A 52,943-nucleotide genomic window follows, 5' to 3' on the forward strand; every position below is an offset into this window, starting at 1 on the left:
GAGGTGAGAGAGAGCAAAAAGAGAGAGGAGAGAGAGGGCATTATCATAATTCATAGCTATCATAAAGCAATAGTTGTGAATGCTGATTATTCCAAACTATAATAGTGTATAGTAAATACATACCATATGTTTATCTTACTATCTAATTTACAGGTAAATGAATTAATCCACTTCTCAATAGATATTTTATGCCTAAAATTTGTTTATTAGATAAAACAATTAAATTGTTTATAATAAGATCATGCGCAACTTAATTAATCCAAATTGGGCTAATTAATCTCTTGACAATGTGATATGACAAAAATATTGTAATATGAATACCAATGATAATTAAAGCAAAATAATAATAATTTTTTAGGAGACAAAGATTCTTATTAATTATTCTAGATCATAATATATAATAATGATATATTAGTGATGTGAAAATTCTAAATTATATGTGAAAATTTATAAGATAGTTGAAGACGATAATAATCCACCTCCTCAAATTATTTCTCTCAATGAATATCATCTTTTTTGTTAGGTAATAAGAGCATTAATAGGATAGTCGAAGAAAATAACAATGTAGCTCCTCATACTACTTCTCTCCGTGAATATCATTCTCTTTGAGAAAGTAAGAGCGTCCATAAAATAGTTGAAGACAACAATAATCTTTCTTCTTATTTTACTTCTCTCAACAAATATCATCCTTTTTATTAGGTAGTAAAAAACATTGATAATTAAGATGGTAGAAAACGACAATAATCTAGCTACTCACACTAGTTCCCATTGTTAGGTAGTAAAAGTGTCAATAAGATAGCCGGACAACAACCTAAATTGCTTTCACTTTATAAATTATTTTTTCTAAAAAACAACTCAAAGTGATTTGATGGCTCCTCAATCTATCGAAATGAAACAACTTGATGCGTACTACCAAAATTAAGGTTTAGGTCAAATCAATAACATACCAACCCTAAAACAAATTTAGTTAACAAACATAAGTTTATACATACTATAAGACATAAATGTATAATCAAGGTAATAAGCAAGAAATTTCTTCTATGTATAATAATAATAAAAATAAAAAGATCCATTTATTTTGCTTCTTTTGTTTTTCTTAATCCACTACCACAAATGTGTTGAGGAAAAGGATACATATGAGATTATAAGAAGATAAAAAGCATAGGAAATTCTATATTTACTTTTCAAAGTAACTCTCTAAACTAGCTAAGGTAGAGACTGCGACGGAGAATGTCTATTGTTCATAATTGAGGGATGAGTTTGATTTTTAAATCAAAATCGAGAATGTAAATGATTTTCACCCATATATAATTTATCAAGATTTGCTTGAACTTTGCTTAAAAATCCATTTCCACACTTTGTTCCCTTTGCCACCACTCCTTGTCATCCTACAAGAACCACTATGGCCAAATGCCCCATTACTTGATCCCGATTTCAATCCGCTCAAATCCAATCCAACCCGTCCATTACTATCAGGATAGTCTGATTTAGACTCGAGTGACAAATCCAATTTTAAGTCGATGAAGGCTGAATCATCCATGGAAGTAAAATCACTTTCCTTAACAGGAAATATGCTTCGAAATCCGCTTTTTCTTGGTTCATCAGAAGAATCCATGAGTATCCCACCAGTAACATCGGAGATTTTAGCACTTGAGAATCTGTAATCACTTCCTTCATCAGTATCATTGAATCCACCTCCTCTGAAACTACAAACTGATCTTGATCTTGAAACTGCCATTGCATCAGAAACCCAAATATCACTATTTTCATCCAAATCATTACTACCATTTTCAACACCCTTTTTCTTCTTCTTACTGAAAAATCTTTTGATTTTCCAAAACCCATTGCTGTTTTTCTTGATTTCAACACAACTACTATTGCTTCTCCTCAGAACAATGACTTGCTCTGTTTTTCCACCTCTTATGCTCTGTTTTTTCTCATTTTCTAACAGAGATGAAATCCTCCCAATTCTTCCAACTTCAGATGAATCAGAGCAAGAACAAGAAGAGAGTCTTTGTTCACCACATTCTGAGCAAACTAAATTCACTAATTTCTCTTTAAGGCAATAAGAACAGATTCCAATTGAAGATGAAGATGGGTGTTTCTTACAGGGCATGTCTGATGAAACAGAGTAATTGAAATCTGAGAAAGTGTCAGTTTCCATTGCAGCTTTGCCTCTTTCTTTCATGGCTTTCAGTTCTTGAGTTTTGCTTGGTGAGAAATAGTGGTTTTGCTATATGAAGAGGAAAATGAAATACTTACAAGAAAGAGAGTGACAGATGAAATATGTAGTAAAAGAATGAAGATGGGGGTTGGGTGTTTGAGGTCTCAAAATTTGAAGTTTACGAATTTAAGATTTAAGATTCTAGCTATTTGGAGTCTAGAGAGGATTGAGTGTACGTAGCATTACCGTATGAAGTAGAGAGATTGTTTTAGAAAGATTTTCATTTTAAGTGAATAAAACTCAAGTAATAGAAGAAGAAAAAACTATGAATAAAGTAAAATAATAAATATGAAAAACATTGTAAACTTTTAAAAAAAGAAACAATAATAACAATAAATAGTGTGATATTTGACTTGATATTGTATTTTTTTTAAAAAAAAGGAATACTTTTAAATATGTCCTAAAAGAAATTAAAGATTTTAAAGTTAAATTATTTTTAATATAACAAAATAACAGTTTATTTATATCTAAAAAGATTTCACGTAAAATGAGACATAGAGAATATTAAAATTTAAATTAATACTTCTTTTTTCGTTCTATTTTAACTATGTTATAAGTATAAAAAAAAATCTTATTTTAATAATTCAAGACTAAAGATGATACTTATTTTCAATTATATTCTTAACACTAAAAATATAATTCTTTTTAAGGCTCCTCAATTCTAAAAAATATTTAATAAATAAAAATAATTTAATAAATTATATATTATATAATTTTATTATTATATACAAAAAAGCTTTAAAAAAACAACTTAAATAAGACGGAGAGAGTAATTTATATAAGTTGAATGAATTTTTTCTTAACACAAAATTTAAATTATTAAATTCTATACTTTTACCTTGATCACTAGCTCCGCCCCAATGAGCTATAAAGTGTAGGATTTTTTATTTTTTTTTGAGGGTGTATGACTTTTTAGATGAATTAAAGGATGAAGACGTTCACTTTACGTTATCTTTTCAAGAAATAGTTATTGCAATAGGAAGTGTGATGGAAAATGGAAAGACTTGTCTACTAGAGGTATGATTGTGTGTGGGGAAAAAGAAGTGAATCTAGACATTAAAAATATAATTTGAGTGAAAGATGAAAACAGCCTGTCTAGTACTAAATTATTTTTATTAGTATCATGTTACATCTAGGTCGGAATCAGGTCAGATCGAAGGATTCACTCGAATCACTTTAATGAAAGATTACATTGTTTGGACCTCTTTCAACTTTTTTGTGTGTTTATTTTTTTATATTACAAATATTCTTAATAAAAATTCTGACTCAATCATTATGTATTGAGGTGTATATATGTTCTTTTATTAGAGTATTTATGTAAGGAAAATACTTTGTCATAAAGTTAGTTTCATTGAATGTTTTAGCAGCATGTTTTGTTTTTTCACTCAAGGACTAGTTTTCTGGTTACAACAATATGAAAAAACTATAACTAGGAAGTAGGAAGAGTCTTTTCGTTAGTTGATAAAGAAATAATTTTCGTACAATTGTTATTTTAACAATCCAAGGAAGGTTGATACTTTATATAATAATTATGGTATTAGTTTTACATCATACTTTATCATGTGGAATAATAATTTCAAAATTACTAATATCGAGATAAAATAACGAACTATCTTCCAAAATTATGAAATTATGTTGATGATTAACTAATTAACGAACTATGAGAATCGTTGAAGTCACATATCTAATCGAAAAAATATGTTATCTATACGCATTTTAAATAATTATAGTAAAACTAAACACGTAACATTTAGTAGAGTTGACTTAATTAACCCCAAACAAATCAAATTTCTAGTCTAGGATTTATAGCTTTGAAAATCATAGATAATATTAAAATTAAATATAAAAGTTTATCTCATTTAAACTAAGTTCAATGTGCTCATCAACATTTAATCCAAAGATAAGTATCATCCATAGGGCATATTAGCATGACGTACTCCTCGTGTTAGAACCATGTTATTTTATAAAGCAACTTTCACATATAGCAAACATAAAAATAATATTTATATGTTATAGCTATAGTTTGTATAATTGTGTTTCATAACGAATTTTATGTTTGCTATGAAGGTTTTGATTTGTATAATTCGCTACAAACATCCCATTTTATATAAATTGTTCAGTTTTGTATAAATTCATTTATACATTGTAATTTGTATAATAAGATCTGTATTTATATAATTACAAGTGTATAGGACGAAAATATATGTATTTGTATTTGTATATACACTTTTCTCTCGCTTTATACAAACAAATACGCATTTTATACATTTTATACCGAAATGTATAAAATGGTTAATTGTATATCGAATCAGATGGCAAAAAAAAGGAATGTTTGCTGCAAATTACAATTAAAATAAACTATGGCTATATCATTTAATTTGAATTAATAGTTTGTTATTTCATACAATTTTCCCTATTTTATATTGTACTTCATATGTCCAATTTAATGCAATGAACTAAATACCTATTAATAAAATATATTTACTAAATAATTTCGATATTCAGTCATATTATAATTCAGATAATTTTGTTTCAAATCAAACGATGATCCCTTAAAAAAAATAGTGTGACAACTCAAAAAGGATTTTCTGACAAATGTAATGGAGTAATTGTGCATCATGTCAAATAGCCTTTTCTTTGTTTCATCACATCTCTGTGTAAAAAGAATAGTGTAAAAGTTAAGATTTGATATTGCATCAATCAACCTATCATGCATGCCAATTTTCCACCAAACTTTTTGCAATATCAATCAAATCTAGTGAATATATAAAGAAGAAGAAAAAATTATAATGGATGAAGAAGCTAAATTGAACTAGATCTAGAATTGGTTAGGACTTGTTTAAAATTAGTTTTAACCAAAAAAATCAAGTTTCCAATGAAAAAGTTTGAATTCATTAGTCGTAAAAATGTGAAGCATCCATGAACTCAATACGAGTAAAATGATTTTTAATTATTTTGAGTTAACTCAGATAAGTTGAGTTATTTATAGTTAAGGTTATATTGAGTTTGACATCTGTCATTTTATAATTTCGTTAAAAGGAGAAGCATTTTAACTCGAAGACTAACATTAAGGGCAATTACACCAATTCAATAGATAAAAGAACATATCTAATTTTAAACTATTTTCAATAAGTTAAAAATAACTTTGATCCGATCGACCTCTCTATTAAACAAAAGGAAAAAAGCAATGTTGGTAGTTCCTTTTTCACTTTTTACAATTGACTTTGTAATATTAACCTATAGTGGCTAGCACTGACTAAAGTTATTGCTGCCCCTTTTTTAAACCTTGAGTGACGTTTTAAGCTTTAAAGAATAGTCACACATTGGGTTATATGATCAAAAGATCACATAGGATATAGTCATAGCCCCACATATGTCAATTGACTTTTTACCTCTATTTTATTACTCATATTTTTGGTTGAGATAAGAAGTCTGCCTCATTGACTCCTTAATTAAGTATGTTATCTTAAAAAAGCAAAATGTTACCTTCTTTTATATTGATGGTTAGTAGGATTTGGACATGTGAAAAGGAAGAGGGAATTAAGACTGAAATAGTTTGGACATGTAAATAGGAGATGTACATATGCGCACAATGTAAGGAGATGTGAGATGTTGGTTATATAGGGTACAAAGAAGAATAGAGGTAGGCAGAAAAAGTATTAAGAGGTGATAAAACAGGATATGATCCAACTTCAAGTTATCGAGTACATGCCTCTAGATAGAAAGACGTGGAAGATACGTATTAGGATATAAAATTAGTAAATAGCTAGTGCAGTGATGTCTCGCTTAGGGTGATTGGTGTTTGTCATTGTCATTATATTACTATTATTGTGTAGTTCTTGTTTTTTATATTTTAATTATTGCACTATTTTGTTGTTACTTGCTATGTTCTCGTTGTTACTTGTTGTATCTGAATTTGATGCACTTGAGTTGAGGGTTGTTCGGAAACAACCTTCCTACCTCATAAATTTCACTGGTATATATTGTTATTGTTGTTGTAAACTCAAGTAGAAAATGTCTGGAGTTCTTCGACTTAGAAGCAAATGTACTGTATAATTAAAGAAAATAACATACTTTATGTGGTTGACTTAACTTTGTAGACGCATAAGAACACATGCAAAAAAAAAATCTAAAATTTGAACTGGAAGTTTTTAATAGGAAGTTTAATTTGGAATACTTTTATTAGAAATTGAGATATTCAAATAAAATTTCTTGACAAGTTTAAGAGACTGATAATATATTAAACTTTTTTAAAAAAAATTCAATTACTTTAAGAATATAAAGTAGTTGCTCAAGATCTATTACATGCTTTGCACTTGATCTAAAGATCCACACTAACTCGATAATTTTAGAATTTAATCATGTAACATCATCATGATGGGCCGATTAAGTGGCCAATAAGTTTCTCTTAATTTATCTTATATATAATAGTATAAAATACTATATGGATGAAAAGACAAGATGCACTACATATATATATTTTGCAATGTCTTATAGTATATGGTTGTTTAGTTATGTCGTTTATATATTTTGGTACGACTTTAGCTTCTTCTTGGTGGATTTTAACCTGTTTTTCCTCCCCTTTTTCTTTGTGGGGTGGGGAAGGTGGGCAAGGTGCCAAGAGTTTCACATCGACGATTTATTAAATGTGTGGTTTCTCATCAATATGGGTTATGATGTAGTGGTGAAACTGTTTCATTCTTAATCAGAGGTCTCGAGTTCACCTTGAGTATGGAGAAAATCATGTTGGGAACGCCCCTTGAATAGACCATGCGCTGCGCAATTCAAATTTAGTTGGGAGTCCAAACATCGGGTGAAACCAAAAGAAAGTGTGGTTTCTTTGTATTAGTTTGGATAATTCTTTGTTCATGCGCGCGCTATTTATAAATTTGATGTCGGAATATGACTTATTTCAATTTTTATTTTTTGATGTTGAGTTCTTATATTAAAATTATCCATGTTAAAAAGGTCCAATCCTAAAAATGAAATAAAGTGTGAAGTGTCTCACATCAGTTATTTAAGGAGGGAATGATCTCTTTATATGATATTTATATGATTTTGAATATTTTTTCTCTCGTGAACTGACTTTTAAAATTAAATTAGACCAAAATCTATTTCTTATCGCACGATAACTTTTAATAATTAACTATCAACATCTATTAGTTTATTAAAGTTTATTGATGCGACTCTTCCTTTTGCGTTTTTCGTGGAAGTGTGCAACTTAAGCAGCGCAAAAAGGAGCTTCAACATATGGTCCAAAAACATTTACATCAAATTATATTAATTTATTGTAATTAATAAAATTAAAATATATTAGTATTATTATTAAAAAAATGAACATGTGGTGGACATGTGGCACAACTTGGTTATAGATTAATGGTTTCATATTTTATGGTATAATTTTTTCATTGATTCGTGATTAAAAAAAAATGTACTTGTAGGTATGGTTTGATTGAGATCCCATACTGATTGGTGAGTTCTATTTCTATTTAAAATCGAATTTAGTATTTATTGATAAAAAAATTCCTCTATCAACAAACGAAAATCTCATCTTCGAACATTATTGATTGATATTAATAATTCCCTTATAAATCAACATATATTATTTCAAAAACTTTGTTATACTTAATTAAGTCTTTTGCTACTACTTCAGAAGAATCAGTTAATTCATTATTAAAGCATGAAGCATTACTAGACTTTCATATTTACCATATTATTATTACCGTCAAATTCAGTATATTAACAAAATTGATTTTTTTTGTCATATCAATCTTATCATTCACCACAAGAGAAGTCGCTAATACTATTAAAATCATTCTAATTTATAGTGCTTCTTTCAAATTATTTCAAAATTATGAAATTTGAAAAACATGTGTTCCACCTAGTCTTATTTTCTAAGCCACATATTATATATACACACACACACTACTATTATTTAAAAAATTATATTGTTCACCAGAAAGGTATTAAGCACACACCTTCTTAAAAAAAATTTATATTTACCTTCTTGAAAAATGTTAACTAGAAAGGTACTAGCTAGGAATTATGATCATTTCTATTGATTCAACCTTAAACCTTGGAATTAACCTCGTTCCTTATCTTTAAAAAAAATTATCGATAGACCTTCGATACAAATAAAAAATATGTACGCTGGTAATTTGTCACCTATTATTTTAGTCCCCTCATTGGTTTACTCACCCAATAATTTCATCACTTATATTAAATCTATAGGTTATAGAAACGTCGTATTCCATTATCCAACCTACAAATAAATAACCTAATTTAATAACATGAAATATTTATACACTTTTGACATATAAAACTTAAGCTTGTATTGATAAATAACAATCTTCTTTCAGTTGTGAAACGAAATCCAACAGCCAATTGTTGGCTCTGAATAACCAGTTCAACAATAAACTCAATTATTCTATAAATTACTTTTCCAAATGGAACGTATAGATGAAAAGACAGAAAAAAAAGCGTTGACTCTAAAATGATAGAAGATTGAATCATTCCTTCGTTCTATTCCGAAAACGAAAGCTAAGCCCATTTTTTTTAGCTACTTGGGATGTACCACAAATTCCACAAAATAGTGAACTATGGCACGTTTGGTGTAGTATTATTATGGCAAGGAAGCAGGCGTCTTAGCACGCCCCATCCCAAGTGCATAATTAATTATGACACACAAACAAACAATGACAATTAATTATTTTAAGTAAAAAATGTCCCAATCCTTCCTAGAATCTAATGTTAATTTTTAATCATTATGTCTCCTCTTCTTTTCCCAACGTCTTAAATTGGCTTTTGAGATTTGATAATTAAAATGGTTCATATACTTAAAAAATTCGTTACACATGTCGTAGAAGCATGGCCACTCAAAACTAGAGGGTCTGTTTAGGCAGCATAATACATAAACGTTGCTCTTTAACTTGGTCTCAATTAATATTTATGTCCTCTAATTTTGGGTGTGCAGAAGTAAGCACTTAAACATATATATAATAATTGAACAGATAAACACATTCATCCTATGTGACGTCCTACGTAATAATTTTATGTCCAATGTGACGTCCTACATTTATTATGCCACGTAGGACATGTGTGTCTACTTGTTCAATTTTAAATAAATTTAAGTGTCAACTTATATACACTCAAAGTTGGAGGGCATAAATATCAAGTTGTCAACGGAAGACAAATTAAGGAACATATTTATATATTTTAGGTTGGCTAACACATTTGATACTCATATTGGTCCAAAAATTAATTGGTGTTTTAGCCGCAAAAAAATAGTAGTTTAAAATAATTAATGTTTCACAAAATCAAAACAATATTTAATTCTTTTTTCAAATTTGCCCGTGACGTATATATATATATATATATTTTTTTTTTTGCTAATTCTCATGATAATTATGTTAATCTGAAAAGAAAATTAAGGGTATTTTAATTAAAATTCTCTTATAAAACAAATTTAGATTCACACAAACGTCTCACTTTGATAGATAAAACATTTTCTTTTTCAATTTATTCTATTTTAGACGTTCGAATCTGAAACTTCAATTGCTTATTGGGATTGATTAAACACTTCTTACTCTAATTTTTCAAAACCAAATTATTTCAAAAATCTTATATAATTATAAAAGAAAACAGGCACAAATTTAAAATGTGCAACTGCAAAGATAAACTTAAGATTGTTTAATGCTAATTGATTTATATAAGAGATATTATTTTACAATATTAGGAAAACGATTGGAGACATTAAGAATTTTACTCTGATTAAGTGAAATAAACAATTTAGACAGCCCTTGTCTCACTTTTCTATGTCCAATGCAAAGAAATAATGTTATCATGTTGGATTTGGGCACAACAAATTCATTTTAATTATTCTTTTTATACTAGAAAGATCCAGCAAACTTTTTTGTTTGAGAAAAAAATAATACAGTCGGGTTGTTTGCTAGTTGATTAGAATTATGCATGTATCAGTAATTATAATTACATTAAAACTCAAAAACTTAGTTTTTTTTTAATCTTTAATTATAATGGTACATATAAAACATAATTTTAATAGACCTCTTCTGAAAATAAAGATCTGATTTTTTTCTAATTTTAAACTGATAATGATAAATAATTGTATTCAAGATTATCAAATTAGGGGGTATTGATTCCTAGTAATTCTTTGCCTCTTTATTGATCGACTATGTATTGCCAATATTCTTAGGTTAATATATGTTAAATTATTTTGAATTAAAAAGATGTCAATTTCATATAGGACTTGTAATATGTAAGTTTATCCTACATTTTAAAACTATTATGGGCTTTGATCATACTCTTGGGCCAACCAAATAAGCCCATAAAAGTAAAATGGAGTATTATTGATCCTCTCCTTATATTTGGGAAATTATGCGGAGAAACAAACATATAATAGTTAATTAACTAACATAACTATAGTTTGAATTAATTACGGCTTGCAGCTTAATTTTAGTTGTAATTATGTTGCCTCTATCCTCTCTTTCGCCTCTCTCTTCTTTTATACAAATACAAATACAAATTATCAAATACAAGTTATACATATACATAAACAATTATTTGACAAATAGACAAATACAATTAGTCTCTCTCCACTCTCTCGCTCACCTCTCTCCTCCCTCTCTCAATTTCGCTGACCAGATATACAAATACATATGTATACCAGTTACATATATACAATTATTTGACAGATATAAAAATACAGTTCATCTCTCTCCACTCTCTGCCCTCTCTCATTCTCCTCTCTCCCCCCTCTCCCAATCTCGCTCACCAAAAATACATATACATATGTATACCAGTATCATATATACAATTATTTGACAGATATACATATATAATTCAACATATATACATATACAACTCGTCTCTCTCCACTCTCTGCCCTCTCTCCTTCCTCTCCCAATCTCACTCGTCTCTCTCATCCCTCTAACATGTAGCTACGAATCGTAATTAGCAAACTATAGCTATGAACATAATTAAGTTATTTTTGAGTGACTATATGTGAAAATTCCTCCAAAAAGAAATATAAGTATTAGGTTTTAATAATATGTATATGTATCTAGAATTAACTTACGTAATGCATGTGCTGCAATATTGCTCATACATTCTTATCATTTGTATACATAAGTGAAGATGATTTCATTCACATCAATTCTTCACAATATGTATTCGAAAAGTTTATCTAGTCCTTCACAATATGTATACCCGAATGTATATATATTATATCATAATACATGGTATGTATAACTCGAATGTAATTTGTTAATTCCCAATATATATACTACATAAAAAAATGATCTTTAATGGTAATAACTTCATTGCCGCTAAAAACATATTTTTTGCGGCATTTAGCACTCTTTGTAAATGTCCCTAAAACCTATAGCGACGATAACAATTAACTAATGCCAGTAAATGCTTTATCACTATTTGTTTATAATGTGTATATTTATTACCGCTAAATGCTATTTTTGTTGAGTGATAACATATCTAAAGGGTTTGTTACGGTACTTCAAGTTGAATAAGTAGACATACGCATCCTACTTCAAATTGCTAAATCATGAAATGATTTGTTGGATAATCCCCTGAAATGAAAATTACAGATTTATAGTAATTTAAAGGTACCTATGTGAATACAAAATGCTTTCAGATAGTCTTTTTTGCCTTAAAAGGAGAAACCTGCACTCTGCTTTCTACAATGAGTAACTTTTGCTTTTTCTTTCACTAAGACAAGTTATAATTCAATTTTCAGTCTCTCTTTTCACCCTTTATCTTGTAGAAAAAGTGGTACATTTATATATTTTGTGTATATTTGTATAACCATTTTTTGAATTTGTAGAGGGGGAAGGGGGTGGTGGGGACCAGGGATATATGGCTACTTGTGTCATTGGGTTTTCACTAGTAAAACTAATGAAAAATCGATGGACGTCGATTTTTTAAGTGCAAAACTGCCGTTGAAAAGTAGAAATGAAAACGATGAAAATAATTTATCAAAGAGTCTATGTGGTTAAGTGGTAGCATTTGTCCAAAGTCATAAAAAAAAAAAAAAACCAAGGGAGAGGTTCAACTCTATTCGTCGGTTTCATCAAAGCGACGAAGGCAAGATCGATGATACATAATTCATCGGTTTAATGTTGATTTTCTTTAAAAAAAATTGATCTTATCCGTTGGTTTTGGACCTCGATTTTAACCCTTTTTTTTTTAGTAGTGCTCTTTTGTAGTCTTTGGCACGTGTGTGATACATCCAACTAGTGTTTGGGTCAGAAATTGCTTTTGTGTCAACTAGTAGACATTTAGCCACAAACAGAAGAAATATCATGAATTTGAGTCAAGCAAACTGTAAAGGCAGATCTAGAATGGGTTCAATTTATTTATACATATATAAATATTAAGCTATGAATTTCCTCAACACAATATGAATTTTAGCTCAGCGATCAAAGGGCTTAATGTGTACCTAATTATTGCGGATTTGAGTCTCCCTAGACATTCTTTTTACCTTTTTGAATTCCCTTGTCAAGTAAAGTTGGGGCTAGCGGATTTAATTTGACTCTTGTTATAGTGTGATACATTATATTCTGTTTAATATGTGACATTTTATATTGATTGTATTCTCAGAGTAACACAATTCATCTTATGGTCCCGTAGCTCCCATCCCCCTAACCCCACAACCCTACCGTCACTTCCATATTTATCTAGATTATATGCTTATGATTTTAGGATAATATTTTTACTTATGTATCGAACACAAAAAGAAAATAATAAACTATATAATGTTGATATACTGCTTTAATGGCTACCTCATGTTTAGCATCTAGTTTGGCTAGATTTTCATGTTGGATGCCAGCACTATCTCTCTAAAAAGTTGATTAGATTTTATAATGACAAGATTAATCTATGGATTTAATTGTTTAGATTTTTTTGCAAATGTTGTTTGTCACTTTGTTCTTCCTTAATTGTACTTATTAAATTGCAAGCATATCTTTGTCTCAAAATTAAGTAAAGTTAAATCAAATTAGTGGGTAAAGAATCAATTATTAGAGCAACTTTAATATAATTAACTCAAAGTGACAAGTAGGAAGTAGACACAAGGGCAGCCAACAAAAACTTATTGTCATGAGAATCAAAATAATTTAACTTATAATGTGGAATTAATGAAGAGCAATTCTTAAAACTTTTTAAGTGCATTGGAAACTATGTATTTAAAAAAACTCATTATCATACATAATATGTATAACTTTTGTGTTTGTCTTGAGAAAACTTAATATGTATAATTAATTTAGGCATAATACATAAATGTGTTCTTTAACTTGGCCCCATTTCACATTTATGTTCTTCAACTTCGGGTGTGCACACGTAAACACTTAAACTTGTATAAAGTTGAACAAGTAGATACATGAGTCCTGCGTGGTATAATACACGTAGAACTTAAATTGCCTTGTAGAATGCCACATAAGATGCTTGTGTTTATTTGTTCAACTTTATACAAGTTTGATTATTTACTTGTGCATACCCAAAAGTTGGACGACATGAATATGAGTTGATACCAAGTAATTTATCCTAAATTCAATAAGTAAAAATGTTGCATTTTAAAATTCATAAATTTAAAATCCTGAATTTATATATAACTTTATTTTGCACATGAATATGATTTATTTTTTCTTCTAAAGAGAGAAGAGGATGGGTTGGGTAGAATAACTATTTTCTTCTCTTTTACTTTATTCGGTGGGAGACGGTATATATATNTATATATATATATATATATATATATATATATATATATATATATATATATATATTAAGAAGGATGGGATCACAAGTTTTGTAGACAAAATCTGATTAATTCTAATTCATCTTTAATTAGAGGTTTAGAGTTTGAGTTTTTAGTATGAAGTCGTCATACACTCACATTTGATAAGAAGTTTTTATCTTCCAATATAGAATTTTTCTTCGCAAATCTGAATTTAATCAAATCACAATATAAATATCGTTGAATGTGAAAAGAATCCAACTTCCAAGAGCAAATCTTGTAATTGGTCAAATTAATGGGAATATATACCAACTAATTTGCTCCAATGAAGCAACCTATATACACTCCCTTGTATATAGAAAAGGGCTAGAATCCACTTTACTTTAGTAAGATTCCTTTTTTCACCCAGAAGGCATTTTATTCACTTGAATAAATTTTTCTTTTCTTCTCAAATTATTTATCTTTTTTATTTACTATTATTTTTCTTAATGAACGTAAGATAAGTTAAAATAATACTTATTTTGGGATGAAAAAGGTATTTTATTTTAGGTTGACGTTGAAATACCTTTAAAAACCGTGAAACAAACAATGAATGTTCTTAGAACTAAAAATAATAATATATATCTACTTAGAACTCCTATAACTCCTACATTTTACACTGCAATTATAAAAACTTGAAGTAGCATTTTAGGTTGAAAATAGTAAATTTTTAATGTGTAAATACGTATGTATTTTTTTGGAAATCTTTTAGAAATAGCGATAGCTTGAGACCTAATTATCAAATTAGTGATAGTATTGATAATTACAAATATATTGTTGTATCACTGAAATAGAGTGAATTGTAGATAACTATTCCATATTTTTTTAAAACAATATCACATAAAATGAAAGAAGGTAAAGAACTGATCAATTATAGGCATAATTCGACCTCATAAACTAAATCGAAGGGTGTAGATTGGCCAAACCATATAGAGAGTCCAATAAACCAATCCATCTCCAATTTGTGATTCCATCATCCCTCGGCATGCCAAACATCCCAAATGGGGCATGAACAATCTATCCTGGAAATTCAACATCGAGGGCCTGACTCTAATACTATGTAAAAAAATAATGAATATTACGTTTTACTCAGTCCCAAAAGCTAATTCAAAAGATAAAGAATGCCTAAAACTATATAAACAATCCAAGAAACTCATCCATCTCCGATGTGAGATATATTCCATCAAAGAGGCCACAACTTATCAAATCTATTTAGTTGATATTTTTTTTTTTTTGGTGTGTGTGTGGGGGTGGGGGTTAACTACAATTTTTTAAACAATTTCTTGAAAATCTCTATCAACTTGGTTGTTTTTGCTATATTCAAGTACAAATTATTAATAGGGAATATGGTAGGGGTTAAATCTTTCCTTTAATTTGGTCTAGATGTGGATTGGTTGTTATAACATAAGAGTGACAATTGTGGGGTTCAGGGTGTCAACTATTTTAAAGATATGTAATCTCCAATTAAATAGACAATTCCATAGGCAAATAATCATGTGAAATATATATATATATAACTTACTCATAAAAATAAAGTAAGTAGAAAATAGTAGCTACATCCCCTCTTTCAAACAAAGACAACTAGTAAACATAGAACAATAATTTCCCACTCATTTGGGTACCACCCAACTAAATGCAAATCTTGGTTAAAGATTTATGGTCAATTACTCAATTTAGTAGCCCCCCACCCCATTTGTTTGACTGTCTTTTCCCTACAAATTAGGCATTGCCAGTTGCCATAGACCAAAAAAGTGAACACAAAAGAAAAGGTACATCGAATTCTGGTGGAGTGGTAAGTGTTGCTTTATCCTTAATCAGAGATTTTAGGTTTAAATCCCTCTGGGTACGGAGTTGATCACATTTGCTAGGGAACACTTTAATTACCCCTAATGTGGGACATTCCGACACGAATTCAAATTTAGTCAAACTCTAATATGAATATCAGACACCGGGTGAAAAACCAAAAAAAGAAAAAAAAAAGTATCAGAATGTGCTTTTGTGGATTTGTTTGTATCATAATGTGTGTATATATATTGCTAGGTATATATATATATATTTAGACAGAATATCATCGATTGGAGAAGGGTAGTTTGCTCCTGCTGGCCGATTACTGGTGACTACTGATTTAGGTCTATGAAACCATGAAGTTTTTTCTATATAAGAGAGTACTATTATTGAAAGGAAGTCTTAGAGCAACGATAAATTGTCCTCGATTAACTCATAGGTGAACACGTCTAATTCTTGTTTTAGAATGTTAATTAAGCCTCCATTTAAAATGATTAAGGATTAGGGAATCTGAAGTAATACTATGCATTGATTGATCAAACTAAAGAATGTTTGAAACAAGGTCAATGATATGATGACATCCAAATTACACGTGTAAGGTGCACGTAACCCTACACATAATCCATCTAATTTCACTAATTAACCCATAAAGTAAAGTTTAGAGATCGGGATAAAATATATTCAAATCTTGTTACTACCTCGTAACGATAGAAATGTTGTTTCTGAAAGATCCTTGATCTCCAGTATAATTAACCATTCAAAATATTAGAGAGTTTGTATATGAAGGTTAAATTCTATCTTAAAGACTACCCCACCCCCTAAACAACTTCCACATGTCCCACAAAGTGTTATCTGAATAAATCCATTTATAATAAAATAAAAATCATTATAGTGCTTTCAACAGTCAGCATTTTGGAATACCTTTTCATTTTAAATAAATTCTTGAAAAAGTGAAACGTCAAAAATTCTGCATACATATATAGTGTATGTGTAGTCCATCTTCCTCTTAAATAATGCATGATTTAAGGAATTCTTCTTTTTCTTTTTCCACCATCTTTTGAATTTTTCATGCTTTTCTTTTTCCTTTTTCATCTTTTAATTTCTTTTATATATATATATATATGTATATATTTTGTTGAACAAAAGTGTCATGCATGTTATTTGGCTCTAACTTTTAACTACTATGAAAGTGAATGAGTGCAATTTTTGTAACATATGAGAAATTTTACTAGGCATGTTAATTAAGTGTTTGTTGTAGTGTAGAGTAACTTGGTTGAAATTCATAATCAAATATTTTCTCTAATTTTTTTTTTATAATATTAAAAATCTCATTTTGCATTGTGGGTAGTTCTTTTCTTGGAATTCTTGAATTAGTAAAAGCAAGAAAAATGAAGGCTATTTTGGGTTATTTGTACTTATTCAACTTCTTGGCTTATTATGCTCATGCTATGCTTACTCCAGCTGGTGTCAATTATGAAGGTTAGTTCCCATGAAATATTGGGGTTTTGTGCTTTGATTATCGCCTTATTTTATTATTGTTATTGTTAATTCTTTTGTATGTCATGTACTTGTTATCCATTTTGCATTTTTTTCGTTGTTGTTACTGGGACGGAGCTAGCAAGGGCTGAGATGCCAACCACGGAAAGTTATATCATTTATACATGGTTAAAATTATTTTTATGTATACATAATAGATGTTAAATCCTTTTGGTTTCTTTGTCTGCTTACTTTTTATATTTCGAACCCCTTATTGAAAATTTTGGCTACACCACTTGTTATAGTTTTTTTTTTAAAAACAAAGTTAAGGGTTTATTGAAAACAACCTCTTTGAGGTAGGATAAGGTCTGTGTACACTCTACTCTACCTTCTTCAAATCATGTTTGTAGAGTCACACTGAATATGTTGTTGCGGATTTTGAAATTAAAAGCTCAAGAATTTTTTTTTCTTTTTTTCTTTGGCAGTGCAAGCTTTAATGGAGATAAAGAAGAATTTAGATGATCCTCATAATGTTTTAAACTGGGATGGAGATGCTGTTGATCCTTGTAGCTGGAATATGGTGACATGTTCATATGATAAATTTGTCACTACCCTGTAAGTAAAACAATTTTCACTTATTCTAAAAATAGTATTCCTAACAAAATTTCTTAAAATAGTTGGATTATTGATTATGCAGGGAAAGTCCCAGCCAAAATTTGTCTGGCAAAATATCACCATATATCCACAACTTGACACACCTTGAACTTATGTGAGTACTTACTTAACCAAAGTAAATAAAAAACGTAATACATAAACGTGTCCTTTAACTTGGTGTCATCTATCATCTATGCTTCCAATATGGATGTGCAGAAGTAGGCATACACGTCCTATGTGAAAATTCTCATCCTACGTGTATTATGCTACGTAGGATGTGAGTGTGCCTACTTGTGCACCCCCAAAGTTGGAGGATAGATGTCAGGTGACACCAAGTTAAATGACATATTTATGTATTAAGTCTGAATAAGATATCAAGACATTTGAGTTTTGATTCTTATTCTTAGATGTTAATATGAGTGTCCTGTTTTTTACAGACTTCTACAGAGCAATAATATATCAGGATCAATTCCTATGGAGCTTGGAATGCTTAAAAAACTCAAGACAATTGATCTTTCTGATAACAAGTTAACCGGCGAAATCCCGTCGTCTTTAGCTCAGCTGAAAAGCCTTCAATACTTGTAAGCAAAGAGAATTCTGAGATCTTATACAAACAAGTTTTTTTGGGGTTAAAAACTAATGATGTTTGTTCTTGATTTTTGATGATTCTAGGAAATTAAACAACAACAGTCTAACTGGAGCTGTTCCTTTGGACTTGGCCAATATGACTCAGCTCTCACTTATGTAATTTTCTAATACCATTTTCATGATGTGTTATGTTATATGTTCTTTATAACAACATTTCGCTATAGCACCTAAAAAATATCTAGACAAATGACGTACGCAGTTATAGAGAGGTTTGACTGTATTTTCCACTTAAGGAGTTGTACTGTTTTGCATGTTTAGGGACTTGTCTTTCAACAATCTCAGTGGTCCTGTACCAAGGCTTCTAGCCAAAACATTCAAGTAAGGTTCTTGAAGAATTCTTTGTGTATCACTTTTTCCTTAATATCAGTAAATGAAACCAATTTTTTGTATTTATTTGTCTTTTTTTTAACCTTATTGACACAGTATATTGGGAAATCCAATGATATGTGCAACTGGAAAAGAATCAGAGTGCAATGGAACAACACCAATGCCCCTCTCCTTCTCTTCAAACAATCCACAGAGTAAGAACTAGCCTTATTTTAACAGCCAAATGATAGTTTTTTTATTTATTTATGACCGTGGTGTCCGAGCCAAATTTCGTACACCTTAACTAATTCCACGAGATACCTACCACCTCCCACCAACAACAGGTACCAGGTAACTCTGTCCATCAATGCTCGGACGGAGGGGTGAATCACCTAAGACCTCATGACTCTCAACCACTTTATTGACAAGTAGGTCACACCCTTGGGTGCACAACCAAATGATAAATAAGCGCCTCTCTACCTTCACAAAGGTAGAGGTAAGGCTACATACACACCACCCTCTCCAGACCCCATATATGGGATTACATTGGGTATGTTGTTGTTGTTGTTGTCGGTCGATATAATGATTATGGTGTTTTTACTAGTCATACAGATTTGTGAAGTAAATATGCTTCACTGATTTTCTCTGCTGATAGATTCAATATTTATAGTTCATTCCCAGCTAAAATTATCCTGTGTTATCTCAGATGTTCAGCCTTCTGGAAAACCGAAGACTCACAAGGTTGCGTTAGCCTTTGGAACAAGTCTAGGATGCATCTTCCTACTAATTGTTGGGTTTGGATTCTTTCTGTGGTGGAGACAAAAGCACAATAAGCAAATTTTCTTTGACAGTAATGGTGAGTATTGTTTGATTGACACAATATGAAGTTACGGTCTAGCTCATCGATCCTCTCTTATAAACGTTACTGTCATAAATTGCAGAACATCATATTGAAGAAGTGTGCTTAGGCAACTTAAGGAGGTTTCAATTCAAGGAACTTCAGTCTGCCACAAACAATTTCAGCAGCAAGAACATACTAGGGAAAGGTGGTTTTGGTAATGTTTATAAAGGACGTCTTAGTGACGGGATTATTGTAGCTGTGAAAAGGCTCAAAGATGGAAATGCAGTTGGAGGCAATCAACAATTTCAGACTGAAGTCGCGTTGATCAGTCTGGCAGTGCATCGGAATCTCCTCAGGTTGTATGGATTTTGTATGACACCAACTGAAAGGTTGCTGGTGTACCCTTACATGTCTAATGGAAGTGTAGCTTCGCGTCTCAAAGGTAAACATATCTAAAAACTGTCTCCTTTGGCCTATAATTACATTGTCCTTCTTATTTGCTCAGCTCATAACGTATCATTTCTTGCAGCCAAACCAACCTTGGATTGGGGTACAAGAAAAGGAATAGCTTTGGGAGCTGCAAGGGGTTTATTATATCTACACGAACAATGTGATCCAAAGATCATTCATAGGGATGTGAAAGCTGCAAATATATTGCTTGATGATTACTGTGAAGCTGTTGTTGGAGATTTCGGGTTGGCAAAGCTTTTGGATCATCACGATTCACATGTCACAACCGCGGTTAGAGGAACTGTAGGACATATAGCTCCGGAATATCTCTCCACAGGACAGTCCTCTGATAAGACGGACGTCTTTGGTTTTGGTATTCTCTTGCTAGAATTAATCACTGGACAAAGAGCTCTGGAATTTGGTAAAGCAGCAAACCAGAAAGGCGCTATGCTTGATTGGGTAAGTACGACAAATCCCTCGAATTGTAGTTACATTTCTCTTTTTCAGCATGCTTTGACATGACTTCTTGAGCCAAGGGTCTATCAGAAACAACGTAACCTCTCTACATCCCAAGGTAGAGTTAAGGTCTGCGTTCACTCTACCCTCACCAGACCTCATTAGTGTGATTACACTAAATATGTTGTTGTGCTGTATACTTGTAAGGTGTGTAGGCGCACGTGCATTCACACTATCTAAAATATGGACTCTATAGGTATTAAGAGATGCAACGAACGAACCATCTTTAAATCCTGGATCCGTCCTTGTTATTTTTTCACTTGCAGGTAAGAAAGATTCAACAGGAGAAAAAGCTAGACATGTTGGTGGACAAAGACATGAAAAACGAGTACGATACGATAGAGTTAGAGGAAATGGTTCAAGTAGCATTACTATGCACTCAGTATCATCCAAGTCATAGACCAAAAATGTCTGAAGTTGTAAGAATGCTTGAAGGAGATGGACTAGCAGAGAAATGGGAAGCATCTCAAAGAGCAGAACCAACAAGATGCAGCAGAGCCAATGAATTTTCCTCTTCAGAAAGATACTCTGATCTTACTGATGATTCTTCATTACTTGTACAAGCAATGGAACTATCTGGTCCAAGATGATAATTGAATTAAGACACAATGTCACTTTTGCTGGTGGGAGGTGACAGGTCTCTCGTGGAATTAGTCGAGGTGCGTGAAAGCTGGCTCAGACATCACATACATAAAAAAAACATGTGTCATATTGAGCTTTGTTTATAGGTTTATACAGAAGCTGCAAATAGAATATCATACATTCTGATTGTAAAGGATAATATAATAACTTTGTAAGGCTGAGAGTTGTTTTTTCCTTTTTTGGTTCTTGGTTGTTTGGGTGGAAATGTTTATGGGATGTTATAATTTGCTTATGTATATATAATTAGAAATAGAACACAGTTTCCTTGCAAATACATCAGTTTAGCGTAGAGTTCTTCAAAACCGAAACGAAAAAAAGTTATTGGTTTATAAACCATAATAGGTTATTGTTTTAACAGATAAAGTTCTAAACTTAGGTTTAGTTTCATACCTTTATTTCTGACTATCTCTAACTCTATTATTTTACCAAGTGTCAATGTTTTTTTCTTTGGAATAAGATGAAATTTGTCAACTCATGTGCATGATTTTTATGATTTATCACCTTGTTTCGATTAAACCAATAACAATCAATAACTAAAACACTGATATCTTAATGATTCTATAGTGATTTAACATATCTACAAGCTGATAACTAATAAGCCAAATCGATATAATAAAGTAACTTCCACCTTTGCTTCTCAAACCACAACAACAAAAGGTATCCATACAATAGTGGATCAAGGTATATAACGAGCAAAAATTATGATAGAAGGTCCCAACCTCAGAAGAGATGCAACATTACGAGCTATTCATCGAAATAGCTCGTAATGTTGGATTATGTTGAACCTGTACAAAATGATATACCATATAACAATCTATATATAATAATCAAGATTCTTTCATCACCAGGAATGTCAAAATACCAGCCCTTCCCTCCTTTGATTTGTTTCCTATAAATATCAAATACACAAATCTTTTCTGACCAAACTTGTATAACATGTTTAAAAAATCAAAAGAGCAAAGTTATACATGACTAAATCCTACAATGGCTCTTGAATAAATTTAACTGTAGCTTGAGGAGAAGCCCGTCGAAATGTTAACAGGTCGATCAACATTTTCACCACTTTATCTGTGACATATATAGTAGGAGCAACAATCATTTGTTCGAGAACAGGTGAATGTCCAAGTAAGAATTTGATAAACGCGATTTCATGTGGCAGACCGGAGAAATCAGTCATATGCACAATCTTCAGTTTACCGAAAGTGCAGTCAGCAGGCCAGTCTCTCTCCCAAAATTCTAGATCATAAATATCGGTGGTGGTTGTAATCGAGGAACTCTGACAAAGATAAGGTGCGATAAACAAGAGCATTTTATGAAAATCTATATTGTTTAGAATAAGAAATCAAGCATTTTGACGTATACTTACAGATATTTGAAGCTCCTCTAGATTAGGAGAACTCACAATCAAGCGAAGCACAACAAGTAACTCTTTCATGTCTTCAAAACTAACTTGGTACAGTTCAATGAACTTCAGATTTTGATATGTAACGGGAAAGTTTCCTTGCTCATTTCCTATACTCAAATACTGCACAAAGATGGAGAGACAAAGAAAGGGAGGGTAGAAGGAAGGTTAAAACTTCAAATATTCAATCTATAGATACGGAAAAAAGATATGCGTGAAAAGTATTTAACACCCACTATTGGAAATTAGAAAGAGACCTTACTTTAGTGAAGTATATATGACCAATAAGCCTCTCAAGGCAAGGAACACCACCAAGAAACTTGTCGAAATTGCAACCTGAGCATTGTTCAAAGTGCTCAGCTATATCATCAGTCATATACATGGCAACTGAAATACCGATCAGATGTGGAGTATTCTCAAGGCGTATATCCTTAAATTCACCTTCCAAATTCAGATACTTGAGATTTGGAGCTCGAATAGTAAGCTCCAAACTGTCAAAATATGACAATGTCAAGCTCTCGAGAAGAGGGCAACTAGAGATCAGAACTTCAATATCATGTGGAGGAATGATAACTTGTTGGAGACTAAGGTGCTTCAAACACAAGAAGCCTTTGAAATTTGGAGGTGGGTTTAATTCACATCGAACAAGCACCAAATGAGTCAACTTAGGACAAAAGAACACACATGAAGGTGCTCTAAACCAGTCATCTTCTCCTATATCAATAATCAACTCTTTGATATCTTTACGAGAAAGGAAAAGTAGCCACTGATCTAAATCTGGAGAAGCTAGGGAGTAGGAAGTGTTCAATTCAAATTTGTGAATCGGCCCGTCATGAAGAAACAGGCAACGGGTAATGAAATTTACAAGATTGCAACTGATAATTGATTTGTCATGGCCAGAAGTCAGACATGTGTCATTAAAAACAAGTTCTGTAATGGCTGCCCACTTGTATCTCCATTTTCTTGACAATATGCTTGTCCTTACAGCATCGACTAATGGAACTTTTACGAGGATGCTTTCTATGATACTTTGAGGCAAATCACTTAATAAATCTCTATCCAAATCAGTGTCCATTCATCAACTTCAGTTGGATAATATCTGCACAAAGATCAAATTCAACCTCTCAGCATTCAGAAAAGAAAACTTAGAATTTTTGTCACGGGTTCAATTCTGAAATCACCTCAAAAGTTACACTTCTTTTTTCTAATCAAAAGAAAGAACTTCAAATTAGACAAAACTAATGAGATCTTTTCGTCTGCACAAAAAAAAACAAGAAATGGGACAGAGAATAAACATAACATAACATCACAACTTCCTAACCTATCCCCCTAATGAATAAAGAGAGTTAAACAAACTGCACACTTTATATTCCCCAGGCTATGGAGCCCTTGAGGCAGATCCATATAAACCTAATTTATAAACATCTCTCTCGTGAAAAGCATTATTCACATCCATCTTAGCCAAAGGCCAATTTCTTGAGGCTACTAAACTGATAACAGTCCTGCCACAGACCATCTTGGCCACTTGAGAAAATGTCTCATCATAGTTCAATTCTTCTTGTTGATTGTACCCATTAGCCACCAACCAGCCTAGAATCTGTCCACATCAACATTGGTCTTATTTTATTTTGTAATTGGACATTGTACAGGGACAACTTTTTCTATGCTTGGTGGTGGTGACATACTCCTATGGCCATACAGACGGCCTGAGTCTCCTAGATGATTCTCTGAGTTTTGGAACAACTTCACCAGTTTGGTCAGGAGGTAAATCACCAGCTTGTGCAATACAACAACAACAACAACCCAGTGAAATCCCACTAGGTGGGGTCTGGGGAGGGTAAATAGTACGCAGACCTTGCCACTACCTCGTGGAGGTAGAGAGGCTGTTTCCAAGACAGCTTGTGCAATATCTGGTCCTATTTGCACTTCTTCTCGAGACAGTGGAAAAGGCATTCCAATGTCAATTTCAGCAATGATATCCTATTTAGGTATAGCTAATTGTGAACTTGTACCTGCATATGGCTGCAAAGTGTGACTCGAAACTGTCTCAGGTCGGATTTAGTGCAGTGGGCTGAGTAAGAGTGATGAACAACTTTACTTTTCAGGAACCCCTTGTCTCCAAATCATATAGCTTGTATCCATTTTGAGTTTAAGAATATCCAATAAAGGAACTTGTCCTCCTAGTTCACTCCTCCAAATAAGTAGCTGGCAAAGCACAAGCATCCAAACACCCTTAAATGTCTCAGTTGTGGTAACTTCCTAAACATTAATTCATAAGGTGTTCTACCCTATAGGACTGTTGTTGGCCACCTATTCAACAGATACGCTGTTGCTCTCAGTCTCCCTGATCTTTTTGGCAGAGAACCTTGATATTACAATGCTCCAGCTACTTCAAGTATAGTTATGTCTCCTCTCAACTGCTCCTTTTTGTTGAGGGGTATGAGGTCAACTACTTTGATGTATAATTCTATATGACATCAATGATTTAGAACATCTTGAGTTAAAACTCTATCCCATTATCGGACCTTAAGACCTTATAAATGACTTACATCATAGTTAAATTCAGTATAAGTGACTAGATCATAGTCGAATTCATAGACATGCAAAGTGGTGATGTTAGTAAGAGAGAAGTCATTAGAGATAAGAATGAGAAGTTGATTGCTCCATAAATACGTAACTAACTCTATTACAAGGAGAAGAGATATTAATCTCCCACACAAGCTATATGAACTACTAACAGAAAAGACAAAAAAATAGGAAGATACACAACAACTCTTCCTTCTAATGCATATAAATACTCATAATATTTCCACAACCCCGCCCACAGCAAAAGGGCTTCTCCGTGCACGAAGTGCTAATCTGATCAAAGCAGGGTTGGGGGAAGGGTAGACATATGCATTTAAACAAAGAGACTGTTTCTGCGCCTCAAACCCATTACCTAGAGGTAAATCAAAGGAAAAAAAACATAAAAAACTCTATGCATTTCATCTGTTTCCAACAGAATAAAAAATTAATTGGGTTTCCAAGAAAATGTAGAAATTGGGATTAACCACACCGAGAAACAGTGTTTGCAAAGCCCAGAATCCCTAAAATTCCATAATTTTCCCGATCAACCCTTTTAACCTCTACGCCCACTTGGCCTATAAATCGACGTATAACTTTAACCCCAATCAGCATTTTAAACAAAACCCATTGCAAATATAGCAAATTTAATTGCCGCTCAAATGATAAAAATGTAATCTTTATAAAAAAAAAATTCATACGTTAAGAGAGTAGTAAGCAATTAACAAGTTCTTAGAATCAACCACACAGGGAAACATTGTTTGCAAAACCCAGAATCCCTAAATTTTACAATTTTTCCGATTAATCCTCTTAACATCAACACCATATGCGCTATAAATAAATCAACAGATAATTAACTTTAACCCATCAACATTTTAGATAAAACCAGTCTCAAATATAGCTAATTCACATACAGATGATAAAAATATAATCTTTAACAAAAGATGATACAGTAACAGAGTATAAAACAAATTAACAGTTGCATTTACAATAAGGCGAAACCTGAGATTGAATTTGAAGGATTTTGAATTTCCGGCAAAATAAATTGTGATCGGAGAAATGAAAATGATAGGCAAATACATGCGGGGGTGTCTGCAAATGGGTGACAAGTGACAACTTATGAAATCTGAAATGTGACGGCAAAGTATATTGCACTTAAATGTAGTTTATGAAACTTACAAGGACCTGGAAAATAATTTTCAAAACTGACCTCTTTTTTTTTTCCTTTTCTAAATTATTAAGTATTTTTTGTTTTGTTCGCTAGAAATATATGACACGTGTCTTCATATGTATCGTTATCATCAAATCGTAGTTAATTAATACATACTTTTCACTTTAATTTATTGCTTAAATCTTGATAGCGTGGTATGAACTATGAACTGATGTAAACATCAGACAATTTTTTTTAATCCATATTCACCCCCATTTATGGAACGAGATTAGTCGAGAAAGTAAGTATGGATAGGTGATGCAATGCCTATATCCAAATGAAATAACATGGATAAAGATGAATAAAAACTTGATTTGGGATTAGATTAATTAATATATATAGCGAGTAAAAAAATTTCACATCAACAATTTCAATGAAAATTTTTATTTTTTTTATTTTACTATTTTTAACTCGATGTATTCATAGTAAATGTACAAAATTGATTATAACAAAGTTTTTCTCGATCGTATTAATAACTACTATAGGGAAATGTCTTATATTATGCTAACTATTATCTTTATAGATTTAGATATGCTCTTATTTATTATTTGGTTATATATATTATGAAAGAGGCATTTTTTAAAAAAAAAAACTTTTCACTTGAGCCCTAGGACGATTCTCCTCCTCTCCTCACCAAGGTACGTTCCTCCCACATAATTCTAAAAATTTCCTAGTAGTTCTACTACCTGTATGGAAATTCTTAATACGATTCTACTCTACGATTATAAGGTGTTCGAAGCAATCCTTCTCAAAGACTCAAACGTAGAACTGTTGGATGCTTTTTTTTTTTTTTAGGATTTTTATTTGTGTTTTGAAAGAGACTAAGGTAGGTAAGACTATCTCTTCACGTGGAAATTACATTGTTGTTATCTTTTGTGTTACGTAAGTTTCTTCAAATCATATGAATTTCTCTTCGTTATCATACCGGGGTTATGATGTAGAATTTATATTGAAATATATAGAAATTATTTTGCTTCCAAAGTTCAAGAATCTTAGTTTAGGTAAAAATTTATTTTGTAAAAACGTAATCAAATTGACCATACAAATACTATTTACAATTATAATTTTACCCACACACACATATATATATATATATATATTTGTTTGTTCTTGTTATCATTGACAAGGAACAATTAACTCAATTGTTCAAGTGCAACCTCTGGCAAACTTTTAAAAGATGAGCAAGCAACAACTTCTAGAAAGAAAAACTCAGTAACTTTATAGATGAAAAATAATTCAGAACAGAGGAAAACATTTTTAATTTTTCCATATTCAGTTGGTCAAAATATTTTTCAAAGAAAACCAAGTTCCTTTAAAATGATAAAATGAGAAAAATGACTTCACTTGTTGAGGTGAGGAAAATTAGTTCCACATGTGACATTTTATATTGATGGTGTATTTTCCACCTTCCAACACAACCCATCTTATCCCACCACCCCATACATGCATCCTTACCCACACTTTTCATAGTATTTATCTAAATTATATACAAAATATTTTTTTAAAATAATATACTTTACTTACCTATTGAACAGAAAATAAATTAAAAAAACCCACTTAATTTGCTGGAAAATGTTTTATTTCATACCAAACACACCTGACCACTATATTTCCCTTCCCTACAACCATTGTTTATTGTTTTGTTTTTTGTTGGAAATACAGATCCACCCATAAGGGGTGTTGTAAAAACTCATTAGGGTAAATGCACATATTACATAATCAATGTGTAGCTTGCATTAAAAATTAAAAATTGACTACTGCTCGAGGTGAAGCCCTTTGAAATGTGTTGGCCTGCATCAGTATCTCAACTAATGTTTGAGGAGATTCAGGCCCTATGTAGTATGGCGAGATCATCATCTTTTCCAACACCGGAGATGTGGCCAATAGAAGCTTGATAAATTCCATCTCAGCCTTTGTGCCCCTAATATCTATCAATCTGACTTTGGTAAGCCGATTCAACTTTATGCCTGAATCATACTTAGCTTCCAAAACTTTAAAAGCAGTAAGATCATCTCCTCGTTCGTTATTAATTGCCTGAGGAAAGATTGCAAAATGAGGACATAAACTAAAACATCCAACGAGAGAAAAAGGAAATGGAGAAATTTAATTACCTGATTAATAATGACGATTTCTTCCAAATATGGGGAGCTTTTAATCAAGCAAAGAAGAAAGCGGATATCATCTAGTTCACTTAGACAAATGTCGAATAAGTAAATCTTTTTTAGATTGAGAAGAGGCATGGGAAGTTTCATTGGAATTTCATCTATTCCTGCAATCAGGGTCTTCCAAGGGAAACAATGAAGTCAGGGCATAAAGACATTGAATGTCAACGAACATGAACAATATTAGTTTCAGACGCGAAAACTCACCTTGATTATGAAATGCTCCAATCGGAGATTCTTAATAGCAGGCAAGGAACCAAAAAACTCGACAAGATTACATGTTCCTCTGTCCACAAAATCATGATTTACATCATCCGCCACAATTAATTCCACAGGACCATGATTCGCGTTATCCGCCATAATTGACACATCAGCAAGAAGTGGGGTATTCTTGAAACATACAGGGGCGGCTCTAATAAATCGGTGGCCTAAAGCAAAATCTGAATGGAGGCCTTAAATTTGAATATATATTTTTTATGAAGTGTATTATAGCCAATTATTTAATCTTTCTTGAGACATAGTACTCATAATTTATCAAACTTCTATTACTTCCTTACTCTTTTATGAAAAAATTATATTTTCTACAGATTATACGCAATATTTTTTTTAAAAAATATGTATAACCTATTGTATTTTTAAAAAATGAGGCCCCTCAAATTTTGGGGCCTAAGGCAGTTGCCTTTTTTTCAAAGCTGTAGAGCCGCCACTGGAAACATATAGAAATTATTTTGCTTCCAAAGTTCAAGAATTTTAGGTTAGGAGCATTAACTTGAATATGGTTCAAAGGGTTTGAGATATCTAGCTCCATGTTCTCAAGCAGTGGGCAACGAGATATTAATTTTTCAAGATGTTTTTCAGAAATAGAAACATTAAACAATTGTAAGCGAAGAAGTTTACCAAATGCTTGAAAGGTAGTTGGAAGATTGATTACACAATACTGAAGTGTCAAATGCCTCATTTTTGAACTTGTGAAAATAGAAGAGGGCAATTTGTACTTCTCCCCCTTAGGAAGTTCAAGAACGAGATACTCGATCTCATTCCTTGACAGGAAAAAGATCAAGTTGTCAACCTCAGGGAAGTATTTTGATTTCGGAATGGAGATTCTACACTCTTTAATTGGTCCTTGCCTAAGTGAAAATAGATGAAGGAGAATCCTACCAAGCTTAACTCTAACTTCACGGGTTGATAGATCTTTCCAGAGTGATTCATCAAGAGTAAGTTTTGGAACTTTGGCCCAGTCATACCTCCATTTTCTCGACAAAATACTGGTCCTAACAGCATCTCGCAGAGGCAAACGAGTAAGAATAGCATCAATTGCATTGATAGGCAGATTGCTGATTTGATCGCAAGTTCTTCTTGACACTTCTTCCGTCATTTTAGGTATGGATATATGAATCTGGATACACACAAGAAATAAACCATGTTGTAAAAACATGAGCAATAATACCATTTAAGAAAACTAACACTTATAATGATATACAAATATAGAATAACTAAAAATTTCTAAATACAATTCTATCACAAAAAATTCTATATGTCAAATCCTTTCTCAAATGTGATGCCTTAGTCCTCAAAAGGCACAATCAATCTTCAAAGTACCAATCAAGAACTAGAGCCTCATTTGTTTTCATTAAGATTAAAACATCTGAATCTGAATTCATATACTAAATCTGAACACTGAATAATTAGACGGTTTGTTATTAGACATTTGAATATATATTTCTTATTAATCTGTAAATACAATAAATATTACAATTCAAATAAAATAGTAGTTAAATATTACATTAACAAAATTAGAAAAAACACCAGTCTTTGATAAACGTTAAGATATTTAAATTATAAATTAATAGTTTAAATTTGATAAAAATAAAATGGAACTACATGGACTATATATAAAAATTATAATAATAAAAGTAATTGCTAGAAAACAATGTCAGTTTTTTTATTACAAAAACACATATTTATGAAGTTGTTTTTGCACTTTAGTCAAATAAAAAATTTACAATAAATTTTATCAATTCTTGATAAATAAACCGTAATAACAAAAATTAAAAATTTAAGGAAACTAATTTGGATAATTAATAAAATTGGAGCATAAGAGAGGATTGATTTTTTTTTTTTGAAGAAAAAAATATGGAGCATAATTTTTTTCAAAAAGCAGTGCCTTTATAAAGGTCTGTATGAGAATAAGACTCTGTCACAGATCTGATTCATTCAGACCCTTTGAGACCAATTGAAAGATTTTTTAGTAAAATACCAAACACATTAATGGCCTAATGTCTGCCAAATTCAGACTTCCATTAAATGCATGCAAACAACTAAGGCCTGAATATTCTATCACTTGTACATACAAAACATCACTTTTAAACAAGTTTACATACTGATTAGATAGTAAGAGAAAGTAACGTAAAACATACCAATTTTGATTTAGGAAGTGTTAAATAAAACATTGAATTATTTCAAATGATTCATTTTAGGAAAAATGTTAAATATACATGTGAGTTATTTCAGATGGATCATTTTATGAGAAAATGTTAGATATACATTTGAATTATTTGAAATGACTCATTCTAGCGACAAACAAGGTTACAGTCCGCTCACCACTTGGAGATGAAGACTTGCCTACACTGTAGAGCAGAGAATCTTTGTCTTTCTGTGTGTCCTTCTTGTCTTATGAAGAGTTCTTTATATAGGCGTGAGCTAGGGTTTCGGGATATTTTGGGCTCCAAATAACTTTAGAGGACCCTGGGCTTGAATAACATGAATTGAGCTCGTTTTATCAGCTTGACAGGCCGGCCCAAATATAAGTTGGACTTTATTTAAGTTATTTAATTTAATTTAATTATTAATCCAATTTTATTACCAATAATTTAACTTGGTTAGCATATCAAGAATTTAAGATTTAATATAAAATTTAATATGTATTTATCCATGAAACTTCACTATATACAAATGCCCCCTACTTTGAGGCCTGTTGGGATACTTGACTAGTTGAACCTCTAAAAACAAGGCTTAAAGTATTTGTGAAACAAATATATTTTTTATGTAGTTTATCTTTCGTGTAACATTTGAAACTTCATAAGAAGCGACTATGTCGATATGTTAAAGTTATCCAAATTAAAACATACCAGAGTTTTTCTAATTGCAACTATCTCTAATTTGCAAGAGATTGATTAGTTGACTTTCGGTCATTTGCCAACTCATTTTTTATTTGAAGTGTTTCTAGATTATGGATAATTATAGCATGATATTTCTGTCATTTAATAATTTTAATTCGGATTATCTACTACAAATTGACTATCAATTCTAAGAGCACGAATTGTACCTACAAGTTTGATCCGGTGATATGAAGCTCGTAATTTCGGCACAAGTATTAGACAATGCTTTCCTTGATGTTGAACGCTCTTACAATAGGTCCTCCTCAAATTTTGCTTGATCACTTGAACAAAATATAATAAATTCAAATCCTCATTACGCAAGCCTAGCCTTATTAGGAGATTTTTTCATAGATATATAGGAATTCTTTTTCAAAATTCAAATCCTCATTATGCAAGCCTAGCCTTATCATAATTTTGTTCATATGAGAACTTACCAAAATTTGATTTCAACTATAGTTTTTTCATAAAATTGACTATTGCTCCAGGTGATGCCCTCTGAAATGTGTTGTGGCCTAGTATTAGTATCTCAATAAGGTTTGAGGAGATTCATGCACTATGTAATACGGCGAGATCAACATTTTTTCCTAAATTGATTGAGTAGAGAATAAAGTGTATGATTGCTACATTCTCTATATTTGTTGTATTTTCTCTATCTGTTTTCTTCTATAATTGCACACCATATATGTGTTTATAAAGAAATTATTATAAGGGTTAACCGATTATACTAATGGGTCTTAAAGCACTTTTTATGAGTGAGCTCAAAATTTTTATATCTCCCGCTCAAACATTTTCTCGACCCGATATTACCCATTAGTCGTAATACGATGCTTGCACAAGTGTCCTCAAGCTAACCAATGATCTGGCATGACACTAAAATTTGTATTACAACTGAAAGATTTTTGAGTAGAAGCTAATACTAAGTAATTAAATTCAAAACAACTTAATAGTCAAAATAGAATTTGTTTGTACAAACCAAAAAGCAGAAACTATTGTCTCAAAACTTCTACTAAGATGAGTTGGTGGGACAAGTCCCCCGCTTACTCTAATTGTCTATTCCTAGAAGACTAAAATAAAGAAATAACAATAGTCATGTCCTTGAAAGATGAGGACTCGAAACTATATAAGTCGGGCTAGTGAATTTGGACATGCAATGCCTATATCCAAATGAAATAACATGGATAAAGATTAATAAAAACATGATTTGGGATTAGATTAATTAATCTATAGAGTGAGTAAAAATTTTCACATGAACAATTTCGATGGAATCTTTCAAAAATAAATTATTTTACTATTTTTAACTCTATGTATTCATAGTAAATGTACAAGACTGATTATAACAAAGTTTCTCTTGATCGTATTAATAACCACTATAAGGAAATGTTTTATATTATGCTAACTATTTAATAATTATCTTTATAGCTTTAGATATGCTCTTATTTATTATTTGGATATATTATGAAAGAGGTACTTAATTAAAAAAAAAAACTTTTCACTTGAGCCCTAGGACGCCTCTTCTCCTCTCCTCACATCACCTCTACGTTCCTCCCATATAATTCTAAGAATTTCCTTGTGTTTTTAATATCACTACGCAAATTCTCGATACGATTATTCTACTCTACGATCGTAAGGTCTTCGAAGCAATCCTTCTCAAAGACTCAAATATAGAATTCTTGGATGTTCTTTATCAAAGTTAGGATCTTTATTTGTGTTTTGAAAGAGACTAAGGTATGTAAGACTATCCCTTCACGTGGAAACATTGTTGTTATTTTTCGTGTTACGTAAGTTTCTTCAAATCCTATGAATTTCTCTTCATTATCATACTGGGGTTATGGTGTTGAATTTATATTGAAATATATTTGAAAAATATTTTTCAAAGAAAAGTAAGTTCCTTTAAAATGATAAAATGAAGAAAATGATTTCACTTGTTGAGGTGGGAAAAATAAGTTCCTATAGTGACATTCCATATTGATGGTGTCTTTCCCACCCCACAACACAACACATTTTTCAAAGAAAATCAACGAGTAGCTTGCATTAAAAATTAGAAATTAAAAATTGACTACTGCTCGAGGTGATGCCCTTTGAAATGTGTTGGCCTGCATCAGTATCTCAACTAATGTTTGAGGAGATTCAGGCCCTATGTAGTATGGCGAGATCATCATCTTTTCCAACACCGGAGATGTGGCCAATAGAAGCTTGATAAATTCCATCTCAGCCTTTGTGCCCCTAATATCTATCAATCTGACTTTGGTAAGCCGATTCAACTTTATGCCTGAATCATACTTAGCTTCCAAAACTTTAAAAGCAGTAAGATCATCTCCTCGTTCGTTATTAATTGCCTGAGGAAAGATTGCAAAATGAGGACATAAACTAAAACATCCAACGAGAGAAAAAGGAAATGGAGAAATTTAATTACCTGATTAATAATGACGATTTCTTCCAAATATGGGGAGCTTTTAATCAAGCAAAGAAGAAAGCGGATTTCATCTAGTCCACTTAGACAAATGTCGAATAAGTAAATCTTTTTTAGATTGAGAAGAGGCATGGGAAGTTTCATTGGAATTTCATCTATTCCTGCAATCAGGGTCTTCCAAGGGAAACAATAAAGTCAGGGCATAAAGACATTTAATGTCAACGAACATGAACAATATTAGTTTCAGACGCGAAAACTCACCTTGATTATGAAATGATCCAATCGGAGATTCTTAATAGCAGGCAAGGAACCAAAAAACTCGACAAGATTACATGTTCCTCTCTCCACAAAATCACGATTTACATCATCCGCCACAATTAATTCCACAGGACCATGATTTACGCCATCCTCCAGGGGACCATGATTCACATTATCCGCCATAATTGACACATCAGCAAGAAGTGGGGTAGTTTTGAAACATATAGAAATTATTTTGCTTCCAAAGTTCAAGAATTTTAGGTTAGGAGCATTAACTTGAATATAGTACAAAGGGTTTGAGATATCTAGCTCCATGTCCTCAAGCAATGGGCAACGAGATATTAATTTCTCAAGATGTTTTTCAGAAATAGAAACATTAAACAATTGTAAGCGAAGAAGTTTACCAAATGCTTGAAAGGTAGTTGGAAGATTGATTACACAATACTGAAGTGTCAAATGCCTCATTTTTGAACTTGTGAAAATAGAAGAGGGCAATTTGTACTTCTCCCCCTTAGGAAGTTCAAGAACGAGATACTCGATCTCATTCCTTGACAGGAAAAAGATCAAGTTGTCAACCTCAGGGAAGTATTTTGATTTCGGAATGGAGATTCTACACTCTTTAATTGGTCCTTGCCTAAGTGAAAATAGATGAAGGAGAATCCTACCAAGCTTAACTCTAACTTCACGGGTTGATAGATCTTTCCAGAGTGATTCATCAAGAGTAAGTTTTGGAACTTTGGCCCAGGCATACCTCCATTTTCTCGACAAAATACTGGTCCTAACAGCATCTCGTAGAGGCAAACGCGTAAGAATATCATCAATTGCATTGATAGGCAGATTGCTGATTCGATCGGAAATTCTTCTTGACACTTCTTCCGTCATTTTAGGTATGGATATATGAATCTGAATACACACAAGAAATAAACCATGTTGTAAAAACATGAGCAATAATACCATTTAAGAAAACTAACACTTATAATGATATACAAATTTAGAATAACTAAAAATTTCTAAATACAATTCTATATGTCAAATCCTTTCTCAAATGTGATGCCTTAGTCCTCAAAAGGCAAAATCAATCTTCAAAATACCAAACAAGAACCAAGGCCTCATTTGTTTTCATTAAGATTGACACGTCTGAATCTGAATTCAGATACTAAATGTGAACACTGAATGATTAAGACTGTTTGTTATTAAACATCTGAATATATAACTTTTATTAATCTGTAAATACAATAAATGTTATAATTCAAATAAAATAGTAGTTAAATATTACATTAACAAAATATTAGAAAAAACGTCTATTTAAATTAAACGTTAAGATATTTAAATTATAAATTCATATTTTAAATTTGATAAAAATAAAATGGAACTACATGGACTATGTATAAATATTATATAATAAAAGTAATTGTTAGAGAACAATGTAGTCATTATTTTATTACAAAAGCACATATTTATGAAGTTGTTTTGCACTATAGTCAAATAAAATTTTTATAATAAATTTTATCAATTCTTGATAAAAAAGCCGTAATAACAAAATTAAAAATTTAAGAAAAATAATTTGGATAATTAATAAAATTGGAGTATAAGAGAGAATTGAATTTTTTTTAAGAAAAAAATATGGAGCACAATTTTTTTTTTCAAAAAAAGTGCCTTTAAAAAGGTCTGAATGAGAATAGACTGTCACAGATCTGATTCATTCAGACCTTTTCGGATTCATTAAAAGATTTTTAAGTAAAATACCAAACACACTTAATGGTCTAATATCTGAACCATTCAGATTCAGACCTCTATTAAATGCAAACAACTAATGCCTCAATATTTTATCACTAATACACACAAATTATCACTTTTAAACAAGTTTACATACTGATTAAATAGAGAAAGAAGGTAAAGTAAAACATACCAATTTTGATGGTATAAATGATGGATTTCTAAAGACAAGAAACAACAAGCAAATTTGTCAACATTTATAGACGGGAAACATGACTTTCTGCTCATTTGCTTTAGGAAGTGTTAAATATAACATTGAATTAATTATTTCAAATGATTCATTTTAGGAATAATGTTAAATATACATGTGAGTTATCTTAGATGGATCATTTTATGAGAAAATGTTAGATATACATTTGAATTATTTGAAATGATTCATTCTAGCGACAAACAAGGTTACAGTCCGCTCACCACTTGGAGATGAAGACTTGCCTCCACTGAAGAGCAGAGAATCTTTGTCTTTCTTGTCTTATGAAGACCCTTTATATAGGCATGAGCTAGGGTTTCGAGATATTTTGGGCTCCAAATAACTTTATAGGACCTTGGGCTTGACTAACATGAATTGAGCTCGTTTTATCAGCTTACAGACTGGCCCAAATGTATGTTGGACTTTATTTAAGTCATTTAATTTAATTTAACTATTAATCCAACTTTATTACCAATAATTTAACTTGGTTAGCATATCATGAATTTAAGATTCAATATTTAATATGTATTTATTAATAAAACTTCACCATATACAAATGCCCCTACTTCGAGGCTTGTTGGGGTGCTCGACTTCTTAAACCTCTAAAAACAAATCTTGAAGTATTTGTGAAACAAATATATTTTTTATGTAGTTTATCTTTCGTGTAACATTTGAAACTTCATAAGAAGTGACTATGTCGATATGTTAAAGTTATCCAGATTAAAACATACCAGAGTTTTTCTAACAATTATCTCTAATTTGCAAGAGATTGATTAGTTGACTTTCGGTCATTTGCCAACTCATTTTTGGTTTGAAGTGTTTCTAGCTTATGGATAAATATATCATGATATTTCTGTCATTTAATAATTTTATTCGGATTATTTACTACAAATTGACTGTCAATTCTAAGAGCACGAATTGCACCTACAAGCTTGATCCGGTGATATGAAGCTCGTAATTTCGACGCACGTATTAGACAATGCTTTCCTTGATCGATGTTGAACGCTCTTACAATAGGTCCTCTTCAAATTTTGCTTGATCACTTGAACAAAATGTAGTAGCCTTGTTAGGAGATCTTTTCATATATATATAGGAATTCTTTTTCAAAATTTGCCATATTTGATTCCAAAGAAAGTTATAAACATGTATGTATAGGATATTAATTTTGATCAAAATTTGTCAAAGTTGCCCATGATGGTTCCAAGGGAAACTTTCACACGTTATTCACTCTCTAAAGTTGCCCATGACACCACAATTTGTATTACAATTTTGAGTAGAAGCTAATACTGAGTAAATCCAAAACAACTTAATAGTCAAAATAGAATTTGTTTGTACAAACAATAAAACAGAAACGATTTGAAAGCCTCTACTAAGATGAGTTGTTGGGACAAATCCCCGCTAACTCTAATTGTCTGTTCCTAAAACACTGAAATAAAGAAATAACAATAGTCATGTCCTTGAAAGACTAGGACTCGCCAAGCTCTATTGTTGAGATGATAACGTCTAAACCTATATTATAAAATAATATAACACAAAGAGTATGCAGTCAATACTTTGAATGTACTTAGTATGTGAGATATACACAATAATCTAATAACATAAGGTGAACATGATAATCTGAGATGTTGAACTTAATATATAGAACTAAAAATAAATGAGTTGATGCAATGACTAAATAATAAGCATGTAACTAATCAACATTGTACTAAGTAAACTGAAAAACAAGGTCATGCAATATCTGAGACTGAACTATGAGAGATATACTACTAACCGACATACTTTGTCTATGCTAAACAGAGTCCAACATGCACCCCAGTCATGGGATGGCGCTCTAGACCTTGCACGAACATTGTCTAACGTAGATTCACTAAGTTGATGTCCATAAAGGACTAAGGTGTCAGCTCTGGTCTGATGGCTGACCATTAAAACCTATAGTGTCATGTATTTCTAGGACTGAGGGATTGCTACTAAAGGTCTTAGTCCTAACTGACGGGTGAGCCTTCATCCCTATGTTTGAGAGGATAATAGAACCCTAGTTAAGTTTAGGTGTGTCGCTGGAATTTCAGTCATAGTTTAGAGGAATACTTATGCCTTATCCCTTTTTACGAGAAACTGCTAACTCAATTACTCAAGTGCAACATCTAGTGAGTAGAGGCTTATATTGAGATCGATTCATTATACTAGTTTGATGGCTCCATTTGGTTATGATATTTAGTGATGAAAGGAAATAAATAAAGTTTTCTTGATCAACATAGATTTTCCCACTTTGATCTATGAATTCTTTTATTTGGTGTAAAGTCCTTTTTCATTCTCCGAGTTATTGAAATAAGATCACTCCACAAACATTTTTTTCCACAAGAAATCACATCATTATTTAATAAGTCAATCAATATTATTAAAAACAATAAAAAAAAAAACCTAGAAAACTGACTTAATTGGCTTAATTTGATTCTTGTATCAAAACAAAAACCAATTTAATTTGGTTTGATCATATTTTTGATAAAAACCAATTTAAACTGAACCATGAACACCTAATTCTTGGTGTGTTCAGTATGAAGAAAAATATTTTTCAATTTTGTATGTCTTATTATGCATGATTTGTTCTTTCTTTTCTTAACATAAACTAGATCATATCTGCTTAGTATAAATTACCTAATACTCATGTAAACTATATATTTTACAAAAAAGAAGCAAAAGAAGGCAAATTGGGAATGTTTTACCATATCTTTGTCATAATATATGTTACATAGTCAATGTGTAGCTTGTATTAAAATTCTCCACCTCTAAAAATGACTTTTGTTCATTTTCTAATCAATTTTTTCTTTTACAAGTTACCAGTTTCAAAAAAAGACTCTTGCTTGAGATGACGCCCTCTGAAATTTGTTGACCTCTTTCAGTATCTCAACTAATGTTTGAGGAGATTCAGGCTCTATATAGTAAGGAGATATCATCATTTTTTCCAACATCGGAGACGTGGCCAACAGAAGCTTGATAAATTCCATCTCTACCTTTGTTCCATTTACATCTATCAATCTGACTTTGGTAAGTCGATTCAACTTTATGCCTGAATCATATTGAGCTTCCAAAAGTTTAAGAGCAGGAAGATCATCTCCTCCTTCTTTATTAATTGCCTGAGGAAAGATTACAAAATGAGAAAACGAACATAAACTAGAACATTTAAGTGAAAAGGAAAAGGAGATAAGAAGTTGTTAATTACCTGATTAATAATGACAATTATTTCTTCCAAATATGGAGAGCTTTTTATCAAGCACAGAAGACATCGGATTTCATCTAGATCACTAAGACAAATATCGAATAGGTAAATCTGTCTAAGATTGACAAGAGGCATGGGAAGCTTCACCGGGATTCTATCTATTATTCCTGTAATCAGTGTCTTCCAAGGCAAACAATATGAAGTCAGGGCACAAAGACATTTAATTTGAACGAACATGAAAGTTATTAATTCCAAGAGCGAAAACTCACCTTGATAATAGAATGACCCAAACAAAGATTCTTCAAAGCAGGCAAGGAACCAAAAAACTCGACAAGATTACATGTTCCTCTATTTACCGAATCATGATTTACATCATTCGCCACAATTATTGACACATCTGTAAGAAGAGGGGTATTCTTGAAGCATATAGAATTTAATTTGCTACCAAAGTTCAAGGATCTTAGTTTAGGAGCATTAATTTCAATATAGTTCAAAGGGTCTGCGATATCCAGCTCCATGTCTTCAAGCATTGGGCAACGAGAGATTAAATTCTCAAGAGATTTGTCAGAAATAGCAACATTAAGCAATTGCAAGCGAATAAGCTTACTAAATGCTTGAAAGGTAGGTGGAGGATTGACAACACAATAGTGAAGTGTTAAATGTCTCATCTTCGAACATGTGAAAACTGAGGAAGGCAATTTGTACTTTTCTCCCTTTGGAAGTTCAAGCACGAGTTGCTCAAGCTCATTCCTTGACACGAAAAATATCAATTTGTCAATCTCGTGGAAGTGTATTGGTTCCGGAATATTGGAAATTCTACACTCATTAATTGGTCCTTGGCGAAGTGAAAACAGATGATACAGAATCCTACTACTAAGCCTAGCTCTAACTTTACGGGTTGATGTATATTCCCATAGTGTGTGATCAAGCGTTAGTTTTGGAACTTTTGCCCATTTATACCGCCATTTCCTTGACAAAATACTCGTCCTTATAGCATCTTGTAGAGGCAAACACATTAGAATGATATCAGTTACATCGTCAGGGAGGTTGCTAATTATATCACAAGTTCTTCTGCATGGCGCTTCCATCATTTTTGGTACCGATGGAAGAATCTGGAGACAACACCAGAAATAAGACAGTAGAAGAGCAATAACAAAGTTTCCATAAATGTTGTGACTTATATAGGATTTTAGGGTGTAACATGCCTCGAAATACAAAAAACAATTTTCGACAAATCTACTTGTGTTTAAAAATTATTTTATACATATAAAATATAGGTTCCAAGACAAACCTGCTGACGAGAGTTGTAATTCAAAATATTTCGATAGATCGTATACATATATATGTGTATACGATTTTTACTATCAACTCCTTGATCAACGAAATTCACGAACAAATTGGATTAGGAATATTATGCTGAATTTTTTCTCTAAAAATCTCTACTCACAATAAACGAAACATGAAAACAATTTTCTTGTCAATAATATTTTTCTCAGTTTAGAACGTTTTGATGCTCATTATATAAGCATCACGTATAAACCTTTTCCTATTTAATTAAGGTTTTATATTTTAATCCTATTTAATTAAGGTTTTATTTTTTCACCCTATTTGATTAAGGTGATGATTTATTTGGGTAAAAAATTAAACTTGATGGAATTTTCCATAAAAAATCTGGAATCCAAATTAATTGTAAGTGAAAAATTACTCTTTCGAAAAAAATTCTAATTAAGGAAAACCGAAATTCTTTAAGGACTTTATAAGTGCTGCACGTTAAGAGTTAAATCCTATTCCAAATTGGATTAAATTAAACTTATAAGTTAGGACTTTCTATAAATTATTATATTAATAATATATACAGCAAACACACATAATATAATGACGGGCGGGTCCCTCTTTTAGTAGACTCAGCTATGAATATTCATTCAGAAATGAATGCTGGGCTCTTTCTTTCACTGCTAACCCCATTTTCAACATGCTGAAACTTTCTGTTTCGTCAAGCCCCGAGCTTGTGGTCCTCCTTTGAGTGTATATAACTTCTCTATATACATGAACTATACATTGGCTATACATTATTGATTCATTTGTAAAGCTGAATGTAGTTTATATGTGAAGTATACATTGACTATGCAATTCCCGTCAACTCAAAGTCTCCTTTAAACAATCCTACGTTTTAGATATGAAAGTCTCTCGATGTTTTGAGTCTTTTGATATATAATTTGCTCGAAATTATTCACGTTTATGGTACGTCAACTTTTTTAATCTTTAAAAAAAATAAGCAACAAAGATAAAAAAGAGAAAAAAACAAATAGAACCGACTTTGTTTTTTTATAATTATAGATACATAATATATTATATTTCATGAACAATTTTAAATATTTCATATATATTTCCATCAAAATTTAGTTATAATTAATTTATGTAAACAAAAACGCCCAAGACGAGAGCATTTATTTATTGGTTTCGTGTATATGAGTAACTATCATATATTTTCATCTGTATCTTATATCCCAACAAAACTAAAATCAGACATTGACGCAGATTTTTTCAACTGCTTATGTCTGGTTACAGTAAATTTTGGAGAATTTTCAAAAGCACTTTTTGAATCACACAGTAAACTTGGACGGGACGGAAACCAGGAGTAAGCCCACTTGAAAGTCTTTGGTTGTATAGCTTATGCTTTGGTTAATTTATGCTCTAAACTTGACGAAAAAACAGAGGAAGTATTTTATTGTTATAGTTCTCAATCCGAAGCATACAGATTATATAATCGTACTATAGTTGCAAAGTGATTATCAACAGGAATTTCGTATTCAATGAAAAAGCAGCCTGGGAGTGGAACGACAAGAAGATTCAGTCATCCACATTCCGGTTCAATCAGAAGCAGAACATACAGACATACTTGAACCGACATGTTATGAAGAAGCTGCAAAGTAACCAGTGTAACAAACTCAATAGCAAGACCAACTCAATTCAAATTCAAACAACCGACAAATCTATTTCATTAACTTGTAATTGGAGTTACAAATGAATTTAAGAACTAACTGGGAATTGAAGAACACAAGTAAAAGAAAGGGGATGAGAAGTAAAACTCATAGAAAGGGGATGAGAGGACTAGACATTCTTTTTCAACAATTTGCCTAAACCACTTCTTCTCATCCGTCATCCTTTTAGCTAGTTGTTAAATGGGCCTGGATCCCAAACCAGCCTTTGCAAAGGCCTTCCAGTTTTATTGCTTCTTCTCGGCCCAATAACTATTTGTGTGACATTCGTAAAGGTATTGGCATTGGGCTGAGGCTGGTTCATAACAACCAGAGTGGCAGAAAGCGACGATTGAAGAGATTCAGGCCATCGAGAAAAATCAAACACGAGAGTTGGTTGATTTTCCTAAAGGGAAGAAGGGCTAAAATAGATTTTCAGAACAAAGTACTATGCTGATGGAAGTGTCAAAAGGCATAAAGCTCGACTTGTTGTAAAAAAAATAAAAAATACTCCCAAACAACAAGATATCGACTTTAAAGAAAAAAAAAAGAGAGTATACCGATTGAATTGTACAGTCTAATGCAAGCTCCATGGGCATGGTATAGAATTTGTAGTTAATTCATTGAAAAAGTGCTTATCAAGCAATAAATTGGGAAGCGTGGTCCAAATATATTTCCAATTTATTGACAAAATACTAGTTCTTGCTGCGTCATGAACGGGTAAGAGGCTTAGAGTATCAGCAAATAAATGTTCAAAACAATGCGTTTTCTTGATCCTCGCCCAAGCCATTCCTTCCCCGGTTAAATGTATAAGAAAAAAATCAGCAAATAAAGGCAACAGTGCTAATCTTATCAGACATGTCGATAAAAAAACTTAAATTTTGAAACATCTACTATTGAAATAAAATATTGATTAACAGAACCCCAGATGTTTTCATAATTCGCCAAAGCATCCCCTTCTTTAACAAAATTCATTGAGAACAGATAAAAGTATCATTCGGCCTTTAATCCAACTGTTGGATGATAGAATAGCTTTGCCTTAGGAGATACTCTGGGGAAACACATCAGCTCTGTGGCAACATTCAATTCTTCTTTGGAACTAGAAGCATTTTTTGGCTTAATGCTCATCCTTGACAGAGATGGAGCATGAGCAAACAATAACTTTATGAAAGATAGTACAACTTTGGATCGCCTAAAAATATGGATGGAAACATCTTCAAGCTTGTTGAGTGTTTGGTCCAAACATGATGGTGCGTCTAGATATTTCATAACTGCTTCATCAGGGTCACCGAAAGCATTGTCCTAAAAGAATACAACGTCATTTTAGTTCTCATACTTAAGTATGCCAAGGGCAAAAACGAACAAGATCATACATATATATTTGCTATTTCGTACCCAAATCTCAAGTTTACTCAAATTGGGGAAACTTTTAATCAAATCGAGAGTGTAACAAGTCTGACCCAATTTGTTGAAGTTTACACCTAACTGTAGATGCCACAAGCAGTTGAGTGTATAATGAAGCCCCTTTGGGACTGTACCTGCATTCAAAAGCTTTAACGAAAAATTATACAAACAGAAGGATAACGTAGATATCTAAGTAAAACAACATGTTAGCTTCTTACCTCAAGTACATAAAAACCCAAAGTAAGTGTCTCAAGTGTAGGCGAACTAAAAAGAAGCTTTTCCAAAGTTAATCTTTCATCAACACGTATTGGATTATCAATCACAAGGTATAAGTATGTCAATTTTTTGATGTTCCTAAAGTAATTGCTATTTAGGTCAAGATTATAGTGACTCTCACGAACAAACAAGTACTTCAATCCTGATGAGAACTCAATGTTAAGATATTGAGTGCCCTCACAGTGTGTCAAGATTAATTCGACAAGAAGTGGCGTTTTGATAGCATAAAACTCTATTGCAGGCGCGAAGGTTACTTCTTTCAACTGAAGGATGGTAAGAGTTTGAAACCCAAGAAAAGAATTTGGTAATTTGAAGATGCAATTGAAGAGTTTCAATTGTGTCAGGGTTCGACAATTGAATATATAAGAAGGCACTTTATAAGTACTATTAATATTCTTTGACATGAAAAGGGTTAATTCCTTGACACCATATCTGGTGACATAAAGCATCCATCTATCGATATCTGCATATGAACACAATTGTACTCCTGAAACATCAAGATCAAACTTCACAATATCTCCAATATGTTGTAAGAGAATCATATCTATTGTTTCTTTCAATACAGATTGAGATTTTACAGCTAATTTACTGCAAAAGGTCTTATCAAGCATTAAATTGGGAAGCGCGGCCCAAATATATCTCCAATTTTTTGACAAAATACTAGTTCTTGCTGCGTCGTGAACGGGTAAGAGCCTTAGAATATCATCTACAAGGTTTCTTGGTAGAGCACTGAATCTATCTTCAATATCAGCATCAACTCTTTTAGAATCTATTAGAAAAAGTTGAATGCTTTTATTAGACTTTAAAAATTTTATAATCCAAAAAGAAAAACTTAAAAACAAAAAAAAAGGGAAAAGAGAGAATTGTATACCTGGAATCATGCTGTAAGGATAATTAGATCTTAATTAGAATCTGTTAAACAGAATTCGTATTAACAGTTAATGAAGAGATTAGCGTGCGGTGAGAAGAGTGTTTTGGTGAAATCTTTAGGTTGTAGGGTTTTTGTCTTTTGTTGATTAATTAATCACAAAACAAAAGTTATAAAACTCGTTTTATTGTTTATATTTAGTATGCTTCTTATTTTTCGTCAAAAATCAATCAAGTTACAATCTAGTGACATAATTAGTCTATTATTTCCGAAATAATTAGGCTCTTATGTCGAATAACTATTTTACATTGTTAAAATTAAGAGGCTTAATAAATTAATCAAGTAAACTTACATAAATATACTATATTAAGAAAACATTTACCATTTATAGTAATAATAACATTTTTTGATATGTCTTTCTTCCTTTGCCCCTTTACTCAGCTTAATGTTCAAAGATGGAGCACGAGCAAACAATAGCTTTATGAACATCAACTCTGATTTTGAACCCCTAAAAGAATGCATAACAACATCTTCAAGTTTGTTGAGTGATCGGTCCAAGCAGGCAGGCTGGTTTGTCCAGATATTTCATAACCGTTTCATCCTTGTCATTATAGACCTAATTAATGGTATAAGGTAATAACATGTTTTAGTTTCTCGTGTTTAAACATATGAAGTAAAAATAGAACGTACCACTTATTGGACTATCTACCCAAAGGTATAAACCTTTCAATCTTTTGCAGTTCATAAAGCACTTTAGGTTGAGATTATCGTGACTCTCACGAAGAGATAAGTACTCCAACCTAGTTGAGACAACAATGTCGAGATATTGAGTACCCTTACAGTATAACAAGATCAATTTGAAAACAAGGGGCGTATTGATAACGCAAAACTCTGTAGCTGGTTCAAAGGTTATTCTTTCCAGATGGAGGGTTGTAAGACTCTGAAATCCAAGAAAAGAATTTGGTAATTTGACAATGCAATTGAAGAGTTTCAATTTTGTCAGGGTTGAACAATTAAATACATAAGAAGGCACTTTGTAAGTGTAACATCCGGCAATTTGAAATAGCTATGAAGAAGCTTAGAATTGGAAATAGTCATTTTTTTGGAAAGAATTAAAAATCTGGAAATTTAGCCCAGTATGGAAAAAAAGGAGTTTTTGGTCAACTTTGAACAGTCATAACTCCTAGCTCAGGATGAGTTAGGTGTATTTCCAGTTATTTTTGCAAATTTTGTGGAATGATCTTTCCAACACCGCCGAGTTTGGGCGATTCCGAGTTCGTGCGAGTGAGTTATGCCCTTTGGAAGTTGGGCTGTTGGCAGGGCAGTTTTGTTCGAATTTGTAAGGGTATTTTGGTCTTTTCCCTAACCATTTCTTTTGGTTATATTAAGGTTTTAGACTGATTTTAAATCAGTTTTCCCTTTTAAAAAGTGAGGGTTAGGGCTTTGAGAGAGAAGAGGAGAAGAAGAGGAGAAGGAGAAGAAGAAGTAAGGTTCGTAGAGATCGTCGTGGATTTCGTCGGGGGTGATCCCTATTAAGGTATGTGAGATCATAGTGTTGGGTTGGTTCATTCCCCCACTAGACCAAAATCGTTTTAATTTCGAGAAAAAAAGATTGGTTGTGTTTGTTGAAGTTTGTGGTTGTGTTTGTTGAAGTTGTGGTTGTGTTGTTGAAGTTTCTTGTCGGTTTGGTGTATGTTTCCGGTTGTGATTTCGAGTTGAATCTATTGTATATTAAGGGGTTTTATGATTCTAAGTGCTTGGGGCTGGAAACTTTGAAGTTAAGAAGGTTTAGAGTTGGAAAAAGGAAGGAGAAAAGTCGAGTTTTCGGGGAAAAAGGCTGGGGCGTCACGCCAACCAGCACTCCCCAAAAGGGATTCTGAGCTTCCACCCTTGGGGTGGCCGCCATGCAGAGCCCCCCACCAGGCCTTCTGAGCTTTGAAGGCTGGCGCCCCGCACCTCTTAGAGCGCCAAGGACGCCAATCCTTCCCATTCATTCCCCACTTTTTCATGCATGTTCCTTGGTAATGTACCTATGTTTTATAATTGTTTTCAACACTCTAAGGTACATCTAGACATCCCGAACTCATCCATAAACATGAGATTATTACCCTTGAATCCATAATCCAATTCGAGGGAAGATAGGATCCAAGTCAAGTGAAGTTAGAGTCAAGCTTAGAAGTTAAGAAGTAAGTCAAAGCAAGTCTTTAAAGTTTTTCAAGAGTCTTTATTGAACGTTTTAACTTCATTTTAAGGCTCAAGTTTCAAGTTAAGTAAAGAGTATGGAGTTTCAAGTTAAGCCAAGAGTATAGAGTCAAGTTCATTTCTCAAAAGTTATTAGGGAATTAAGTATTCCCAAAGAAGTTTATAAACGTTTTCACATTTAAGATGAGAGGAAACTGAGATTTCCAAAAGAGTTTTGAGCAGTTTGAGTACTATCTCTTTTAAGAAAAGATGAGTTTTGCGAAAGAGTTTCTAAAACATGATTAGTATGACAATCGAATATGTCATAAATGTTTAAACAGTATGGTCTCTAGATATACCATCAATGTTTATGCAGTATGACTTCCCGAGTCATCAATGATCATATTAAAATATGGTTTTGAATTGTTCTTTTTAGAAAGAGTTTTCAAGAGCAATTACCTCTTTTAAGAGGGTAGTTTGAGCAATTATTTCAAACTAAAGAAAGATGTGTTTAAAACACTTATGAGCTAAAGTATTTTTGGGAGTAGTCTTGAGCACCGAATTGGGGACACGAATTCATATTAACTCAACTCTCCATAAGAACCATGTAGCCAAACATGAGATTTGACGGGTCATACTTTTTAGATGATCACGTAAAGTTAAGCTAGTGGATCCACTAAGTTAAAGCGTTCTATATAACGACAAAGTTTAGGACAGTTCTGGCAGCGTGGGCAAGACACTGTATCACCACATAGGCATGTAGTAGTGGCTATCGGTTAGAGAAACTCCCACAGTAGAAATTGCATGGTTCCTTGAGGGGTTCTGCTTAGTATGGATGGGGGTATGTGACTTCATTCATGCATTACACAAGTAGACTTTGAGAGGAAGCATGGTATTTTCATGATATTATAAATATGATTTTGACGTCATGTTTTAAATAGTTTTACAAGCTTTATATATATTGCATGTGTCTTATTGCTTTATATTGAATTCAATTATTCATAAGTTGAACAGAGCCAAGGTAAGTTCTCTTTTGTATCCCTTTCAAGCTTAAGTTGTTGTTTAGCTGTCCAACTCGCATACTCGTACATTCCATGTATTGATGCCAGTTGGCCTGCATCTTATTATGATGCAGAGGCAGGTACCCAGGATCAGCATCCAGTACGCCGTTGATCCAATTAAGCACTCCAGAGTCAGTGGTGAGCTTCCTTGCATTCCGGAGGACTCTGTTATTTCGTTTTTCCTAGTTTTGTTTTATTAGGATGTTGCGGGGTCTGTCCTAACATCCATCTCAGTATTATAGAGGCTTCATAGACACTCAATCAGTTAGTGTTGAGTCTCTTATCTATGTATATGTAAATATTCTATTTTGAGACTCGAGTTGCCTTTTTGGCCAGATTTTATCAGTTGGGTTGTTTTATGACCTTTCGTTGCATGGAGTTTTCTGTTGAGTTAGGTTTCCGCTGAGTTAAGAAGCCAGGCCAAGGGTTCGCTTGGGGGCCAGCAATGGTCTTCGAGTGCCGATCCCGCCCAGGGTGTAGGCTCGGGGCGTGACAGTAAGTACCATCTTTCGTCATTTTAAGCTTTAGCTTCTTGACACCATTTCTAGTGGCATAAAGTATCCATCTATCAATATCTGGACACGGAGTCAACTCTACTCCTGATAGATCAAGATCAAACTTCACAATGTCTCCGATATGCTGTAAGAGAATCTTGTCTATTGTTTGTTCGAATACATATTGAGATGTTGATGCTAATTTATTGCAGAAGAGATTATCCAACTTCAGATTTGGAAGCATGGCCCAAATATATCTCCACTTTTTTGACAAAATATTAGTTCTTGCTGCATCTTGAACAGGCAGGAACTCGAGAATACAATCTATAACATTACTCGGTAGACTACTGATTCTATCTCCTCTGTCGTCTTCAAAAACAGTTCTTTTACTCTCTGTTAGAAGAAATTGAATAATCTTAGGCTTAAATTTTTTACAATCCAAAAAGAAGGGGAAAAAAGCGACAAAAAGAGCATTGTATACATCGACTCATGCTGATTCTCGTAACATCAAATAGATCAGCTGCAGTCTCAAATTAGAAAGCTAAAAGTGTCTTCTACAGTCAAGTGGATATAAGGTGTAATTAGTTATAGAAGAATAAATATTCAAATACACATATTTTTTGTACATATGTGATTAGTATGTGAAAAAACATTCATTATGAATCAACAGATCACATATTGCTAAATGCTACTGTTTCATACACAGGTTAATAAGAATATATCACTTTGGTTGTTTGGTTTGTGATTGGAAATAAAATATGTCATTTCAAATACAAGTGTGAACAACATTAATACTCGGGGCGAATATTCAGTAAGTGAAAGTTATCACAGCTTGGTGGGGACCTTGGAGAGAGTTAAGCAATCTGATTTGGTATGGAGCTTGATTCTACTAGCTAGACACAGATTCATACTATGGCTGGTAACAAAAGATAGACGGTTAACAAAAGAGAGAATGAACAAGCTACATATTCCAGTGGACGATACAACATGGTGTATGTGGTATGATAACAAAGTGGAATCGTAGCGGCATCTAATTTTTGAATGTAGATGGACAACAACAGTGCAAGAAGTGCTGGAAAGATGGTCAAGATGTAGAATGCAGAAGGAACAGGTAAAAGAGCGGCATTGGAGACAATTTAGAAAGGAGCTGACAACAACAATTTTGGGGGCAAGGATCTATTCCATCTGGAGGGGCTAAATGTAAATACGGAGATAATTGTTGCACATATAAAGAAGGAGATCATTGAAAGGGTAGAACAAGTAAAAGGCTCTAAGAAAGTTCGGAAATGTAGTAGTTTACTTCAGAAACATAGTACCAAAAAAAAAACGTTAATACTCCCTTTGTTTAATCGATGTGGTTTGATTGGATTCTCGAGATTCAAACTTCTAAATCGTGAATTTGAACATAAAAACTTAATTTTTTTTGNTCCTTTAGTAGTTGATTCTTTCCTTATTTGTAGTTTGCTCTCTTGTATAAATACACATACATATTAATAAAATAATATACTTCTTCTCTCCAGCAGTAAAGTTTATATGGTATCAAGAGCCTAAAACCTTAACAACGTTTTTTTTTTCTTTTTTTTTCCTTGAGAATTTGTGTCTTTTCCGCTGCCACTAACAATGGTTTCAACCAATGCCTCCACTGAGAACACCCCAGCTACATCTTCTCCTGTATCTATACCAAATTCTCCCACAATTCTCACCATGAATAGCAATGAGCAGTTGATCAATATCAATGTTGTTGCTCAGGCACCTCTAAAGCTCGACAATACAAACTACCAATCCTGGAGATACCAGTGGGAAACCATCCTCACTGCATATGATTTTATCCATTTTATTGAACAACCACCAAGTTCAACAGCCACTCCTTTTCATCAGCGACAAGACCATCTCATTCGGAGTGCCATTGTTGCCTCTTTATCTTCTGATATTGTTCCATTTGTCATTGATGCCAAATCTTCCTATGCTCTCTGGAAAAATCTGACGGCAACCTATTCGAAGCCATCACGTGCTCGTATCATGAGTCTTAGAGAGTCTCTAAGCAACTTGAAAAAGGGTAATCTCTCTATTACTTCATATCTGCAGAAAAACAAACAAATCTGCAGCACTTTAGCTTGTGCTGGCATTCAGATTTCAATGGATGAGCTTGTAACATCTGACAATTTGAAGTGGCTTTGAAGAAGCTTGAAATTGGAAAGTAGTCATTTTTGGAAAAATTTAGAATCTGGAAATTTGGTTAAGTATGGGAAGAAGTGAGTTTTTGGCCAACTTTGAGTAGTCGTAACTCCTATATCAGGATGAGTTAGGAGTAGTTCCAGTTATGGTTGCGAAGATCGTGGAATGATCTTTCCAACGCCACCAAGTTTGCTTGATTCCGAGTTCGTATGAGGGAGTTATGCCCGTTAGAAGTTGGGCAGTTGGAAGGGAAATCCGTCCGGAAATTTAAGGGCATTTTGGTCCTTTCACAAATTATTTATTTTGAGCTCATATTGTTGTATTAGGATGATCTTTGGATCATTTTTGTCCCATTTTGAAGAGAAAGAGTTAGGGTTCTTGAGAGTGAAGAAGAGAAGAAGGAGAAGAAGAAGAAGAGAAGAAAGAGGAGAAAGGAGATCAACAAGTTTCCGTCGTGGATTATCGTCAGGGGTGATCCCTAGTAGGTATGTGAATTTTCGTGTGGGTTATCCTTTCCCTCACACACACCAAGTTTATTCTATGGTTTGAGAAAGGATTGGAAATTGTTGTTGAATTATTGAAGTTGTTAGTTGTTGTTGATGTTGTTGTTAGAGTGGTTGAAGTTATTGTTCGTTGTGAGACATGATTGAGTCGTGTAATTAAGTTGAAACCTATTGTATGTTGAGGAATTTTTTATTCTAAGAGGTATGCCCCTTTTAAAGTTGATCCATCATCAATTCGCAGAAATTTCTGGGCTGTCGATACCCATCTACGGGCCTGACCTACGGACCGTAGATCGATTGACGGTCCGTACTGGTCAACCGTCAATCGGATCAGGAGTTGGGTTTTTGGGACTTCGATCTACGGTCGCGACCTACGGTCCGTGACCTGACCTACGGATCGTAAGTCAGGACCGTAGGTCAACACTTAGTCATTTTTCTTAAATGAATTCTGGGGAAAAATCTCTGACGCGATCCACGGACCTGTAGTACGGACCGTAAGTCCATCTACGGTCCGTCGATGGCATCCGTAGGTTCCACCTGTGTCACCAGAAACCTGAAGTCTCAGCCAAGTTTCCCCGTTTCTTTTTCTCATTTTCTCATGCAAGTTCCAAAGTATTATACCTATGTTTTATAGTTGTTTCCGACACTCCTAAGTACGTCTAAGCGTTCAAGGATCCCTCCTCAGCATGTGATCGAATACCTTGAATTCATAATTTCGATTCAAGGAAAGATGGTCAGAAGTCAAGTAAAAGAGTATAGAGTTTCAAGTCGAGTAAGAGTCTCAGTTTCAAGATAAGTCATGAGTTTAAAGTTGAGTTCTTTCTCAAAGTTATTAGGGAACTATGTATTTCCAAAGAAGTTTTAAATAAATGTTTTTACATTTAGACAAGGTTGGAAACTGAGATTTCCAAAGGGGCCTTCGGGCTAGTTTTTGAGTACTTATCTCATATCAGCAGGAATAAATATGTTTTAAAAACATAAGAGCCAGTATGTTTTTGGGAGTAGTATCGAGCACCGAATTGGGGGAGCGTTCAAAGAACCCACAACCCCCATAGAACCATGTTAGCCACCATGGGTAGAAAAGGATCATGTTTTTTTGATGAATCCTTTTCAGATTAGACTAGTGGATCCATTAGGCAGTTCAGGTCTTATACCTTTGGCCGGGTATAAGATGCTCTGGCAGCGTGAGGTCGATCGCTGTATCATCACTATAGCTCTTATGTGATGGTTGTCGGTTAGAGAAACTCCCACAGCAGTTATGGTATTTTCATACACAGAGATTATTGTATTTTTATATACATCAGTTCATTGTATTTCTA

At 32.6% G+C, this 52,943-nt stretch overlaps 6 protein-coding genes across 6 annotated transcripts; 1 reads left to right on the plus strand and 5 right to left on the minus strand.

The window, feature by feature from the left end:
• Positions 1-1,056: 1,056 nt before the first annotated feature.
• LOC125854302 (uncharacterized) lies at positions 1,057-2,285 on the minus strand. Its single transcript, XM_049533812.1, has one exon. The coding sequence runs from the start codon at positions 2,186-2,188 to the stop codon at positions 1,316-1,318; it is 873 nt and encodes a 290-aa protein (XP_049389769.1). The 5' UTR covers positions 2,189-2,285; the 3' UTR covers positions 1,057-1,315.
• A 14,572-nt stretch (positions 2,286-16,857) lies between these two features.
• LOC125854288 (protein NSP-INTERACTING KINASE 2-like) lies at positions 16,858-21,478 on the plus strand. The gene is made up of 11 exons (XM_049533786.1): positions 16,858-17,291; positions 17,774-17,903; positions 17,986-18,057; positions 18,380-18,523; positions 18,615-18,686; positions 18,849-18,908; positions 19,014-19,111; positions 19,603-19,752; positions 19,838-20,179; positions 20,267-20,646; positions 20,970-21,478. Exons 1-11 carry the CDS (start codon positions 17,201-17,203, stop codon positions 21,291-21,293), a joined length of 1,863 nt encoding a protein of 620 aa, XP_049389743.1. The 5' UTR covers positions 16,858-17,200; the 3' UTR covers positions 21,294-21,478.
• A 794-nt stretch (positions 21,479-22,272) lies between these two features.
• On the minus strand, positions 22,273-26,436 carry LOC125854296 (F-box/FBD/LRR-repeat protein At1g13570-like). The gene is made up of 4 exons (XM_049533806.1): positions 26,312-26,436; positions 23,010-23,846; positions 22,712-22,870; positions 22,273-22,621 (listed from the first exon to the last, which is right to left on the minus strand). Exons 2-4 carry the CDS (start codon positions 23,820-23,822, stop codon positions 22,325-22,327), a joined length of 1,269 nt encoding a protein of 422 aa, XP_049389763.1. The 5' UTR covers positions 23,823-23,846; positions 26,312-26,436; the 3' UTR covers positions 22,273-22,324.
• A 1,826-nt stretch (positions 26,437-28,262) lies between these two features.
• Positions 28,263-29,041, minus strand: LOC125856281 (F-box/FBD/LRR-repeat protein At1g13570-like). Its single transcript, XM_049535798.1, has 3 exons — positions 28,889-29,041; positions 28,631-28,801; positions 28,263-28,553 (listed from the first exon to the last, which is right to left on the minus strand). The coding sequence occupies exons 1-3, from the start codon at positions 29,039-29,041 to the stop codon at positions 28,263-28,265; spliced, it is 615 nt and encodes a 204-aa protein (XP_049391755.1).
• Positions 29,042-29,333: 292 nt separating this feature from the next.
• On the minus strand, positions 29,334-30,056 carry LOC125856283 (F-box/FBD/LRR-repeat protein At1g13570-like). Its single transcript, XM_049535799.1, has one exon. It carries the CDS (start codon positions 30,054-30,056, stop codon positions 29,334-29,336), a length of 723 nt encoding a protein of 240 aa, XP_049391756.1.
• Positions 30,057-33,884: 3,828 nt separating this feature from the next.
• On the minus strand, positions 33,885-35,389 carry LOC125856284 (F-box/FBD/LRR-repeat protein At1g13570-like). Its single transcript, XM_049535800.1, has 3 exons — positions 34,511-35,389; positions 34,253-34,423; positions 33,885-34,175 (listed from the first exon to the last, which is right to left on the minus strand). Exons 1-3 carry the CDS (start codon positions 35,387-35,389, stop codon positions 33,885-33,887), a joined length of 1,341 nt encoding a protein of 446 aa, XP_049391757.1.
• Positions 35,390-52,943: the final 17,554 nt, after the last annotated feature.

This window comes from Solanum stenotomum, chromosome 2 (assembly GCF_019186545.1).
Source record: "Solanum stenotomum isolate F172 chromosome 2, ASM1918654v1, whole genome shotgun sequence".
Lineage (NCBI taxonomy): Eukaryota > Viridiplantae > Streptophyta > Magnoliopsida > Solanales > Solanaceae > Solanum > Solanum stenotomum.

Excerpts from the sequence above, each read along its gene's own strand:
- LOC125856283 (XM_049535799.1), bottom strand. The coding sequence starts at position 30,056 with ATGACGGAAGAAGTGTCAAGAAGAACTTGCGATCAAATCAGCAATCTG.
- LOC125856284 (XM_049535800.1), bottom strand. The coding sequence starts at position 35,389 with ATGACGGAAGAAGTGTCAAGAAGAATTTCCGATCGAATCAGCAATCTG. Across the intron at positions 34,424-34,510 it reads TGGATCATTTCATAATCAAG|ACCCTGATTGCAGGAATAGA; the intron begins GTGAGTTTTCGC and ends TTCCCTTGGAAG. Across the intron at positions 34,176-34,252 it reads AAATCGTCATTATTAATCAG|GCAATTAATAACGAACGAGG; the intron begins GTAATTAAATTT and ends ATCTTTCCTCAG.
- LOC125854302 (XM_049533812.1), bottom strand. The coding sequence starts at position 2,188 with ATGAAAGAAAGAGGCAAAGCTGCAATGGAAACTGACACTTTCTCAGAT.
- LOC125856281 (XM_049535798.1), bottom strand. The coding sequence starts at position 29,041 with ATGGCGGATAACGCGAATCATGGTCCTGTGGAATTAATTGTGGCGGAT. Across the intron at positions 28,802-28,888 it reads TGGAGCATTTCATAATCAAG|ACCCTGATTGCAGGAATAGA; the intron begins GTGAGTTTTCGC and ends TTCCCTTGGAAG. Across the intron at positions 28,554-28,630 it reads AAATCGTCATTATTAATCAG|GCAATTAATAACGAACGAGG; the intron begins GTAATTAAATTT and ends ATCTTTCCTCAG.
- LOC125854288 (XM_049533786.1), top strand. The coding sequence starts at position 17,201 with ATGAAGGCTATTTTGGGTTATTTGTACTTATTCAACTTCTTGGCTTAT. Across the intron at positions 18,058-18,379 it reads TTGACACACCTTGAACTTAT|ACTTCTACAGAGCAATAATA; the intron begins GTGAGTACTTAC and ends TGTTTTTTACAG. Across the intron at positions 18,909-19,013 it reads CTTCTAGCCAAAACATTCAA|TATATTGGGAAATCCAATGA; the intron begins GTAAGGTTCTTG and ends TTATTGACACAG.
- LOC125854296 (XM_049533806.1), bottom strand. The coding sequence starts at position 23,822 with ATGGACACTGATTTGGATAGAGATTTATTAAGTGATTTGCCTCAAAGT. Across the intron at positions 22,871-23,009 it reads GTCATATATACTTCACTAAA|TATTTGAGTATAGGAAATGA; the intron begins GTAAGGTCTCTT and ends ATCTTTGTGCAG. Across the intron at positions 22,622-22,711 it reads TAGAGGAGCTTCAAATATCT|AGTTCCTCGATTACAACCAC; the intron begins GTAAGTATACGT and ends TATCTTTGTCAG.